General features: G+C 42.8%; 1 protein-coding gene and 1 pseudogene across 1 annotated transcript; both read left to right on the top strand.

The window, feature by feature from the left end:
- Nucleotides 1–13,572: 13,572 nt before the first annotated feature.
- On the top strand, nt 13,573–19,268 carry LOC120050884 (gastrula zinc finger protein XlCGF26.1-like). Its single transcript, XM_038997408.1, is given in 5 exon segments — nt 13,573–13,790; nt 13,893–14,030; nt 17,407–17,773; nt 17,776–17,859; nt 17,862–19,268. Coding segments are annotated over 5 exon segments (1,869 nt in total). The 3' UTR covers nt 18,924–19,268.
- Nucleotides 19,269–33,995: 14,727 nt separating this feature from the next.
- Nucleotides 33,996–35,297, top strand: LOC120050886 (annotated as a pseudogene).
- Nucleotides 35,298–72,089: the final 36,792 nt, after the last annotated feature.

Genomic DNA, 72,089 nt, shown 5'->3' on the forward strand with positions numbered 1-72,089 from the left:
TGTGGAGGCAGTGAAGAGGGGCAAGGAGCCACAGTTCTGAAGAAGATATGGTGGTGGATGCAACGCAACTAGTTGCAAATGTTGTACGTCAATCAAGTGATCTGGATACACTTATTGTGAAGAAAATGCTACGTGATCAAGACAAAGGAGATGATTGTGGACTACAGGAAAAAGAGGACCGAGCACGCCCCCATTCTCATCGACGGGGCTGCAGTGGAGCAGGTTGAGAGCTTCAAGTTCCTTGGTGTCCATATCACCAACAAACTAACATGGTCCAAGCACACCAAGACAGCCGTGAAGCAGGCATGACAAAACCTATTGCATCATTGCCTGTTATGGCAATGCTCGGCCTCCGACCGCAAGGCACTACAGAGGGTAGTGCGAACGGCCCAGTACATCACTGGGGCCAAGCTTCCTGGACATAATTATATCTACAGCTGAGAAGTTTTTGGGCCTCCAAGACTTCACAGACTACTGTCGCCAGAAAATGTTCCAGCCTTAGAGGATCCTTCTGAGCCTGTGTAGGAACCTGATTAGAACAGAAAAGCAGGCTGATTTTAGTTTGTATTATTTATTTTTTATACCGTATGTACTGAACAAAAATATAAACGCGACATGTAAAGTGTCCCATGTTTCATCCCATAAATGTTCCATACACACACAAAGCTTATTTCTCTCAAATGTTGTGCACAAATTTGTTTACATCCCTATTAGTGAGCATTTCTCCTTTGCCAAGATAATCCGCCCACCTGACAGGTGTGGCATATCAAGAAGCTGATTAAATTGCATGATCATCATTACACAGGTGCACCTTGTGCTGGGGACAAGAGTAGCTGAGAAGGTGCTGCCTTGGCAGCAGCTAATGGGGATCCCTAACAAATATAAAACGAAAATGCCACTAAAATGTGCAGTTATGTCACACAACCCAATGCAACAGATGTCTCAAGTTTTGAGAGAGCATGCAATTGGCATGCTGACTGCAGGAATGTGCACCATAGCTGCTACCAGATAATTTAATGTTCATTTCTCTACCATAAGCCGCCTCCAAGTTGTTTTTGAGAATTTAGCGGTATGCCCAACAAGCCTCTCAATTGCAGACCACGTGTAGGGTGTTGTGTCGGGAGCGGTTTGCTGTTGTCTACAAAGTACTCCATGGTAGCATTGGGTTATGGTATGGGAGACAACGAACGCAATTGTATTTTATCAATGGTAATTTGAATGCACAGAGATACCATGACAAGATCCCGAGGCCCATCGTCCTGCCATTCATCCACCGAAGGATCTGTACACAATCCCTGGAAGCTGAAAATGTCCCAATTCTTCCATGGTCTGCATACTCACTAGACATGTCACCCATTGAGCCTGTTTGGGGTGGTCTGGATCGACGTGTATCACAGCTTGTTCCAGTTCCTGCCAATATATAGCAACTTCGCAATGAGGAATAGGCCCAGAAGCGGCCCTCTTCCGGTGGGCCGGAACTGATTGACTCGGCCCGGAATCAGAATTAATGACTGCCAAGAATCGGCCCAAGTACATCAGGCTGTTTCCATCTACCGGAATTGAGCCAGCTTTGCTGGCATCTTACCAGAACCCCCCCAGAAGCGACCAGATGCAAATTTAAATAAATGTATACAAAATTACCAGACAGTAATTTTAAATATTACTATTATACATTGTATGCATACAAATTATACCCCTCCACCCCCCAAAAATAACGTCAGAGGAAATGCTGTATGGGACAAGGACATCCTGGCCGGCCAAACCCTCCCCTAACTCAGACGACTCTGGGCCAATCGTGCGTCGCCTCATGGGTCTCCTGGTCACGGCCGGCACCGGCTTCGAACTAGCATCTGTAGCAATGCAGTTCGCACTGCGACTGCTGCGTTAATGCTTATCAGCTGCCATGTACAAAGTATCAAAATAGTAAAATACAACTTAAACCGGACTCTAAAATAATTTAATTTAAATGTTAATTGTATTTTTTTAAATCACAGAAACAATGAAAAAATATGGACAAATAAATAATGAAATGTTAATTATATACAGACGCCCGTTTAATCATCTGCCAGAGAGTAGCCCCAATCGTCCCGAGACCCAAGTAATACATTTGGGAGGAGGAGAGGGCAGCAGCAGCTACCCCCTTCTCATGTAACAGGGTAGGGCCAGCCCAAGGATCCCACAATGCACGGACGGTGTTAGTGGGGGAACAGGAAGTTCCCGACAGGCGCGCACCATTCTTCAGAATAAAAAAGCGCCAGAACTGTGCAGTCAAGAAGGTATCTTTTGTGCCCGTTTCCCTTTATTACTACAGGTACGTAATAGCACGTTTACATTTTCTAATTTCGAAAAAACATGTCATTCCATGCTAGGTAACAAATCCATTAAATTATTATCACGTTTGGTAAAGGTTTGATGTGATATTTGTGTCAAACCGAGTGAAGAACGTGGTGACGTTATACTATTTTACAAGTCACGTAACTAGAAACGTTGGGTTTGTCTTAGTGGATGTACATATTCTGCTCATGTTAATTTTCATAAAGAATCCATTTATTTGAGATTTCTGAGCTGCATGTTATCGGTTTTGTGTAAAATTCACACGCTGGTAAAATGGCGGCGCCGCCTCGGACTGGGTCAACGGACTAAAGTGCAGGCAGTGTGGGTGCAGACCATTTTACGGTTGCGCTACTGTTTTGAAGCTGAATGTAATGCTTGTTGGTTTTCTACATGTGTACTAATATTCAGACACATGTAGTTGTTTCTATCTTTATCTATACATTTGAGTATGGTGTGAACGGAAATAGTACTGGTTTTTGATTGAAACGACGAAGACGCGGTTCTTCAGGAAAATAATACATAGTGCTGCCTGAAACAAACTAACCTTGTACTTCATGGTTTTTGAGTCATTTTATGTGAGTTTAGGAAATCTATATATTAAGTGATCTTAACGTTGTGTGTCCGTTGTGTTTTAATGTTAATGCAATAATGTTTTGTTGCCAATGCTCACCTACCTGATCTATTGAAATGAGATCCGTTCTTGACTTGGACAAGAGTTCACCTCAAATTTCTACTGTTTGAGCTCATGTTCCTCTTTATAGAATATTAGCTCAACAGTATTGTGGAGCTCCTGCACCTAAATATAAACAGTACCAGCACCTATTTCAGTCCAAGTCAAGCACTGAATTAGATAATTGAACAAAAAGAAATATAATATATTTTTAGAGAATAAAGAAGGTGCCAGAACTGGCAAGAAAATAACTTTTGTGTCCGTTTCTCCTCTACTACTTGCCGACTCAGGTATGAGGCCGGTAACATCAACAGAGAGGACAAACCCAGCCCTCCTCTCTCCTTCTGCACCGAGTCCAAACCTACAGTCACTGGGTCCTGATTGTGACAGTGGAGCCCAGTTTGCACTGCAGGATCCAGAGATGGCATCAGTGAAGCTGGAAGACTGCAGTCAAACACTGGAGCTGAATGTCAACATTAAAGATGAAGAAGAAGAGGAGGAGAAGATTGGAATATCTGTTTCTCATGGTAAGAGCAGGTTCTAAGTTTGTGTTTTTCGTTCCAACTTCCCACTGTGTATGAAAAGTTGCAGAAGAACTGTTTCATGATTAACTGTTTCAATGAGAAGGTAGAAGTGCCCACTATTTATAGACTATAGAATTAGAATAATCAATTTCCATGATTTCAAAAGATCACCTTGGTGTTTTGATCTAAATTACAATTGCAACATTTGGTTAAAAATAAGCCCTAGTATTTTTGCCCAGTGTGTAAATTATCTCAAATGAGTGCAGGAAATTATTTTAGGTTGAATTGAACACTATAAAACAATCAGAATGGAGAAAGACCCATCAAATTTTTTGGGAATATAAATGTTGCCACCCTACGGTCACGCACCACTCATAAAGCAAATGTAGACCTTTTATTAATCAAAAACATAAAATACCGCCAAAAATGTGAAAAATACCATGGTATGATATTTTTGCCACGTCGCCCAGCCCTATGTTAGAGCAAAAACCAAGCCACGAGGTCGAAGGAATTGTCCGTAGAGGTCCATGGAAGGAAAAATTCACAAGCTGGTAAAATGGCGGCGCCCATCCGGTCTGCGTCAACGGACTTCGGTGCAGGCAGTGTGGGTGCAGCAGAGACAATTTTAAGGTCGCACTACTGTTTTGAAGCTAAATGTAATGATTATCAGTTTCTACATGTGTAAAATATTGACACATTCAGTTTCTGTCTATAAATGATACTATGGTGTGAACGGAAATACAATTGTTTTTTGATTGGAATAATACCGTGAAGAGGGTTAAGGAAAATGGTACATAGTGCTGCCAAAAACTAACTGTAAACTTGTACTAAATGTTTTTTGAGTCATTTATGCATTTGTCTACTACAGGTTAAGTATTAGCTCAAAAGTATTGTGGAGCTCCTGCACCTAAATATAAACAGTACCGGCACCCACAATGAGTATCGGAAACTATTTCAGTCCAAGTCAAGCACTGAATTAGATAATTGAACAAGAAAAAATATAATATATTTAATAGAGAATAAAGAAAGTGCCAGAACTGTGAAGAAAATAACTTTTGTGTCCGTTTCTCCTCTACTACTTGCCGACTCAGGTATGAGGCCGGTAACATCAACAGTGAGGACAAACCCAGCCTGCCTCTCTCCTTCCACACTGAGTCCAAACCTACAGTCACTGGGTCCTGATTGTGACAGTGGAGCCCAGTTTGCTCTGCATGATCCAGAGATGGCATCAGTGAAGCTGGAGGACTGCAGTCAAACACTGGAGCTAAATGCCAACATTAAAGATGAAGATTGGGAAATCTGTTAATCATGGTAAGAGCAGGGTTCTATCTAACTAAGTTTGTTTTTCATTCTAACTTCTCACTGTGTATGAAAAGTTGCAGTAGAACTGTTTCAATGAGAAGGAAGATGTTATTTCATGGTACTGAGACTTGTATGGTTTGACACCAGTATTGCCAGCATTTGTTTTATTAACTGGGCTATCTGGAGTGTTCAGAGTAGAGTGATGAAGTGAAGTAGACAAACTGACAGTGTTTTAAAGTTATATGAAATGAGTCTGTGTAGTTTCTAACCCTTGTGGTAGTGAGTGGAGGATGATATGGGTCATAATTTTCTTGACTTATGAGATACTGTTAGAATAGTTTTATTCTCCTTTTGTATTGCACAGCCTACTTGTGTGAATACGTACAGGTAGCCTAGTGGTTAGAGCATTGGGACAGTAACCGAAAGGTTGCTGGATCGAATCCCCGAAGACAAGGTAATAATCTGTTCTGCCCCTGAGCAAGGCAGTTAACCCACTGTTCCCCGGGCGCCGAAGACGTGGATGTCGATTATGGCAGCCCTCCGCACCTCTCTGATTCGGAAGACACATTTCAGTTGAATGCATTCAGTTGTACAACTGACGCGGTATCCCCTCTCCCATTTGGAAAGTATTTAGACCCCTTGACCTTTTCCACGTTTTGTTACGTTACAGCCTTATTCTAAAATTGATCAACCTGTTGAGGACAGAGGGCGCTGTTTTCACTTTGGGGGAAAATCGTGCCCAATTTAAACGGCCTCGTACTCAATTCTTGCTCGTACAATATGCATATTATTATTACTATTGGATAGAAAACACTCTCTAGTTTCTAAAACCGTTTGAATTATATCTGTGAGTAGAACTCATTTTGCAGCAAACTTCCTGTGAGGAAGTGGAAAATCTGAAATCGATGCTCTGTTCTAGGGCCTGCCTATAAATGTCCTTGATATTTATTAGTATAGATGCACTTCATACGTCTTCCACTAGATGTCGACAGGCAGTGAGAGAAGAAATGGAGTGTATAACTTGATCTGGGGTTGAATAAAAGCTCTTTGTATGACGTGTCACCAGTTTTCTGGAGAGCGCGTGAGGGGACCTGGTTTTGCCTTCTGGAAAGCTGCCGTTATAGACGACTAATATCTCCGGCTTTGATTTTATTTGATACATGTGACAATATCATCGTAAAGTATGTTTTTTCAATATAGTTTTATTAGATTATTGAAATTTATTCGGGACGTTAGGCGTGTTGCTTTGTGTGCCTTTGTTCAGGAAGGAGAGCTTCGCACCACTTTGCTAGCTTTCCGTGCTAATTGACTGGAGAAGAGGACATTCTAAATCCAAACAACGATTGTTCTGGACAAAGGACCCCTTGTACAACATTTTGATGAAAGATCATCAAAAGTAGGACCCATTTTATGATGCTATTTCATATATCTGTCGAACATGTGAAATAGTTGTTTGCGCCCAGATTTTGGGTACTCTCTCGCTGAGAGAGAGTACGTCGTACTGAAGTTATTTTTAGAATTCTAACACGGCGATTGCATTAAGAACTAGTGTATCTATCATTTCCTATACAACATGTATTTTCTAGTAACGTTTATGAATAGTTATTTGGTCAGAATAGTTGAGTGTCATAAAAATATCTGCACATTCTGGGAAAAAGATGCTACGTTAGCACAATGTATAACCACTGATTGCAGCTCTAAATATGCACATTTTCGAACAAAACATAAGTGTATGTATAACCTGATGTTATAGGACTGTCATCTGATGAAGGTTTATGAAGGTTAGTGAAAATTAATATCTTTTGCTGGTTTATTCCCTATCGCTAACGTGAATATTGCTATCGCTAACGTGCCTTGATGAATGAATGCGGTAGTGTGGTAGGCTATTGTAGTAAGCTAATATAATGCTATATTGTGTTTTCGCTGTAAAACACTTAAAAAATTGGAAATATTGGCTGGATTCACAATATGTTTGTCTTTAATTTGCTGTACACCATCGAGTTTTCAGAAATGTTTTATGATGAGTATTTAGGTATTTGACGTTGGTGTCTGTAATTACTCTGGCTGCTTCGGTCCTATTTGTGACGGTAGCTGTGATGGTAGCTGCAATGTAAAACTGATTTATACCTCAAATATGCACATTTTTCGAACAAAACATAGATTTATTGTATAACATGTTATAAGACTGTCATCTGATGAAGTTGTTTCTTGGTTAGTTTGGTTGGTTCTTGGTTAGTTAGGTTGGCTTTGTGCATGCTACCTGTGCTGTGAAAAATGTCTGTCCTTTTTTGTATTTGGTGGTGAGCTAACACAAATATATGTGGTGTTTTCGCTGTAAAACATTTTAAAAATCGGACATGTTGACTGGATTCACAAGATGTGTATCTTTCATTTGCTGTATTGGACTTGTTAATGTGTGAAAGTTAAATATTTCTAAAAAATATCTTTTGAATTTCGCGCTCTGCCTTTTCAGTGGAATGTGGGAAGAGTTCCGCTAGCGGAACGCCGGTGCCAGACAGGTTAAATAAACAATGTTCCTTATCAATCTACACACAATGCCCCATAATGACAAAGCAAATACAGGTTTTTAGAAATGTTTTCACGTTTATATAAAAAAACAACAGAAATACCTTATTTACATAGGTATTCAGACCCTTTGCTATGATACTCGACATTGAGCTCAGGTGAATCCTGTTTCCGTTTATCAACTTTGAGATGTTTCTACAACTTGATTGTCAACCTGTGGTAAATTCAATTGATTGGAAATGATTTGGAAAGGCACACACCTGTCTATATAAGGTCCCACATTTGACAGTGCGTGTCAGAGCAAAAACCAAGCCATGATGTCGAAGTAATTGTCTGTAGAGCATGGTGGTGGTAGCATCATGCAGTGGGGATGTTTTTCAGCGGCAGGGACTGGGAGGCTAGTCAGGATCAAGGGAAAGATTAACAGAGCAAAGAGAGATCGTTGATGAAAACCTGCTACAGAGCGCTCAGGTCCTCAGACTGGGGTGAAGGTTCACCTTCCAACAGGACAACGACCCTGGGCACACAGCCAAGACAACGCAGGAGTGGCTTTGGTACAAGATACGCCTTTTATTCTGTTCGTGAGGATTAATGACCGAGAGAAGGCAGGAGACACTTTGTCATGTTTAGAGTCGCTTGGGTTAAACTGCTCCCTTTAAAACCTCTCTGGTCTAGGGGGCAGTATCCTGAATTTCGGTTGTCTGACGTGCTCAAAGTAAACTGCCTGTCACTCAGGCCCAGAAGCTAGGATATGCATATAAATGGTAGAATTGGATAGAAAATACTGAAGTTCTAAAACTGTTAAAATAATGTCTGTGGGTCTAAAAGAACTGTTATGGCAGGCGAAAACCAAGCTTTTTCTTTTTAAGCTTCCAGCCACTTCAAATGTAAAGCTATTGAAAACTGACTTCTGGCTCCCAAATTGAAGTTCCTATGGCTTCCACTAGATGTCAACAGTCTTTATACATGGTTTCAGGCTTGGTTTTTGAAAAACCATTGAGTAATTGTTATTTGTCCATGGGGAGCACTAAGGGAAAAGTAGTCTCTTTGCCCGCGTGAACGAGGGTGCGCTCTTTGTAATTTTCCTTTCCTATTGAAAATACTAGACGCCGTATGAAGTACTATCATTTATTTAGATATTAGACTACCTGACAATTAATTAGAAGTGTTGTTTGACTGGTTTGGATGAACTTTACCGGTAACTTTTGGGACTTTGTCTGCATGTTGAACTGGTGGATTACTGAACTCAATGACTCCTACTAAACTGACTTTTTAGGATATAAAGAAGGACTTTATCGAACAAAACGAACCATTCATCTTGTAGCTGGGACCCTTGGGATTGCAAACAGAGGAAGATCTTCAAATGTAAGTGATTTATTTTATCGCTATTTGGGATCTTGTGACGCCTGTGCTGGTTTGAAAAATATGTTGTTGTGGGGTGCTGATCTCAGATAATCGAATGCTCTGCTTTCGCCGTGAAGCCTATTGTAAATCGGACAACGCGGTTCGATTACCAAGATTCTAAGCTAAAGAATGGTGTATAACACTTGTATTTTCATGAATGTTTAATATTAATATTTTGAATTTGGCGCTCTGCAATTTCACCGGATGTTGTCGCAGGTGGACTGCTAGCGGTACACTGATCCCTAACAGGTTTTAATGGATCAGTCGTCTACAAGGCTACACTCTACGATTGCGGGAGGTGGGGGAGGAAGCGTTGGATGTCTCGGTTAGGTAGACAGTAGAATGGGGTGCAGTGTTTTACAGTTAGCATAGATTTATTTTTGTTTGTTCCAACAGATCTTTACATATTTTTCTCACTACAAAATATTCCTGCGTTCCTTCTGGTTACTAAACATATTTTAGACATGTCTTTATGCTATAGCTTATTCCATGTTTACGTCTTTGTTTAAACTGAAATGTACTTTGTGGAATGTCTGTGGAGTTTGTAAACTATCCAAGCTTAAACAGGTTATTACTAGGCTTAAACAGCTTCATTAATCTATTGTGTTCCTACAATACACTCACTTGTTGAAGGATGAGCTACTTAAAGTATGCAGGAGATGGCAAGTAATAGCATCCTGTTTCTCCTCTCATTCTCATGGTGTTATGGTTTTAATTCATAAATCTGTTCCGTTTCAAGTGAATAATATTATAACTGATACATCTGGTATCAGGGAGGGAACTCTTTGAATGAGCATATTAATCTGGTTAATGTTTATGGTCCTAATGATGAAATCCCACATTTTTTGAGAATTTATTTCTGTTGATAACCTCCCTTCCTGGTAAAGTCCTAATGGCAGGGGATTTTAATTGATCCTCATCTAGATCACTCCTCTGGTTTAGACACTTCCCACTAGCAGAGTAGAAAGAAATTACAGCTTTTCATTAAGGACTTAAATCTATGTGAACCTTGGAGGACTCAGAACCAGAGTAAAAGGGAGTATTCCTGTTACTCGTCAACATTTTAAATAATTTTCTCATACAGACTACTTTTTAGTTTCTTGCTCATTGCTTCCCAATGTAGCAGGGCGTGGCTATGATAGTATTGTTCTGAGTGACCGTTCCCATGAGTCATTATTTTATAGGCATACAAAACTAGTATGGTGTTTGCGTCCCAGATGGTTACAGGACCCAGACTTCTTACATTACGTTGGAGTGCATAAAGATGTTTATTTTACATTGAACACTGACCAAACGACAGCGAGTACCAGATGGAAGGCTTTCAAAGCACATATTAGTTATGTGAAATATCACAACAAGATACATATCTAGCACGACTGTTCTGGACAAAGGACACCTTGTCCAACATTCTGATGAAAGATCAGCAAAAGTAAGACCCATTTTATGATGCTATTTCATATATCTGTCGTAGTCGCCGGCGCCCAAGTGTTTCTGGCTATTGTGCTAAGCTAATATAACGCTACATTTTTTTTTTCGCTGTAAAACACTTAATAAATCGGAAATATTGGCTGGAATCACAAGATGCCTGTCTTTCATTTGCTGTACACTGTATTTTTCAGAAATGTTTTATGATGAGTAATTAGGTATTTGACGTTGGTGCCTGTAATTATTATGGCTGCTTTCGGTGCAATTTCTGACTGTAGCTGCAATGTAAACTATGATTTATACCTGAAATATGCACATTTTTCTAACAAAACATATGCTATACAATAAATATGTTATCAGACTGTCATCTGATGAAGTTGTTTCTTGGTTAGTGGCTATTTATATCTTTATTTGGTCGAATTTGTGGTAGCTACTGATGGAGTAAGAAAAGTGTTGTCTTTTGCTAACATGGTTAGCTAATAGATTTACATATTGTGTCTTCCCTGTAAAACATTTTAAAAATCGGACATGTTGGCTGGATTCACAAGATGTGTACCTTTCATATGCTGTATTGGACTTGTTAATGTGTGAAAGTTAAATATTAAAAAAAAAAAAATCTTTTGAATTTCGCGCCCTGCACTTTGAGCTGGCTGTTGTCATAAGTGTACCGACGTCGGGCTGCAGCCATAAGAAGTTAAGTATTAAAATTCTCCTTTAGTAATACAATTGTAGGCAGCTGTTGGTACAGTTTTTGATAGCTCTCCCCAGGTTCTGCAAAATGTCTAAGACATCCTGTAACTCATATAGCCTCCCCAGTCCTCCGTGTGACTTTCCCTGGCAACAACATTTTAATAAATCTAACCTCCCCATGACAGCAGCAACCATCTTGTCAGCAATTAAAAGCTCAGAAGTGGGTTTGACTGAAACTTGATCTTTCATCACAAGTATAGGATCATAAGGTGAACGAGTCCAAGCATCTTCTGACAGGTGGCTGTTTTCATTAGGCCTGCGGTAGCCTTGTGTTCTCAGGAAACCAGTCGTATTCTCAGAACCTCATAGGCAGGTGTGGCCCAGACATGAGGAGTATGAACGTAGGCGGTTTCCGCCTTCTGATCGTGTCTGAAGGGCACAACACTCAAAACAGGTGTTAACACACACACACACACAGAGGTCTCCTGAAGAGGAGACCTTACAGTTTATCATAACACAATGTATTAACCGTTTAAAAGGTTTAACCCTTTCAATAGCCACATTAGCAGCTAATTATATTTCATTTTTGTGGGGGTAAATACAGATGACTATCTTTGTCATCTTGTCCCAGAAATTTACACGGTTATCAAAACGTCATTCCAGGGTAAGCCTACATGAAACACAGCCCTTATTTAAGTGTTGGGAAAAAATGAATGGTGGAAACAGGATTGGAACCATTTCATGTTTGACTGCTAGGTTTTATGGGTATTATGATTTATACTGTGGTACTCTATTGGTATGCAGCTACTTGGGTGTGGATGAGGTGAGATGGCGGATAAGAAAAAAATGGGATTTCAATGGGGGATTGCACAAGCTTTCTGGAAGATCTGATGGAGAAGATGGTGGACAAGAAGAAAAGTGGAATGTTTTGAGTGAATATGGAATGGAGGATGACACAGAGCCTTTAGAAGAGCTACAGGAGGGAAGTGAATGTGACGAGTGAGGATGAATTAACTGCGATGGCAGGTGTGGTGAGGAAGGAGCTGAGTGTAGAGGGAAGCAGTGTGGAGAGGAAGGAGCTGAGTGTAGAGGGAAGCAGTGTGGTGTAGACGGAAGCAGTGTGGAGAGGAAGGAGCTGAGTGTATAAGGAAGCAGTGTGGTAAAGCCGAGGTATAACAGAGCCCTCAGGTGACCAAAAGCCCTGTCCGCCTCAGCCGACCACTGCAAACGCACCGGTCCCCCCTTCAGCAGTGAGGTAATGGGAGCTGCTACCTGACCAAAGCCCCGGATGAACCTCCGGTAGTAGTTGGCAAACCCGAGAAACCGCTGCACTTTCTTTACCGTGGTGGGAGTCGGCCAATTACGCACAGCTGAAATGCGGTCACTCTCCATCTCCACCCCTGATGTGGAAATGCGATACCCTAGGAAGGAGACGGCCTGCTGGATGAACAGGCATTTCTCAGCCTTGACGTACAGGTCATACTCCAACAGTCGTCCAAGTATCCTGCGCACCAAGGACACATACTCGGCGCGTGTAGCGGAGTATATCAGAATGTCATCGATATACACCACTACACCCTGCCCGTGCAGGTTCCTGAAAATCTCGTCTACAAAGGATTGGAAGACTGATGGAGCATTCATCAACCCGTATGGCATGACAAGGTACTCATAATGGCCTGATGTGGTACTAAACGCCGTCTTCCACTCTTCTCCCTCCCGGATACGCACCAGGTTGTAAGCGCTCCTGAGATCCAATTTTGTGAAGAAGTGTGCCCCGTGCATTGACTCGATCGCACTGGCTATGAGAGGTAGCGGGTAACTGTACCTCACAGTGATTTGGTTAATGCCTCGATAGTCAATACACGGGCGCAGACCTCTATCCTTCTTCTTCACAAAAAAGAAACTCGAGGAGGCAGGTGAAGTGGAGGGCCGAATGTACCCCTGCCCCAGAGATTCGGAAACATATGTTTCCATAGCCGTCGTCTCCTCTTGCGACAGGGGATACACGTGACTCCTGGGAAGTGCTACGTTTACCAGGAGATTTATCGCACAATCCCTCCGTCGATGGGGTGGTAATTGAGTCGCCTTCTTCTTACAGAAGGCGAGAGCCAAATCGGTATATTCAGAGGGGATGCGCACGGTGGAGACCTGGTCTAGGCTTTCCACTGTAGTAGCACCGATGGAAACCCCTAAACACCTCCCCGAGCACTTTCGTGACCACCCCGTGAGAGCGCTCTGTTGCCACGAAATAGTGGGGTCATGACAGGCCAACCAGGGTAGGCCCAGCAACACCGGAAACGCAGGAGAATCAATAAGGAAGAGACTGATTCTCTCCTTGTGACCCTCCTGCGTAACCATGCCCAGTGGAGCGGTGGCCTCCATAGTCGACCATTAGGGTCAGGGCTAACTATCTAGGGCGTGCACAGGGAAGGGCATATCCACAGGAACAATGGGGATCCCTAAAAATGATCTGTCAATAAAATTCCTGAATCTACGAGCGCCTTAAGCTGGGAATGCGGGGAAAACTCAAGAAAATTAATAAACAAAAACATGTGAGCAACCAGGGACTCTGGGTGAGCCTGGTGCCGACTCACCTGGGGTGACACGAGAGTGCCCTGTCTGCTGCCTCGACTCCCAGAGGAACCTCCCCAGCACCGACTGGCAGTGTGCCCTCTGCGGCCACAGATGGTGCATGGAATGGCCCCGCCTCCTGTCGCCCTAAGTGCAGCACCTCCCAGCTCCATGGGCGTCGGCGCGGTGGTGATGGGGGATGGAATCGACAGACCCCGATCTGGATGTCCGCGGGTAGCCAGCACGTTATCCAGCCGGATGGACAGGTCCGCCAGCTGCTTGAATGTGAGAGTGGTGTCCCTGCAGGCCAACTCCCGACGGACGTCCTCGTGCAAACTGCACCGGTAGTGATCGATTAGGGCCTTGTCCTTCCATCATGAACTCCTGTGCGCTCCTCGTCCCCTGCCTCAGGTGCACGAGACGTTCACCCGCCGCTCTACCCTCAGGCGGGTGGTCAAAGACTGCCCGAAAGCGGCGGGTGAAATCCATAAGGCGTTGGCCCACTCCAGGGCCTTCCCTGAGAGGCAGGAGACAAGGACGGCCACGCTCTCACGGCCTGAGGGAGCCAGGTGGACGGTTGCCAGGTAGAGCTCTAGCTGGAGCAAGAACCCCTGACATCCCGCCGCCGTACCATCATACTCCCTCGGGAGGGCGAGCCGGATCCCACTGGGACCAGGTGAAGGAGGGGTCATTATAGGTGAAACTGGTGGTGCTGGTGGAGACGCTGGAGGAACTCCTCCTCTCTTCCATCGCTCCATTGTGTGCAGCACGCGGTCCATGGCGCTGCCGAGATGCTGGGGAATAGTAGAGGCCTGCTGGACTCGCTCCTCGACCCCTACTGCAGGGGCACCTGCTCCTGCTGACTCCATTTGAGGTGCGTGTTTCTGTCAAGGCTTTGGGTAACTGGTGAAAAGGAGTCAAGCGCAGGAGAGTTGAGATGCGTGGACAAGGTATTTAATACACGAAAAAACACCAGTATAGAAACAATAGAACGGTGCGTGAAATATACCGGTACCACGAATAAACGGGCGTAGATACAAAGCCCGGCAACAAAATACCAGCCGTCAGATACAGCCATCAACATAGAACAAACACGCACACATACATGTGGGAAACAGAGGGTTAAATACTGAACATGTAATGGATTGGCGATGGCTAGAAGACCGGTGACTTCGAGCGCCGCCCGAACAAGGAGAGGGACCGACTTCGGCGGAAGTCGTGACAGTTCCTCTTATAGAATATTAGCTCAACAGTATTGTGGAGCTCCTGTGCCTAAATATAAACAGCACCGGCACCTTTTTCAGTCCAAGTCAAGCACTGAATTAGATAATTGAACATATAATATACACTGCTCAAAACAATAAAGGGAACACTAAAATAACACATCCTAGATCTGAATGAAATATTCTTATTAAATACTTTTTTCTTTACATAGTTGAATGTGCTGACAACAAAATCACACACAAATGATCAATGGAAATCAAATTTATCAACCCATGGAGGTCTGGATTTGGAGTCCCACTCAAAATTTAAAGAGAAAAAGCACACTACAGGCTGATCCAACTTTGATGTAATGTCCTTAAAACAAGTCAAAATGAGGCTCAGTAGTGTGTGTGGCCGCCACGTACCTGTATGACCTCCCTACAACACCTGGGCATGCTCCTGATGAGGTGGCGGATGGTCTCCTGAGGGATCTCCTCCCAGACCTGGACTAAAGCATCCGCCAACTCCTGGACAGTCTGTGGTGCAACGTGGTGTTGGTGGATGGAGCGAGACATGATGTCCCAGATGTGCTCAATTGGATTCAGTTCTGGGGAACGGGCGGGCCAGTCCATAGCATCAATGCCTTCCTCTTGCAGGAACTGCTGACACACTCCAGCCACATGAGGTCTAGCATTGTCTTGCATTAGGAGGAACCCAGGGCCAACCGCACCAGCAAATGGTCTCACAAGGGGTCTGAGGATCTCATCTCGGTACCTAATGGCAGTCAGGCTACCTCTGGCGAGCACATGGAGGGCTGTGCGGACCCCCAAAGAAATGCCACCCCACACCATGACTGACCCACCGCCAAACCGGTCATGCTGGAGGATGTTGCAGGCAGCAGAACGTTCTCCACGGCGTCTCCAGACTGTCACATGTGCTCAGTATGAACCTGCTTTCATCTGTGAAGAGCACAGATGGCGAATTTGCCAATCTTGGTGTTCTCTGGCAAATGCCAAACGTCCTGCACGGTGTTGGGCTGTAAGCACAACCCCCACCTGTGGACGTCGGGTCCTCATTACCACCCTCATGGAGTCTGTTTCTGACCGTTTGAGCAGACACGTGCACATTTGTGGCCTGCTGGAGGTCATTTTGCAGGGCTCTGGCAGTGCTCCTCCTTGCACAAAGGCGGAGGTAGCGGTCCTGCTGCTGGGTTGTTGCCCTCCTACGGCCTCCACATCTCCTGATGTACTGGCCTGTCTCCTGGTAGCGCCTCCATGCTCTGGACACTACGCTGACAGACACAGCAAACCTTCTTGCCACAGCTCGCATTGATGTGCAATCCTGGATGAGCTGCACTACCTGAGCCACTTGTGTGGGTTGTAGACTCCGTCTCATGCTACCACTAGAGTGAAAACACTGGCAGCATTCAAAAGTGACCAAAACATCAGCCAGGAAGCATAGGAACTGAGAAGTGGTCTGTGGTCACCACCTGCAGAACCACTCCTTTATTGGGGGTGTCTTGCTAATTGCCTATAATTTCCACCTGTTGTCTATTCCATTTGCACAACAGCATGTGAAATGTATTGTCAATCAGTGTTGCTTCCTAAGTGGACAGTTTGATTTCACAGAAGTGTGATTGACTTGGAGTTACATTGTGTTTAAGTGTTCCCTTTATTTTTTTGAGCAGTGTATTTTTAGAGAATAAAGTGCCAGAACTGTCAAGACAATAACTTTTTGTGTCTTTCTCATTGTTACTACAGGACTAGAATTAAGTCTGAGGCCGGTAACATCAACAGTGAGGACAAACCCAGCCTGCCTCTCTCCTTCCACACTGAGTCCAAACCCACAGTCACTGGGTCCTGATTGTGACAGTGGGGCCCAGTTTGCACTGCAGAATCCAGAGATGGCATCATCTGTGAAGCTGGAACACTGCAGTCAAACACTGGAGCTGAATGTCAACATTAAAGATGAAGAAGAGGAGGAGAAGATTGGGACATCTGTTAATCATGGTAAGAGCAGGTTCTATCTAACTAAGTTTGTTGTTCATTCCAACTTCCCACTGTGTATGAAAAGTTGCAGTAGAACTGTTTCATGATGAACTGTTTCAATGAGAAGGTAGATGTTATTTCATGCTACTGACACTTGCATGGTTTGACACCAGTATTGCCAGCATTTGTTTTATTAACTGAGCTATCTGGAGTGCTCAGAGAGTAGACTAAAGTAGTGAAGTAGACAAACTGCCAGTGTTTTAAAGTTCTATGAAGTGAGTCTGTAGTTACTAACCCTTGTGATAGTGAGTGGAGGATGACACGCCCCTTTTTAGCTTTCATCTCTTACCCACTTTTAGAATAGTTTTATTCCCCTGTATTGTACAGCCTACTGATATGAATACATATGTCACCCGGTACAGACAGAAGAGGACCGGCCACCCCTTTGAGCCTGGTTCCTCTCTGTTTCTTCCAAGGTTCCTGCTTTCTAGGGAGTTTTTCGTGGCCACTGTGCTTCTACACCTGCATTGGTTGCTCTTTGGGGATTTCGGGTTGGTTTCTGTAAAGGACTTTGTTACAACTTATGTAAAAAGAGCTTCATAAAATACATTTGATTGACATGTATATCACACCAATTGTCTGGTTGTTCTGATATTGTTCACACAGGAGACAATGTTGAGACATTCTCTACATCCAGAGAGCATCAGCAGGAAGATCACAGAGCAAAGAGGTCTCACCACTGCCCACATTGTAAGGAGATTTTCCCATTTCTATCAAAGCTAAAAATACACCTAAAAATACACACAGGAGAAAAGCTTTACTCCTGCTCTGAATGTGGAAAATGCTTCAAAACGTCAACTGCGCTAAAAGTTCATCATGGAACACACAGAGGAGAGAAGCATTTCTCCCGCTCTGACTGTGGAAAGAGTTTCTCTCATCGGGACACCTTAAAAAGACATGAACATATACACACAGGAGAGAAGCCTTACTCCTGCTCTGACTGTGGAGAGAGTTTCTCTCATCGGGACACCTTAAAACGACATGAACATATACACACAGGAGAGAAGCCTTACTCCTGCTCTGACTGTGGAAAGAGTTTCTCTCATCGGGACACCTTAAAACGACATGAACATATACACACACAGGAGAGAAGCCTTACTCCTGCTCTGACTGTGGAAAGAGTTTCTCTCATCGGGACACCTTAAAACGACATGAACATATACACACACAGGAGAGAAGCCTTACTCCTGCTCTGACTGTGGAAAGAGTTTCTCTGAACTGGGCAACTTAAAACGACATGAACATATACACACAGGAGAGAAGCCTTACTCCTGCTCTGACTGTGGAAGGAGTTTCTCTCAACTGGGCACCTTAAAACGACATGAACATATGCACACCGGAGAGAAGCCTTACTCCTGCTCTGAATGTGGGGTGAGTTTCTCTCAACCGGTCACCTTAAAAAAACATGAACGTACACACAAAGGAGAGAAGCCTTACTTCTGCTCTGACTGTGGAAAGAGTTTCTCTCAACCAAGCCACCTAAAACAACATGAACGTATACACACAGGAGAGAAGCCTTACTCCTGCTCTGACTGTGGAAAGAGGTTCTCTCATCGGAACACCTTAAAACATCACGAACATATACACACAGGAGAGAAGCCTTACTCCTGCTCTGACTGTGGAAAGAGTTTCTCTGGACCAAGCAACCTAAAACAACATGAACATATACACACAGGAGATAAGCCTTACTCCTGCTCTGAATGTGGGGTGAGTTTCTCTCAACTGGTCACCTTAAAAAAACATGAACGTATACACACAGGAGAGAAGCCTTACTTCTGCTCTGACTGTGGAAAGAGTTTCTCTCAACCAAGCCACCTAAAACAACATGAACGTATACACACAGGAGAGAAGCCTTACTCCTGCTCTGAATGTGGAAAATGCTTCAAAACATCAACTGCACTAAAAGTTCATCAGAGAACACACACAGGAGAGAAGCCTTACTTCTGCTCTGACTGTGGAAACAGTTTCTCTCGGCCATGCCACCTAAAACAACATGAACGTATACACACAGGAGAGAAGCCTTACTTCTGCCCTGACTGTGGAAAGAGTTTCTCTCAACTGGGCACCTTAAAACAACATGAACGTATACACAAAAGAGAGAAGCCTTACTCCTTTTCGGACTGTGGGGCAAGTTTCTCTCGTCCGGACACCTTAAAACGATCTGAACATATACACACACTGGAGAGAAGCCTTACTCCTTCTCTGACTGGAAAGTGTTTCTCTTGAATGTGCCATTTAAAAAGACACCAAGGGAAACAAGAGAGGAGCCTTACCACTGATCTGACTGTAGAAAATGTTAAAACACCAGCTGAGCTTAAAGGTCATTAGAGAAAAGACAAAGGAGAGAAGCCTTACTTCTGCTCTCAATGTGGCAAGAGTTTTTCCCAATTGGGCAATGTAGAAACACACCAACGGATACACACTTGAGAGAAGCCTTATCACTGCACTGACTGTGGGAAGAGATTCTACAGATTGGGCCATTTAAAAAGACACCAATGTAAACATAAAGGAGAGAAGCCTCATCAGTTCTCTCAGACCAGCTAAGATTAGACACTCCACTTAATTCTCATGTCATTAAATAACTGGCAACGTTGAATTGGATCAAATGAAGAAAGTGTAGAACACTATTGTAATCCTATAGTTTCTCACTGTGAGAGAACAATGCAGAGGAAAGGGAGCGTTATAGAATGTTAGCCTCTCTTTACTGATCAGTGTGCACCTTGTCAGTTTTGGTGTGAGAGAGAATAAAGTAGACGGCACACGTCAAACGTTTGATTCATGACCCTATGTCCGGATGACGTGTGCATGCCCATATTTGGGCATTCCGGTCAGGACATCCTGGCGGGAAGTGATCACGTGGTTATGCCCATATATGGGCATCCTGTTCCTGTTCTCACGCCTTAGTGAGTGCGGCAATATTTATATGATGCCTTTAAAGTTGTCATGATGATTGATGTCTAGGGACCTCTTTGAACTGGGGAGATGAACATTTCAAAGAGTTTGAACCCCCAGAACACTAAACAAGATTTTAAAAATCAGCATGGATTTTGTGATCAGTGGCAAAGCAGTGATGACTGTAACAACGGAAGCAGGACCTCGGTTAAAACATAAAGGGCCAAGTATCAAGCCACAATATACGATGCGCCAAAAAAGCGGTTTCTAAGTGTGTATAGAACCCAAATACCGCCCACAACTGCTCTGAAAGATCAAGTGCTGATGTCTAATGGACTTCAATGGGGGTATCGGTTTGATTACCTGGCCTGTAGAGTGAACCTCTATACGGTAGCCGAAGGAGAAGAATATACAGACCAGACTTTAGGAGTGGACTACGGGCTTGAAGACTGGATGGTTTTTCGCAAGGTTGTGTGTCCCGAACTGAGCCTTATCACCAAGGGTTATAGCTTGTTCACGGGCTACGAGACCCGTTGGGAAGGTGCCCCTGACTCCTCAGGAAGAATATTTCACAGGGTGAAAATACAAAGAAAGAATGGACTTCCATGTGGCTACGTGGAGTTCTATATCAGCAACGAGGAAACCCGCAACCAAAACATTCGTGATGGTGGCCTGACTGGGGATTTTAGGTTGCGCATGCTTATTCCTTTTAAAATTTGGGATCTAATGGAATTGAAAATGTTACAGCTGTTGGACGCTCTCTTTGTACAGAGCCAACAGCGGCAGAGCATTGTTCATGTAAAGAAGTGCATAATATATACGAATCCTGAGGATTATGATTCAAAGGAGCCCCAAGAAGGTACATCCTCAGAAGGGACAGCCTCCGAAGAAAACTAAGTACGCGGCTGCGTTAACCACGCCCTGATACCCAAAGGACTGGTTCAACAATAAAAGGAGTGCCCTTAAAGCCTCCAGTTCTTCATTTCATCATACACCATGGATATTCATACAACATACCAGGACTCCGATACGACATGGGGGCCAGACCCTAAGGACTCTATGCCTCGCAGCCCGACATTCTACTCCCCCCTGGCGAGACCCACGACACCCCCTACATTTACACAGCCTGAGGATGTGTTTGATGGGGTAGTCAGTACTATTTTTGTGGACACCATCGAGGCCTCTGTAGCCACACTTTTAGACGTGGTGATTGGAGAATATATAAGAGAAAAATGCATCGGTTGTGAGATCAATCAAACCAGCCAGCGCGTCATCCGTGCCTATACGACCCGCCAAGATACTACTTCTTCAACCATTTTGAGGAGCTGGTGAAAAGACTGTGGTCCTGCAGGTTTATACCATCGCTGGTCAGAGCCCTGGAGTCTATGGGTCTTGTGCCGTCTATCCCCAGAGTTTACGGGGTAACCGAGGCATTCCTACATGAACTGAAGGAGGCAATCTACGTCCACGAGAAACTCAAAGAAATCCGACAATAAATACCGGGAAGCTGTGGTGGCTGATGTGATGACTTTCTGGCTCAATAAACCCCAAGAGACCGAGTGACATTTTGTTATTTAGTTGTAAAGCAATGGGTAACTATGTGTCTACGATGTTAGAGAGAATAAATAAAATTCTTCTTTTGAGAGAACTTACAAATGTTATGCATCAGATTATTGAAAATAAAGTGAACAATGTATCGTTCTACACGACACACAATGCCTGGGTTAATGAAGAGCGTGTGCTGAAAATGGAACAAATCATGAATCATGTACGACATACGGGCGAGAGTCTGCAATGGACACAACTGGTATCACGTCTTGTGGATGATTCTGAAGAATTAGAAACAACTTTGTCTAAGATTTTACTTTATTTGTTTGAAACACCATTTAATTGTAACGTGTATCATATTTGTTGTTTATATGCTTATATATCGGACATGTGTGTATTTAAAAATTCAGCGACACAAGCCTGTAAATCTAAACCAAATATACAGGGTGTTGCATGCTGTGATCGTTGAGAAAACTGGGACATGTATCCTGCAAAGAATCCTGAATTGTCTGTATACGTAATACTAGATGCATAAAATAAAAATTCTAAAATGAAAGTGAAATGTTGTCATTATTTGAAAGTGGCTCATTAACGTTATTGTACCTCAGCGAGGCAAGAAGGATGGCGGAGCAGATGTTGAAAAACATTTATTATAATCCCTCTAACCCCGGGTCTTATGGGGGTAAAGAGCATTTCCAGAGAGCTATAGCCGAAGAAACAGGTAGCCTGTTAAGCGATGCTAAAGTGAATGAGTCAGAGCAGGATGCATTAGGATGCATCAGAGCAGGATGCATTAACTCTCCATAAACCTGTAAGAAAACAATTTCCAAGAAATATAGTTTTTTCTACGCATCCCTTGTCCCAATTTCAGGCGGATCTATGTGACATGCAGGCCCTTGCAGATAAAAATGATGGAAATCGCTACATGCTAACGGTTATAGATATTTTCTCTAAAATAGCATTTGTAAGGGGCTTAAAAAAATAAGAGCGGGGCAGAGGTGACCCGGGCCTTTGACTATCTTGAAGGAAGGAGGAGCCCCCAAGAAAGTGCAGACTGATGGCGGAAAATAATTTTTTTATAATACTTTTCAGAAACTCATGAAGAAGCACAATATCGTACATTTTGCTACAGGCTCGGATTTGAAAGCTTCAGTTGTTGAACGCTTTAACAGAACTCTGAAGGAGCGGATGTGGAGATATTTTACAGCTCACAACACGCATAGATATATCGATATAGTTCAAGATTTAGTGAAGGGATACAACAGCAGTTACCATAAGAGTATACGTATGAAGCCCTCCGAGGTCTCTTCTGAAAACTCTTTTCAAGTCTTTAAAAATCTGTATGGTTTGTTCCCCTTTCGTCGTAAGAAAAAAATAAAAATTCTATTCATAGTGGGGGACTTGGTGCATATATCCAAGCTGAGGGGTGTTTTTGACAAAAAATATGAGCAAGGTAACAGCGATGAGTTGTTAACCGTTACCGAGTGTCTGCCACGCATACCCCCGGTCTACAAGTTAAAAGATTATGACGGGGAACTTATAGCGGGATCTTTTTATGAGAAGGAATTACAGAAGGTACAGTTGGGTAAAGACAAAGTCTTTCACGTGGAGGAGATTCTAGATCAAAAGAGAGAAAAGGGTAAAAAAAATCATGGTACACACCGGCTTCTACCTGACTTTCCCCACTTATGCGTCTGCACATATATATCGTAATAATCAGAGTTCGAATTATACTACCAATTTTCCAAAGCCTATAGAGTTATCAGAGGCCTGGGAAGTAGGTCTCAGCGAGATTACATACCCCCATAGTTGGTATAATATCAAAGATAAGGACCGTGATTTTTATTGCAAAATGTTATCTGAACCTGCAAAACTTATTAAGCTTAAAAAAGGATTCTATAGAACCGTCGACAGGATCGTCTCAGAGTTGAATGAACTCCTAACCCTGAACAATATGGAAACATTCCTGATCTACAACCCTATATACATAAACGGGTACAAATCTCAGGGGATGCTGACGGGGGTATAAAGACCAGCGGTAATTTAGCCTACATGTTGGGGATGGGTCCCAATAAATGGACGTATGTGAAAGATAAATTATTCCCATTCCCTGCGGATATACATGCAGGATTTTACAACATATTTGTGTATACCGACATCATATCCTATCAAAGGGTCGGAGACAGCTGTGTGCCCCTCCTGAGAACAATTCATATAGACGGAAAGGATGGGGACATAGTCACTCACCTACGACAAGCCACACTACGTACCTGTAAGCAAGAAATATATTGAAAACATTCTGGTTGAGCTTAAAACGGATCAGAACGAAAACATTGAATTTTCTTATGGTAAAACGATTGTAAAACTCCACTTTAGACCTTCCAAAACCTCTCTACATATATAATATTTGTATTATATATATTTATAAACATAATACAAATACATTTAAAAAGGGTTATGGACCATCAACAACTCGACCCTAACCGCTATGTCTCATACAATGTTGATCAAGTGGGTAATGGACTACCCGGCTATTATGGATCCCCGACCATGTACGGTTCGGGGATAGGAGGTATATTTCGTAACCTCTTTAGGATGGTTTTACCGTTTATGAAGAGAGGCTTCAGCATAGCCAAACCACATTTAAAATCAGCGGCTAAAAATATAGTAAGTGAGGTTGTAGCCAATGCTAAGACCAGAAGGGCGTCACCAGATGCCGAGCATCAAGAAGGCTCGGGGCTTATGATGTTGTCTCGAAGACCAAAAAAGAGACCTCCGGGTATAAGGCGCAGGGTTGCCCTTAAAAAGCGAAGGTTAACCGTTAAAAGAAACTCAGTAAGTCAAAGACGTGGTAAAGTGAGGAGGTCTGGACCAAAAACGACAAAAAGAATACTCAGAAGTATTTTCTAAAAGAACAAGCAACATGGCTTTTTTACACCGCATGTCCTCTGAAGCTATAAAGACAGAGCTCGATCTTTTCACAGCCCCCTTAACCCAACATTCAATAGAGAGGTCCAGTTATGTGGAGATAGCCCCACTCTCTGTCATTACCGACAACGGTCCTATAGAATTTTTCATACCAGGCCACGGTGACAACTATCTGGACTTCAACAACACCTTGGTGCATTTGCGTCTAAAAGTGACCAAAAGAGATGGCACTAGTATTGCAGGCGATGCCAGTGAGTCTCATTAATTACCCAGTGGCCACCATCTTCTCCCAAGTGGATGTGACTTTGGGTGAACGCCTAATCAGTCAAAGCAGTGCCACATACCCTTATAGGACCATCATGGAGTGTTTACTCAACTACTCCGAAGACACTCTCAAGACACAATTCAGCGCCGGGCTGTTTAGCAAGGATACTGCAGGAGGCTCTATGGAATCGACAGACCCTCCCACTGGTGCAAACAAAGGACTGGAGGCACGCGCTCGCTACTGCACCGAATCTCGAGAGTTTCATTTGCTAGGGCCTATACACTCTGACATTTTCTTTCAAGAACGTTTACTCTTAAATTTGGTTGATTTAAGAGTAAAATTAACCAGGGCCAAGGATGAGTTTTGCCTGATGTCTGCCCAGGACGGGGACTTTAGTTTAAAAGGGGGGCAACGCTTTTTATTAAAAAAGTGTCTGTATCTCCGGCAGTTCGTCTGGGTCACTCGCAGGCTTTGATGAAAGGAAATGCCCTTTACCCTCTCCAAAGAATTACCATGAAAACCTTTAGCATACCTGTGGGCAGTAGAATCTGCAGTCAAGAAAACCTATTTCTAGGCCCTTTACCTCGATACGTGGTTATAGGTCTGGTTGATCACGCCTCTAATACGGGCAGCTTAGATTAAAAAAAAAAAAAAAAAAATCAACACTTCAATGCAGAGTATGTAGCTCTCTGTCAGGAAGGACGTCAGGTCCCTGCTAAGGCTTTCCAACCGCAATTTAATAACCGGATATCTGTGCGAGAATTTTACAATCTATTCCTGGCTACAGGGCGGCATCTAAAAGATCTCTCTTTACCTATTGACAGAAATGATTTTGCAGAGGGTTACACATTGTATGCTTTCAATTTATCCCCTGATGATGACACCTCAGGAAATCTGTCTGTGGTGTCCCAAGGTAACCTCAGGCTGGAAATGCGTTTCCGTACACCTTTAGCCTGTACAGTTAGCATGATTGTTTATGCATGCTCTGATTCAATCTTGGAAGTGAATTCCCGAAGACAGGTCTTAGTGGATTATTATTAAGGACTTAAATCTATGTGAACCTTGGAGGACTCAGAACCAGAGTAAAAGGGAGTATTCCTGTTACTCGTCAACATTTTAAATAATTTTCTCATACAGACTACTTTTTAGTTTCTTGCTCATTGCTTCCCAATGTAGCAGGGCGTGGCTATGATAGTATTGTTCTGAGTGACCGTTCCCATGAGTCATTATTTTATAGGCATACAAAACTAGTATGGTGTTTGCGTCCCAGATGGTTACAGGACCCAGACTTCTTACATTACGTTGGAGTGCATAAAGATGTTTATTTTACATTGAACACTGACCAAACGACAGCGAGTACCAGATGGAAGGCTTTCAAAGCACATATTAGTTATGTGAAATATCACAACAAGATACATATCTAGCAAGATATGTGAAATATTACAGTATTTGTTTGAAAAGTAGCAAAGAATAGCTCCACCTATAACAGTAACGCTAGTTAGTGAAGCCTGAGACTAACGTTACAGTATGGACAGTCCAAAATAGTTGTAGATGATCCACAACACAGGGTCTTTTGCTAGTAGCTACCAAGTAACAGTGGCCCTCCCATATAGCATTCATGTAGTATACCATGATACGTTTACAAAACAAAAAAAGTATCAAAGATCAGAAATGAACAGCCTACGTGAGAAAAAGATGCCATTGAATATGTGCTACATTACCCAAAGTTCCTTTGCATGTGAGTGTCAATCATTTTAGTCCAAGGATATGATCGAAAGGCCTCCATCATTCTTAAATGGAAGAGGTTTGGAACCACCAATACTTTTTTAGGAAGCTGGACACCCGGCCAAACTGAGACATCAGTTGAGAAGGACCTTGGTCAGGGAGGTGACCAAGAAGCCGATGGTCACTCTGACAGAGCTCCTCTGTGGCGAAGGGAGAACCTTCCAGAAGGACAACTATCTCTGCAGCACTCCACTAATCATGCCTTTATGGTAGAGTGCCCAGATGGAAGCCACTCTTCAGTAAAAGGCTCATGACAACCTGCTTGGAGTTTGCCAAAAGACACCGAAAGGACTCAGATCATGAGAAACAAGATTCTCTGGTCTGATAAAACCAAGATTGAACTCTTTGGCCTTAATGTCAAGCATCACGCCTGGAGGAAACCTGGCACCATCCCTACAGTGAAGCATGGTGGTGGCAGGAGCAATTTGTGGGGATGTTTTTCAGCGGCAGGGACTGGGAGACTAGTCAGGATCGATTGAAAGATGAACGGCGCAAAGTTCAACGAAGTACAGATAGATCCTTTATGAAAACCTGCTCCACAGCACTCAGGACCTCACACTGGGGGTGACGGTTCACCTTCCAACAGGACGACTACCCTAAACACAAAGCTAAGACAACACAGACTTGTCCCGACGACACTCCTCTGAATGTCCTTGAGTGGCCCAGCCAAAGCCCAGACTTGAACCCAATCGAATATCTCTGGAGAGATATGAAAATAGCTTTGCGGCGACACGTCTACAGAGAAGAATGCGAGAAACTCCCCAAAACAGCTATGCCAAAGCTTGTAGCGTCATACCGAAGAAGACTCAAGGCTGTAATCGCTGACAACTGTGCTTCATCAAAGTATGGAGTAAGGGTTCTGAATATTGATGTAAATGTGATATTTCTGTTTCGGGAAAAAAATGTAAATGTTCCAATCATTTTTCGTTGACTTTAGAAACAATTAAAATAAGGGCTGTGTTTCGTGTTGGCTTACCCTGGCGTGACATTTTGATAACCATGTAAATCTCTCTCGGACAAGGTGATTTATCAATATATTAGTCTTTATTTCCTCTCGGATTATAAAATGCTAATTAGCATCAAAGTAGACATCATGCAAAACAACCAATCACCGCAAGCTCCTGCATGTCATCTCTAGCTGACACCTTTGCTAACAGGTATTGTGTCAATTTAAAACTTGCACAAGACAGTTCACAGAATTGTAAATTTTAAATAAATGTAGCCTATTTTATTCATTACTAAATTTAGCTAACATTAGTTAACCCAGAGATCCTTACCGTTGCCTAGATTTGTCAGTCTTGTTCTGATCATCATGGCATTTGTAGTTTTATGATAGTGTTGGTCAATTTCTTCAACAGATGATCAGGTCTATATAATTATCAAACATACATTAGTAATGGAACGGAAATACTTTTTGTTTAAGTATTAAAATTCTCCTTTAGTAATACAATTGTAGGCAGCTGTTGGTACAGTATATGATAGCTCTCCCCAGGTTCTGCAAAATGTCTAAGACATCCTGTAACTCATATAGCCTCCCCAGTCCTCCGTGTGACTTTCCCTGGCAACAACATTTTAATAAATCTACCCTCCCCATGACAGCAGCAACCATCTTGTCAGCAATTAAAAGCTCAGAAGTGGGTTTGACTGAAACTTGATCTTTCATCACAAGTATAGGATCATAAGGTGAACGAGTCCAAGCATCTTCTGACAGGTGGCTGTTTTCATTAGGCCTGCGGTAGCCTTGTGTTCTCAGGAAACCAGTCGTATTCTCAGAACCTCATAGGCAGGTGTGGCCCAGACAGGAGTATGAACGTAGGCGGTTTCCGCCTTCTGATCGTGTCTGAAGGGCACAACACTCAAAACAGGTGTTAACCCACACACACAGAGGTCTCCTGAAGAGGAGACCTTACAGTTTATCATAACACAATGTATTAACCGTTTAAAAGGTTTAACCCTTTCAATAGCCACATTAGCAGCTAATTATATTTCATTTTTGTGGGGGTAAATACAGATGACTATCTTTGTCATCTTGTCCCAGAAATTTACACGGTTATCAAAACGTAATTCCAGGGTAAGCCTACATGAAACACAGCCCTTATTTAAGTGTTTATAAAATTCCCAACGGGAAAAAATGAATGGTGGAAACAGGATTGGAACCATTTCATGTTTGACTGCTAGGTTTTATGGGTATTATGATTTATACTGTGGTACTCTTGGTATGCAGCTACTTGGGTGTGGATGAGGTGAGACGGCGGATAAGAAAACAAATGGGATTTCAATGGGGGATTGCACAAGCTTTCTGGAAGATCTGATGAAGGAGAAGATGGTGGACAAGAAGAAAAGTGGAATGTTTTGAGTGAATATGGAATGGAGGATGACACAGAGCCTTTAGAAGAGCTACAGGAGGGAAGTGAATGTGACGAGTGAGGATGAATTAACTGCAATGGCAGGTGTAGTGTAGTCAGGGAGGAGCTGAGTGTAGAGGGAAGCAGTGTGGAGAGGAAGGAGCTGAGTGTAGAGGGAAGCAGTGTGGTAAAGCCGAGGTATAACAGAGCCCTCAGGTGACCAAAAGCCCTGTCCGCCTCAGCCGACCACTGCAAACGCACCGGTCCCCCCTTCAGCAGTGAGGTAATGGGAGCTGCTACCTGACCAAAGCCCCGGATGAACCTCCGGTAGTGGTTGGCAAACCCTAGAAACCGCTGCACTTTCTTTACCGTGGTGGGAGTCGGCCAATTACGCACAGCTGAAATGCGGTCACTCTCCATCTCCACCCCTGATGTGGAAATGCGATACCCTAGGAAGGAGACGGCCTGCTGGAAGAACAGGCATTTCTCAGCCTTGACGTACAGGTCATACTCCAACAGTCGTCCAAGTACCCTGCGCACCAAGGACACATACTCGGCGCGTGTAGCGGAGTATATCAGAATGTCATCGATATACACCACCACACCCTGCCCGTGCAGGTTCCTGAAAATCTCGTCTACAAAGGATTGGAAGACTGATGGAGATTCATCAACCCGTATGGCATGACAAGGTACTCATAATGGCCTGATGTGGTACTAAACGCCGTCTTCCACTCTTCTCCCTCCCGGATACGCACCAGGTTGTAAGCGCTCCTGAGATCCAATTTTGTGAAGAAGTGTGCCCCGTGCATTGACTCGATCGCACTGGCTATGAGAGGTAGCGGGTAACTGTACCTCACAGTGATTTGGTTAATGCCTCGATAGTCAATACACGGGCGCAGACCTCTATCCTTCTTCTTCACAAAAAATAAACTCGAGCAGGCAGGTTACGTGGAGGGCAGAATGTACCCCTGCCCCAGAGATTCGGAAACATATGTTTCCATAGCCGCCGTCTCCTCTTGCGACAGGGGATACACGTGACTCCTGGGAAGTGCTACGTTTACCAGGAGATTTATCGCACAATCCCTCCGTCCGGTATATTCAGAGGGGATGCGCACGGTGGAGACCTGGTCTAGGCTTTCCACTGTAGTAGCACCGATGGAAACCCCTAAACACCTCCCCGAGCACTTTCGTGACCACCCCGTGAGAGCGGTCTGTTGCCACGAAATAGTGTGGTCATGACAGGCCAACCAGGGTAGGCCCAGCACCACGGGAAACGCAGGAGAATCAATAAGGAAGAGACTGATTCTCTCCTTGTGACCCTCCTGCGTAACCATGCCAAGTGGAGCGGTGGCCTCCATAGTCGACCATTAGGGTCAGGGCTAACTATCTAGGGCGTGCACAGGGAAGGGCATATCCACAGGAACAATGGGGATGCCTAAAAATGATCTGTCAATAAAATTCCCTGCTGCGCCTGAATCTACGAGCGCCTTAAGCTGGGAATGCGGGGACAACTCAAGAAAATTAATAAACAAAAACATGTGAGCAACCAGGGGCTCTGGGTGAGCCTGGTGCCGACTCACCTGGGGTGACACGAGAGTGCCCTGTCTGCTGCCTCGACTCCCAGAGGAACCTCCCCAGCACCGACCGGCAGTGTGCCCTCTGCGCCCACAGATGGTGCATGGAATGGCCCCGCCTCCTGTCGCCCTAAGTGCAGCACCTCCCAGCTCCATGGGCGTCGGCGCGGTGGTGATGGGGGATGGAATTGACCGACCCCGATCTGGATGTCCGCGGGTAGCCAGCAAGTTATCCAGCCGGGTGGACAGGTCCACCAGCTGGTTGAATGTGAGAGTGGTGTCCCTGCAGGCCAACTCCCGACGGACGTCCTCGTGCAAACTGCACCGGTAGTGATCGATCAGGGCCTTGTCGTTCCATCATGAACTCCTGTGCGCTCCTCGTCCCCTGCCTCAGGTGCACGAGACGTTCACCCGCCGCTCTACCCTCAGGCGGGTGGTCAAAGACTGCCCGAAAGCAGCGGGTGAAATCCCGAAGTGGTCCAACACCGCTTCTTCTTCCCCCCATAAGGCGTTGGCCCACTCCAGGGCCTTTCCTGAGAGGCAGGAGACGAGGGTGGCCACGCTCTCACGGCCTGAGGGAGCCAGGTGGACGGTTGCCAGGTAGAGCTCTAGCTGGAGCAAGAACCCCTGACATCCCGCCGCCGTACCATCATACTCCCTCCGGAGGGCGAGCCGAATCCCGCTGGGACCAGGTGGAGGGGTCATTATAGGTGAAACTGGTGGTGCTGGTGGAGACGCTGGAGGAACTCCTCCTCTCTTCCATTGTGTGCAGCACGCGGTCCATGGCGCTGCCGAGATGCTGGGGAATAGTAGAGGCCTGCTGGACTCGCTCCTCGACCCCTACTGCAGGGGCACCTGCTCCTGCTGACTCCATTTGAGGTGCGTGTTTCTGTCAAGGCTTTGGGTAACTGGTGAAAAGGAGTCAAGCGCAGGAGAGTTGAGATGCGTGGACAAGGTATTTAATACACGAAAAAACACCAGTATAGAAACAATAGAATGGTGCGTGAAATATACCGGTACCACGAATAAACGGGCGTAGATACAAAGCCCGGCAACAAAATACCAGCCGTCAGATACAGCCATCAACATAGAACAAACACGCACACATACATGTGGGAAACAGAGGGTTAAATACTGAACATGTAATGGATTGGCGATGGCTAGAAGACCGGTGACTTCGACCGGCGAGCGCCGCCCGAACAAGGAGAGGGGCCGACTTCGGCGGAAGTCGTGACAGTTCCTCTTATAGAATATTAGCTCAACAGTATTGTGGAGCTCCTGTGCCTAAATATAAACAGCACCGGCACCTTTTTCAGTCCAAGTCAAGCACTGAATTAGATAATTGAACATATAATATACACTGCTCAAAACAATAAAGGGAACACTAAAATAACACATCCTAGATCTGAATGAAATATTCTTATTAAATACTTTTTTCTTTACATAGTTGAATGTGCTGACAACAAAATCACACACAAATGATCAATGGAAATCAAATTTATCAACCCATGGAGGTCTGGATTTGGAGTCCCACTCAAAATTTAAAGAGAAAAACCACACTACAGGCTGATCCAACTTTGATGTAATGTCCTTAAAACAAGTCAAAATGAGGCTCAGTAGTGTGTGTGGCCGCCACGTACCTGTATGACCTCCCTACAACACCTGGGCATGCTCCTGATGAGGTGGCGGATGGTCTCCTGAGGGATATCCTCCCAGACCTGGACTAAAGCATCCGCCAACTCCTGGACAGTCTGTGGTGCAACGTGGTGTTGGTGGATGGAGCGAGACATGATGTCCCAGATGTGCTCAATTGGATTCAGTTCTGGGGAACGGGCGGGCCAGTCCATAGCATCAATGCCTTCCTCTTGCAGGAACTGCTGACACACTCCAGCCACATGAGGTCTAGCATTGTCTTGCATTAGGAGGAACCCAGGGCCAACCGCACCAGCAAATGGTCTCACAAGGGGTCTGAGGATCTCATCTCGGTACCTAATGGCAGTCAGGCTACCTCTGGCGAGCACATGGAGGGCTGTGCGGACCCCCAAAGAAATGCCACCCCACACCATGACTGATCCACCGCCAAACCGGTCATGCTGGAGGATGTTGCAGGCAGCAGAACGTTCTCCACGGCGTCTCCAGACTGTCACGTCTGTCACATGTGCTCAGTATGAACCTGCTTTCATCTGTGAAGAGCACAGATGGCGAATTTGCCAATCTTGGTGTTCTCTGGCAAATGCCAAACGTCCTGCACGGTGTTGGGCTGTAAGCACAACCCCCACCTGTGGACGTCGGGCCCTCATTACCACCCTCATGGAGTCTGTTTCTGACCGTTTGAGCAGACACATGCACATTTGTGGCCTGCTGGAGGTCATTTTGCAGGGCTCTGGCAGTGCTCCTCCTTGCACAAAGGTGGAGGTAGCGGTCCTGCTGCTGGGTTGTTGCCCTCCTACGGCCTCCACATCTCCTGATGTACTGGCCTGTCTCCTGGTAGCGCCTCCATGCTCTGGACACTACGCTGACAGACACAGCAAACCTTCTTGCCACAGCTCGCATTGATGTGCCATCCTGGATGAGCTGCACTACCTGAGCCACTTGTGTGGGTTGTAGACTCCGTCTCATGCTACCACTAGAGTGAAAGCACTGGCAGCATTCAAAAGTGACCAAAACATCAGCCAGGAAGCATAGGAACTGAGAAGTGGTCTGTGGTCACCACCTGCAGAACCACTCCTTTATTGGGGGTGTCTTGCTAATCCACCTGTTGTCTATTCCATTTGCACAACAGCATGTGAAATGTATTGTCAATCAGTGTTGCTTCCTAAGTGGACAGTTTGATTTCACAGAAGTGTGATTGACTTGGAGTTACATTGTGTTTAAGTGTTCCCTTTATTTTTTTGAGCAGTGTATTTTTAGAGAATAAAGTGCCAGAACTGTCAAGACAATAACTTTTTGTGTCTGTTTCTCATTTTTACTACAGGACTAGAATTAAGTCTGAGGCCGGTAACATCAACAGTGAGGACAAACCCAGCCTGCCTCTCTCCTTCCACACTGAGTCCAAACCCACAGTCACTGGGTCCTGATTGTGACAGTGGAGCCCAGTTTGCAATGCAGGATCCAGAAAGGGCATCAGTGAAGCTGGAAGACTGCAGGCAAACACTTGAGCTGAATGTCAACATTAAAGATGAAGAAGAGGAGGAGAAGATTGGGACATCTGTTAATCATGGTAAGAGCAGGTTCTATCTAACTAAGTTTGTTGTTCATTCCAACTTCCCACTGTGTATGAAAAGTTGCAGTAGAACTGTTTCATGATGAACTGTTTCAATGAGAAGGTATATGTTATTTCATGCTACTGACACTTGCATGGTTTGACACCAGTATTGCCAGCATTTGTTTTATTAACTGAGCTATCTGGAGTGCTCAGAGAGTAGACTAAAGAAGTGAAGTAGACAAACTGCCAGTGTTTTAAAGTTCTATGAAGTGAGTCTGTGTAGTTACTAACCCTTGTGATAGTGAGTGGAGGATGACACGCCCCTTTTTAGCTTTCATCTCTTACCCACTTTTAGAATAGTTTTATTCCCCTGTACTGTACAGCCTACTGATATGAATACACATGTCACCCGGTACAGACAGAAGAGGACCGGCCACCCCTTTGAGCCTGGTTCCTCTCTGTTTCTTCCAAGGTTCCTGCTTTCTAGGGAGTTTTTCGTGGCCCTGTGCTTCTACATCTGCATTGCTTGCTCTTTGGGGATTTCGGGTTGGTTTCTGTAAAGGACTTTGTTACAACTTATGTAAAAAGAGCTTCATAAAATACATTTGATTGACATGTATATCACACCAATTGTCTGGTTGTTCTGATATTGTTCACACAGGAGACAATGTTGAGACATTCTCTACATCCAGAGAGCATCAGCAGGAAGATCACAGAGCAAAGAGGTCTCACCACTGCCCACATTGTGAGGAGATTTTCCCATTTCTATCAAAGCTAAAAATACACCTAAAAATACACACAGGAGAAAAGCTTTACTCCTGCTCTGAATGTGGAAAATGCTTCAAAACGTCAACTGCGCTAAAAGTTCATCATGGAACACACAGAGGAGAGAAGCATTTCTCCCGCTCTGACTGTGGAAAGAGTTTCTCTCATCGGGACACCTTAAAACGACATGAACATATACACACAGGAGAGAAGCCTTACTCCTGCTCTGACTGTGGAAAGAGTTTCTCTCATCGGGACACCTTAAAACGACATGAACGTATACACACTGGAGAGAAGCCGTACTCCTGCTCTGACTGTGGAAAGAGTTTCTCTCAACTGGGCACCTTAAAACAACATGAACGTACACACAAAGGAGAGAAGCCTTACTCCTGCTCTGACTGTGGAAAGAGTTTCTCTCGACCAAGCAACCTAAAACAACATGAACATATACACACAGGAGAGAAGCCTTACTCCTGCTCTGAATGTGGGGTGAGTTTCTCTCAACTGTGCAACTTAAAAGCACATGAACGTATACACACAGGAGAGAAGCCTTACTCCTGCTCTGAATGTGGGGTGAGTTTCTCTCAACCGGTCACCTTAAAACAACATGAACGTACACACAAAGGAGAGAAGCCTTACTTCTGCTCTGACTGTGGAAAGAGTTTCTCTCAACCAAGCCACCTAAAACAACATGAACGTATACACACAGGAGAGAAGCCTTACTCCTGCTCTGAATGTGGAAAATGCTTCAAAACATCAACTGCACTAAAAGTTCATCAGAGAACACACACAGGAGAGAAGCCTTACTTCTGCTCTGACTGTGGAAAGAGTTTCTCTCGGCCAAGCCACCTAAAACAACATGAACGTATACACACAGGAGAGAAGCCTTACTCCTGATCTGACTGTGGGGCGAGTTTCTCTCTACTGAGCACCTTAAAAAAACATGAACGTATACACACAGGAGAGAAGCCTTACTCCTGATCTGACTGTGGGGCGAGTTTCTCTCGTCCGGACACCTTAAAACGATCTGAACATATACACACACTGGAGAGAAGCCTTACTCCTGCTCTGACTGGAAAGTGTTTCTCTTGAATGTGCCATTTAAAAAGACACCAAGGGAAACAAGAGAGGAGCCTTACCACTGATCTGACTGTAGAAAATGTTAAAACACCAGCTGAGCTTAAAGGTCATTAGAATAAAGACAAAGGAGAGAAGCCTTACTTCTGCTCTCAATGTGGCAAGAGTTTTTCCCAATTGGGCAATGTAGAAACACACCAACGGATACACACTTGAGAGAAACCTTATCACTGCACTGACTGTGGGAAGAGATTCTACAGATTGGGCCATTTAAAAAGACACCAATGTAAACATAAAGGAGAGAAGCCTCATCAGTTCTCTCAGACCAGCTAAGATTAGACACTCCACTTAATTCTCATGTCATTAAATAACTGGCAACGTTGAATTGGATCAAATGAAGAAAGTGTAGAACACTATTGTAATCCTATAGTTTCTCACTGTGAGAGAACAATGCAGAGGAAAGGGAGCGTTATAGAATGTTAGCCTCTCTTTACTGATCAGTGTGCACCTTGTCAGTTTTGGTGTGAGAGAGAATAAAGTAGACGGCACACGTCAAACGTTTGATTCATGACCCTATGTCCGGATGACGTGTGCATGCCCAAATTTGGGCATCCGGTCAGGACATCCTGGCGGGAAGTGATCACGTGGTTATGCCCATATATGGGCATCCTGTTCCTGTTCTCACGCCTTAGTGAGTGCGGCAATATTTATATAATGCCTTTGAAGTTGTCATGATGATTGATGTCTAGGGACCTCTTTGAACTGGGGGGGGTGAACATTTCAAAGAGTTTGAACCCCCAGAACACTAAACAAGATTTTAAAAATCAGCATGGATTTTGTGATCGGTGGCAAAGCAGTGATGACTGTAACAACGGAAGCAGGACCTCGGTTGAAACATAGAGAAAGGGCCAAGTATCAAGCCACAATATACGATGCGCCAAAAAGGCGGTTTCTAAGTGTGTATAGAACCCAAATACCGCCCGCAACTGCTCTGAAAGATCAAGTGCTGATGTCTAATGGACATCAATGGGGGTATCGGTTTGATTACCTGGCCTGTAGAGTGAACCTCTATACGGTAGGAGAAGAATATACAGATCAGACTTTAGGAGTGGACTACAGGCTTGAAGACTGGATGGTTTTTCGCAAGGTTGTGTGTCCCGAACTGAGCCTTATCACCAAGGGTTATAGCTTGTTCACGGGCTACGAGACCCGTTGGGAAGGTGCCCCTGACTCCTCAGGAAGAATATTTCACAGGGTGAAAATACAAAGAAAGAATGGACTTCCATGTGGCTACGTGGAGTTCTATATCAGCAACGAGGAAACCCGCAACCAAAACATTCGTGATGGTGGCCTGACTGGGGATTTTAGGTTGCGCATGCTTATTCCTTTTAAAATTTGGGATCTAATGGAATTGAAAATGTTACAGCTGTTGGACGCTCTCTTTGTACAGAGCCAACAGCGGCAGAGCATTGTTCATGTAAAGAAGTGCATAATATATACGAATCCTGAGGATTATGATTCAAAGGAGCCCCAAGAAGGTACATCCTCAGAAGGGACAGCCTCCGAAGAAAACTAAGTACGCGGCTGCGTTAACCACGCCCTGATACCCAAAGGACTGGTTCAACAATAAAAGGAGTGCCCTTAAAGCCTCCAGTTCTTCATTTCATCATACACCATGGATATTCATACAACATACCAGGACTCCGATACGACATGGGGGCCAGACCCTAAGGCCTCTATGCCTCGCAGCCCGACATTCTACTCCCCCCTGGCGAGACCCACGACACCCCCTACATTTACACAGCCTGAGGATGTGTTTGATGGGGTAGTCAGTACTATTTTTGTGGACACCATCGAGGCCTCTGTAGCCACACTTTTAGACGTGGTGATTGGAGAATATATAAGAGAAATGCATCGGTTGTGAGATCAATCAACCCAGCCAGCACGTCATCCGTGCCTATACGACCCGCCAAGATACTACTTCTTCAACCATTTTGAGGAGCTGGTGAAAAGACTGGTCCTGCAGGTTTATACCCTGGAGTCTATGGGTCTTGTGCCGTCTATCCCCAGAGTTTACGGGGTAACCGAGGCATTCCTACATGAACTGAAGGAGGCAATCTACATCCACGAGAAACTCAAAGAAATCCGACACACCCTGGTGGACGACAATAAATACCGGGAAGCTGTGGTGGCTGATGTGATGACTTTCTGGCTCAATAAACCCCAAGAGACCGAGTGACATTTTGTTATTTAGTTGTAAAGCAATGGGTAACTATGTGTCTACGATGTTAGAGAGAATAAATAAAATTCTTCTTTTGAGAGAACTTACAAATGTTATGCATCAGATTATTGAAAATAAAGTGAACAATGTATCGTTCTACACGACACACAATGCCTGGGTTAATGAAGAGCGTGTGCTGAAAATGGAACAAATCATGAATCATGTACGACATACGGGCGAGAGTCTGCAATGGACACAACTGGTATCTCGTCTTGTGGATGATTCTGAAGAACTAGAAACAACTTTGTCTAAGATTTTACTTTATTTGTTTGAAACACCATTTAATTGTAACGTGTATCATATTTGTTGTTTATATGCTTATATATCGGACATGTGTGTTTTAAAAAATTCAGCGACACAAGCCTGTAAATCTAAACCAAATATACAGGGTGTTGCATGCTGTGATCGTTGAGAAAACTGGGACATGTATCCTGCAAAGAATCCTGAATTGTCTGTATACGTAATACTTGATGCATAAAATAAAAATTCTAAAATGAAAGTGAAATGTTGTCGTTATTTGAAAGTGGCTCATTAACGTTATTGTACCTCAGCGAGGCAAGAAGGATGGCGGAGCAGATGTTGAAAAACATTTATTATAATCCCTCTAACCCCGGGTCTTAAGGGGGTAAAGAGCATTTCCAGAGAGCTATAGCCGAAGAAACCGGTAGCCTGTTAAGCGAATGAGTGGTTATCAGAGCAGGATGCATTAACTCTCCATAAACCTGTAAGAAAACAATTTCCAAGAAATAGAGTTTTTTCTGCGCATCCCTTGTCCCAATTTCAGGCGGATCTATGTGACATGCAGGCCCTTGCAGATAAAAATGATGGAAATCGCTACATGCTAACGGTTATAGATATTTTCTCTAAAATAGCATTTGTAAGGGGCTTAAAAAATAAGAGCGGGGCAGAGGTGACCCGGGCCTTTGACTCTATCTTGAAGGAAGGAGGAGCCCCCAAGAAAGTGCAGACTGATGGCGGAAAATCATTTTTTAATAATACTTTTCAGAAACTCATGAAGAAGCACAATATCGTACATTTTGCTACAGGCTCGGATTTGAAAGCTTCAGTTGTTGAACGCTTTAACAGAACTCTGAAGGAGCGGATGTGGAGATATTTTACAGCTCACAACACGCATAGATATATCGATATAGTTCAAGATTTAGTGAAGGGATACAACAGCAGCTACCATAAGAGTATATAATAAAAATTCTATTCATAGTGGGGGACTTGGTGCGTATATCCAAGCTGAGGGGTGTTTTCGACTAAAAATATGAGCAAGGTTACAGCGATGAGTTGTTCACCGTTACCGAGTGTCTGCCACGCATACCCCCGGTCTACAAGTTAAAAGATTATGACGGGGAACTTATAGAGGGATCTTTTTATGAGAAGGAATTACAGAAGGTACAGTTGGGTAAAGACAAAGTCTTTCACGTGGAGGAGATTCTAGATCAAAAGAGAGAAAAGGGTAAAAAAAATCATGGTACACACCGGCTTCTACCTGACTTTCCCCACTTATGCGTCTGCACATATATATCGTAATAATCAGAGTTCGAATTATACAACCAATTTTCCAAAGCCTATAGAGTTATCAGAGGCCTGGGAAGTAGGTCTCAGCGAGATTACATACCCCCATAGTTGGTATAATATCAAAGATAAGGACCGTGATTTTTATTGCAAAAAGCTATCTGAACCTGCAAAACTTATTAAGCTTAAAAAAGGATTCTAAAGAACCGTCGACAGGATCGTCTCAGAGTTGAATGAACTCCTAATCCTGAACAATATGGAAACATTCCTGATCTACAACCCTATATACATAAACGGGTACAAATCTCAGGGGATGCTGACGGGGGTATAAAGACCAGCGGTAATTTAGCCTACATGTTGGGGATGGGTCCCAATAAATGGACGTATGTGAAAGATAAATTATTCCCATTCCTTGCGGATATACATGCAGGATTTTACAACATATTTGTGTATACCGACATCATATCCTATCAAAGGGTCGGAGACAGCTGTGTGCCCCTCCTGAGAACAGTTCATATAGACGGAAAGGATGGGGACATAGTCACTGTCACCTACGACAAGCCACACTACGTACCTGTAAGCAAGAAATATATTGAAAACATTCTGGTTGAGCTTAAAACGGATCAGAACGAAAACATCGAATTTACTTATGGTAAAACGATTGTAATACTCCACCCTAACCCTAACCCTCGATACGTGGTTATAGGTCTGGTTGATCACGCCTCTAATACGGGCAGCTTAGATAAAAAATAAATAAAAATTCAACACTTCAATGCAGAGTATGTAGCTCTCTGTCAGGAAGGACGTCAGGTCCCTGCTAAGGCTTTCCAACCGCAATTTAATAACCGGATATCTGTGCGAGAATTTTACAATCTATTCCTGGCTACAGGGCGGCATCTAAAAGATCTCTCTTTGCCTATTGACAGAAATGATTTTGCAGAGGGTTACACATTGTATGCTTTCAATTTATCACCTGATGATGACACCTCAGGAAATCTGTCTGTGGCGTCCCAAGGTAACCTTGGGCTGGAAATGCGTTTCCATACACCTTTAGCCTGTACAGTTAGCATGATTGTTTATGCATGCTCTGATTCAATCTTGGAAGTGAATGCCCGAAGACAGGTCTTAGTGGATTATTATTAAGGATTGTTGAGCAAAGACATGAATACCCAAGAGTTGGAAGGGCTCTTGAGCCGATTGATTGGAAAACAATTTTATGGAGTGTTGGCTTGTGATGAATTACCTATTGAGAAATGGCCGGAGCGGCCTGCCATGTTTATTGTCAATACCCATCCTAAACACATGCCGGGTGAACATTGGCTCGCTATGACATTAGAAGAGGAAGGAGGAAGAAAAATCTAAACTTTTTTTGATTCCTACGGCTTTCCCCCCCCTGTTTTTCGCATTTCCCCAAATCTATTAAAGAATTTTTGACCAAAAACGGATCAAAGATATACTACAGCATCAAACAAGTGCAAGATAACCTTTCCACTACATGCGGTCAACACTGCGTATTCTACCTATGCCAAAGAGCCCGGGGAGTTTCTTTTGAAGATGTTATGTCTCTTTATAAGGATGATTTAAGAAGTAATGATAACGTTGTAGCTTGTTTTGTTAGAAAATATCAAAAGTGTTCAAATGTGTGTCCTTTAAGACCGTGTAATCAAGGCGTATGCTCACGTCAAATGTTTCAAGAATGCCACAAATGTTAAATTGCTTATTTTTTCAAATAAAATGTATTGAATTTAATCATAGTCATTCAAAAGTCTAACCACCCAGAGAGATCGGGATTAGGAAAAGGTCCTGAGACGTTCTCAGGGGGGTAAATGAGTTATCATCATCCCTTTCATATGGGGGCGGGGTTGTTGGGGCATCTTTAGGGGTGCTGTATCTCGTTGAAGGTTTTTGTTTTAAAGCTTGAATCTGTTGACGTAGCTTATAGTTGGGTACACCCGAGAGGGGAATGTTGAGGATTGCCAGGGCCTTAAGAAACTGACGCCACCCGGGAGGTCTTCTGTCATCAGCAACCTTGTGGGCAGCCGTGGTACTTTTAAGCAAGTCAAGCATATGTGAACCCCTGACAACAGCGCCCTGAAGGATAAACTCTCCTCTGTCATTCCAAGTAGCGGTCCCCTTTGAGTCTTTTATCTTGTTCATAATGTATCTAACATTTTTCCTGTTACGTACCAGAACATGTGTCAACATGTCCTGCATAACTTTATCTTCAACAGGCATTTGATCTTCAACCGGTAAGATCGCAGGTACAGGCGTTACAGGGGCTTGGCTCTCGCTAGGCCCGTCATCTTTTAAAGGGTCCGGTAGGGAAAGCGTTAAATGGTTGGTCTCTCTCTCCCCTTGTTTTACCAAGGCCAAATACCTTTGCAATAGGTTTGTGTATTTTTGGATCTTATCGTAGGGTTCAATCCTTTTCGGTTCAAAATATCCTTCATGGCCGTATCCAAATAATTTCCCGCTGTTTGTCTGATATTTTCAGGACCCTGCATTTGTTTTTTAAGTCTATCCAACTCTTGTTGTGGCACCAAATACATTTTATTGGCCATCACACTCGGTGTTCACCCCCCACGTCTGGCAGCAATAAGGCTGGTGATGAAGGGCACAGCTATACTTAGTAAAGGTAGAAGAAAACCCCCAGACTATTGTATGCTATGTCTTTTCTTTTGAAGACTGGCCCTTTTATTGGCAAAGCGTTTGATCGCGGTCTTTTGTCTCTTTAATTTTTTCAATTGGGTCAGGGTGAGTGGAATGCGTCCTTTGAGAAGATTCAAAGCAATCTCACATAGGGATAATATGAGATCTGAAGAACAGCGACCCAAGATGGCCTTCCGTTCTTTAGTTGTAGACCCAACTAGGCTTCTCAAGAGGGGCAGGTTTCTTTTTAAATGCAGAGACATAGCTGTTACTTTTTAGGAATGTACGCAGCAGGCCACTCCCATGGGAACAGACCGGTTCGTAGCCTCAGGTGTTCTGGAGTATTTGCTTTTAAATCCACGATTAAATAAGAAAATGGCGCTTTGGTAGCGTCCTCATAGCTCTCCATACAGTAGGATTTCCTTCCCGGGTACATCTGTTGAGCTAGAGTGCTAATTTGCAGTTTGTCTCTAGGATTTTTGAACAAAACCATGTAATTGGCGTTCAAGTTAATGGTACGGCTATTTTTACCTTGGTGAAACACATTCTGCACCAAGTAAAGCACGGACAGGTTTCTATGATGAGTATATTGGGTAAAAGCTCGTGCAATTTTGGGATGTTCGCTACCTGCAAATAGCAAATCGTCCAAAACCAGCAGATTGTTTTTATGAGGAGGGAGAAGTTCATCATCAGACAGATGATTTTTATTGTCTTGATTTTTATTGTCTTCAATAATTCATCATACAGAGGTTGATAACATGAATAACACCACACAATATTATCCGGCTTTTGAGATAACACATGTTCAGAATTCTCTAAAATACTTTTTACAAAGCAAGTTTTACCACTATTTGATGGGCCTGCGATTAAGGCCGAAAATGGCAGTTGCAACCGGGGGTCAAAACTAGCTACAGCAGTACTTATATCTTAAGCTTTAAGACACACTGGGGGGGCTTGTAGCATAAGTCAGTAGCCAAAGGGCAATGTGGTCCCGTCAGGCAATAGCAGTTTCTTGTCATAGACTACCCTGAATCTTTTAGTAAGTGGGGTGTTCCTTAGATGGAAGCCCTTTTTATCCCTAACAATTGTTTTGTAGGAGCTCAAAATCTCCAAGTCGCTATTCCTGTCGTTTATGAACCCCTCGACCAAGCGTGTGATTGATTCCAAGTTTACACGCGGGGCATTTTCATAGTTTTGAGTCACGCCTTTGGCTTTCAACACCACGTGATTGTCTTTAGTCCTAAAAGCATAGCTTTTGGGTCCACATGAGGACCATTCTGTGATATGGTCACCCTCTTCGAGTTCACTTGTTAACTTCTTGTCAATATGGGGGCGCTGTTTTCACTTTGTAAAAATTCGTTCCCAAATTAAACTGCCTCATACTCAATTCTTGCTCGTACAATATGCATATTATTATTACTATTGGATAGAAAACACTCTCTAGTTTCTAAAACCGTTTGAATTATATCTGTGAGTAAAACAGAACTCAAGTTGGAGTAATCTGAAATCGGGCACTCTGTTCTAGGGTCAGTTTATTAATTTGCATGTATTCTATTGGTCGACATGCACTGCATACGCCTTCCCCTAGATGTCAGCAAGCAGTGAGAATTGGAATAGAGTTGCTAGGCAGATCTGAGGCCATATAAAGGGTCTTGGTACGTGGGGTGCACTCTTTTCAACGTTCGCCATGACGCGAGACAGACCTCAGGATGGCATTCTGGAAAGCTCTCGTTATAGGCCTTAGATATATCCGGCTCTGATTTTATTCGATATAGGTGTTAAAAACGTCATAATGTAGTTATTTTAAACCGAGTTATATCATTTTATATCAGTATATTGCGATTTTCGGAATTTTCTTAGTGCTGCGTTATAGTGAGTTGGACACGTCTTTGCCACATGGCTAATGTTTACTGCTAATTCCAAAGTTGAAGGCGACAATCTACAACCGAGCAACGATTCTTCTGGACAAAGGACAACTTGCCCAAGATTCTGATGGAAGCTCATCAAAAAGTAAGAACTATTTATGATGTTAATTCGTTGTTCTGTTGAAAAATGTAAAACTACTATTCCGCCATTAATTTCGGTGCGGTCTCGCTTTAACGCACGCTGTATGTCGTAGTAACGTTAATTTTAAAAATCTAACACAGCGGTTGCATTAAGAACTAATGTATCTTTCATTTGCTGTCCAACCTGTATTTTTTTAGTCAAGTTTATGATTAGTTACTGATTAGATTAGGTGCCTCTCCCAAGATTTCTCCCGACATTTTCTTTGCAGCTTGGCTACTATTCTCATTGTATAACCACGATTTGTGCCGCTAAATATGCACATTTTCGAACAAACAATATATGTATTGTGTAATATGATGTTATAGGACTGTCATCTGATGAAGTTTTGAGAAGGTTAGTGAAAAATGTAATATCTTTTGCTGGTTTATTCGCTATCGCTAACGTGCATGAATCAATGCTGCTGTGTGGTTGGCTATTGTAGTAAGCTAATATAATGCTAAATTGTGTTTTCGCTGTAAAACACAAAGAATCTGAAATATTGGCTGGATTCACAAGATCTTTGTCTTTCATTTGCTGTACGGTGTGTATTTTTCATAAATGTTTTATGATGAGTATTTAGGTAATTCACGTTGGTCTCTGTAGTTATTCTAGTTGCTTTGGTGAGAGTTGTGATGGTGGCTGCAATGTAAAACTATGATTTATACCTGAAATATGCACATTTTTCGAACAAAACATATGCTATACAATACATATGTTATCAGACTGTCATCTGATGAAGTTGTTTCTTGGTTAGTTACTATTTATATCTTTATTTGGTCGAATTTGTGATAGCTACCTATGCAGGAAAAAAATGGTGGAGAAAAAAAGTTGGTTCTTTTGCTATGGTGGTTAGCTAATAGAAATACATATTGTGTCTTCCCTGTAAAACATTTAAAAAATCAGAAATGATGGCTGGATTCACAAGATGTGTATCTTTCATTTGGTGTCTTGGACTTGTGATTTCATGAACATTTTATTATATGATATCCCTGTGGCTTTAGGCTAGGCTATGCTAGTCAGCTTTTTTGATGGGGGTTAAACCACCCAGATAGTTGCTAAGTGGGGGGTTCCAATCACCCTGTTTGCTTACATAGACCACAGAGTCTGAGTCGTGGTAAAGAACCCGCCTCTGAAGCTGTTCCATGAGGGGGTACAGTTCAAGTCGGCCATAGGCCGTGGTAAATGCTGCAAGAAACACATTTACATTACCCGGGGGTAGAACCCACTTCTGGTTGCGCCTCCATTGCACCAGGGCAATGTCTTGACTCAAGAATGAAAAATGTGAAATTTCGTATTGGTCCGGAAAAACAAATTTCAAAAATTCTTTGGGGTCTTTAATGATCGACGTTGTTAGCATATTGCATCTCTGCGATAATTTCCCCCAAAGTGAGTTCAAGTACAATTTCGACACATTTCTTTTGGTTTTGTTGACCTCTATTCTGTCAGGGTCAAGAAGTATGCCTTCTCTGTCGTGATAGTCTTGAATGTACTTGTCTTTGCTCTCTTGATCTGTGACCGATGCAGGATAGCCTGAAGCCATTTGCTTGCATCTCAAGAAGGTCTTGATGTACTCTTTAAAAAGAGTGTCTGATTTCCTGGAAAAGTTCCACACTTCAAAGATGTTGGCCACACGATACCCCATCTCTAGAGCCTTAGAGAATTCAACTGTGACCCATACACCTGTCAGGGCTCTTTCTTGATCTGAGTGATCACAAGGGCTTTCCTGGTTTTTGTTTTCACTGCAGGTGCGACAAAGGGGAAAGAAAAGTTTTCCTTGAGGTCCCTTGTAAGGCAACACTGGTATAAACAAACCCCTAGGAGGGTAGACAGTTGCTTTGATCAGACCAAAATAGTTTTGGGGTCAGTCAAAGTCGCGGTGAATAATTTCCGGATGCCCCATAGGATAGCATGAGGAACTCATTACATAATGATAAAGGGATGTAAAATCTACATATCCTATTGTCTCGTCGGGTTGCGCTACATACCGCAATGTCAAAGCATTGGTACGGCCTCCATACAAGGCCTGTCATGGTTCCAGGGGTTCTGGTGAGTCATAGCTGGAAAGGAAGGCTTGAACATGAGAATCAGACTTTTTGAGGGCTGTCCATTTGTGCTCCCACAAAACCACAACTTTTAACCCGTAAGTAGCCTGTAAAGAATCCAATTTGTCTTGAAACTCTTGGTACATTTCCCCAAAAGTCTTTTGGGTTAGGACACACATGGCCTGGGGCACAAAGCAAGATTTACAACCGTGGAAGAAACAACCGTTGTACTCATACGATAGGTTTTCATGCACGCCGATGCAATAGTTGTACAACTCCAGGGGTCCAGGGGTCAATGCCTGCATATTTGATTACCTTCACGAAGTATAACCACATCATTGTCACAGTATGATTCCAGCTCTTTATGGAAATCAAAGGGGCCATGTCTTACTGTCTCGTACCACGTCATGAATCTCTCACGCTCTTTGGGAGACATTTGATCACACCCGTACATTTCGGGGCAGGGATAAGATCCAATATAATGTAGATTCTCCTCAGATGTGAAGAAGTGGGGGAACCAGCCTTTCACAGAGTTTTCAAAACCCAAGGCCTCTGGCATTTGAGCCAATCTCATGGGTAAGAAGCTTAAACTGTCAATGTATCTCTGGTTGAAGGCGGGGTCTACAAAACACAAGATTTTACTATCTTGAGCTATGACTCTGGGTGCAACGCCTTGCTGTATCAAGGGGTTCAGAAGAAGGTAGGAGTCATAGGCTCGAGCATTGTGCTCTATAAACGTGAAGTTTCTGTACTGGGGTTTTCTAAAGTGTTTTAGAAATAGCAGTGCACAATTGGGTCCCTCGGCCGACCACTTTTCACCCTTGAAAGTCATGGTAGATACAAAAATAGGCAAATGAACCCCTGATTGCTGATTTGTCTCAAAATCATAGAACACGTATTTCTCTGAATGTTCAGACACTCGTGTGGCACTTCTTGAACCACTTCAGTGTCTCTGCTTTTCAAAGGCCCTTTACAGATTGGGCAATGTATGATTCCACACACATGCGGTTTAGGGCTATCTATTTTAAGGTTGTAATTGCAATGGCATTTTGGACATTTCTTGTTAATGTCAGAACTGCTTACAGATTTACAGGCCTTGGGGTGCCATGTTTCAATTTTGTGTTTTTCGTAACAGTAGGCCGAACGACATGTGCGGTGGCAATCCTCACAGGGTGTCAAGTTTAAGGGTTGCATAGGACAATTTTTATCCAGACATACTGAACAGTTATAACGGCACGAGTGCCCCCCCATTCGGGTGTAGCCGGTATGGCATGATGGACACACATATGGTGCGCCTAAAAACGCTGTGATGTTAGTAACGGCATAGTAATGTTAGTTTTGCACATAAAAGTACAGAGTCTGAGGTTGGGGGTTGTTTTGGAATTTCAAGAGAGCTGCATTAGCTCTACTGTGGTACAAAACCACAATCTTGATATTCAGAAAGTTTTCAAATTTGAGTATGTTAGAGAAAGCCACAGCATCATGTATACCTAGACCCACAGCAGTTTGGAGCTCTTTAGCCTTTTGTAACGCCGCTAGATCAGTACATCCAGGGTTGAGTAAATGGGACAGATCTATTGCAAAGCATAGCTTATTACCAGGATTGTGAACGTTTATGAGGTAGGCCCTTTTATTGCTTATGATTTCTGATTGCATTAGGCTATCTAGCTTCCGTCTCTGACTCCCACCACCCTGGGGTTGACGTATTATTTGCACTACAAGCTCGAGGGTCCTATCGGCTATGACGGATACATTTGACTGAACAAGTCGTTCTAGCAGGGCGATAAATTGTTCAAGATCTGCTTCGCCATTGGGTAAAGTACATACAGTTTAAAGCATGTCATAATTAATTACACCTTTTTACTATGCCTTTCTTACAGATAAAGGGCCTGGTTAGCCCTGACCATTATCCGTATCCAATTCACCATCGCCATGCCTGGCTCTCTTGCACGCACCATCAAAGCTCCGTAAGTTTTCACTCCATGGGTAGATAATCCGTCGGGTATGTAGATCCTGGGTATGTCTCAAGGATAGACGCGGCCAGCGCCGTAATTGTTCACGATTTTGGGAAAGACTGTCCAGCTTATTCATAAGGGTTATGAATATGGGATAATCAATCCATTTAAAGCTAAACACTGGCATAAAAAAGTTGACATCCATGCATGCTTTGGAAGATACATGAGAACTGACAGACTTTGTCGCATTTGCACTATCAAATTGTTCACATGCTAAAATTGTCACTTTGGAGTCAGGGCTATAGGCCATTGAAGCGATTCTTAGGGCCTTCAGATCACTGCGTCCGCAGACCTGTTCTTCCAGTGCATATCCGGGCACAGTTGTACCACTCAGGGCCTGTTCAATTTTACAGAGCGCTAGCCTAATCTTAAGCCATTCTCTCATCCGCAGAGCAGGAGAAAAACTCCCAGGTTTTGCCTGATAAAGGGGTTTGGGGCCACTGTCTGTGAATATCTTAACCGTAGAATCCTCCGGTTGGAATATGTAAGACATATGTCCCTCACTCGTACCCAAAACTCCTTTAAAACATTCTGGGGCTTCACACAGAACTTCCTCGAGGCTTTTGTCACTGGCTTCCTGACGCGAGATGCATAGCATCCCGAGAATTGGCCTAGGAGACATAATTTTCTGTTTAATGTTCAGGGTTTATTTAAAAAAATCTTGTTTAGTGTTCTGGGGCATGTCTTGTTCTGGGATTTATTTATAAGGTGTCTGCCAACCGAAATACCCCAGGACATTCGTGTTTCATAGACAACAACCCTAAGGTCAATAAAACAGGGGGCCATACTCTTCGAAATGTTCATCTCCCCAGTTCAAAGAGGTCCCTAGACATCAATCATCATGACAACTTCAAAGGCATTATATACATATTGTCGCACTCACTCTAAGGCGTGAGAACAGGAACAAGATGCCCATATATGGGCATAACCACGTGATCACTTCCCGCCAGGATGCCCTGACCGGATGCCCAAATATGGGCATGCACACGTCATCCGGACATAGGGTCATAAATCAAACGTTTGACGTGTGCCGTCTACTTTATTCTCTCTGGTGTGTTTTTTTAGCTTCTACTGTAAAGATATTGAGATTACCTTACGGTTGAATATCCTCTGTGAGGCGCCTCACAATAGATTCTGATGGGTGACTGGGTGGTACTGCTTCCCTCTGCAGTTTTCTGTGGGAATGAGCTGGTAGACACAACATACACTGATTTTGCAAAACATTAAGGACACCAGCTCTTTTCATGACATAGACTGACCAGCTGAACCCAGGTGAAAACTATAACCCTTAATTTTTTTAAACATTTTTTTTATTTCACCTTTATTTAACCAGGTAGGCAAATTGAGAACACGTTCTCATTTACAATTGCGACCTGGCCAAGATAAAGCAAAGCAGTTCGACACATACAACAACACATAGTTACACATGGAGTAAAACAAACATACAGTCAATAATACAGTGAAAAATAAGTCTATATACAATGTGAGCAAGTGAGGTGAGATAAGGGAGGTGAAGGCAAACAAAATATATATATAAATAAATAAAAATATAAAAAAGGCCATGGTGGCGAAGTAAATACAATATAGCAAGTAAAAAACACTGGAATGGTTGGTTTGCAGTGGAAGAAAGTGCAAAGTAGAGATAGAAATAATGGGGTGCAAAGGAGCAAAATAAATAAAGAGGTAGTTGTTTGGGCTGAATTATAGATGGGCTATGTACAGGTGCAGTAATCTATGAGCTGCTCTGACAGCTGGTGCTTAAAGCTAGTGAGGGAGATAAGTGTTTCCAGTTTCAGAGATTTTTGTAGTTCGTTCCAGTCATTGGCAGCAGAGAACTGGAAGGAGAGGCGGCCAAAGGAAGAATTGGTTTTGGGGGTGACCAGAGAGATATACCTGCTGGAACGCGTTCTACAGGTAGGTGCTGCTATGGTGACCAGCGAGCTGAGATAAGGGGGGACTTTACCTAGCAGGGTTTTGTAGATGACCTGGAGCCAGTGGGTTTGGCGACAAATATGAAGCGAGGGCCAGCCAACGAGAGTGTACAGGTCGCAGTGGTGGGTAGTATATGGGGCTTTGGTGACAAAACGGATGGCACTGTGATAGACTGCATCCAATTTATTGAGTAGGGTTTTGGAGATGACATCACCGAAGTCGAGGGTTTTGTAAATGACATCACCGAAGTCGAGGATTGGTAGGATGGTCAGTTTTACAAGGGTATGTTTGGCAGCATGAGTGAAGGATGCTTTGTTGCGGAATAGGAAGCCAATTCTAGATTTAACTTTGGATTGGAGATGTTTGATGTGAGTCTGGAAGGAGAGTTTACAGTCTAACCAGACACCTAGGTATTTGTAGTTGTCCACATATTCTAAGTCAGAGCCGTCCAGAGTACTGATGTTGGACAGGCGGGCAGGTGCAGGCAGCGATCGGTTGAAGAGCATGCATTTAGTTTTACTTGTATTTAAGAGCAATTGGAGGCCACGGAAGGAGAGTTGTATGGCATTGAAGCTCGCCTGGAGGGTTGTTAACACAGTGTCAAAAGAAGGGCCAGAAGTATACAGAATAGTGTCGTCTGCGTAGAGGTGGATCAGAGACTCACCAGCAGCAAGAGCGACATCATTGATGTATACAGAGAAGAGAGTCGGTCCAAGAATTGAACCCTGTGGCACCCCCATAGAGACTGCCAGAGGTCCGGACAACAGACCCTCCGATTTGACACACTGAACTCGATCAGAGAAGTAGTTGGTGAACCAGGCGAGGCAATCATTAAAGAAACCAAGGCTGTCGAGTCTGCCGATGAGGATGTGGTGATTGACAGAGTCAAAAGCCTTGGCCAGGTCAATGAATACGGCTGCACAGTATTGTTTCCTATCGATGGCGGTTAAGATATCGTTTATGACCTTGAGCGTGGCTGAGGTGCACCCATGACCAGCTCTGAAACCAGATTGCATAGCAGAAAAGGTATGGTGGGTTTCGAAATGGTTGGTAATCTGTTTGTTGACTTGGCTTTCGAAGACCTTAGAAAGGCAGGGTAGGATAGATATAGGTCTGTAGCTGTTTGGGTCAAGAGTGTCCCCCCCTTTGAAGAGGGGGATAACCGCAGCTGCTTTCCAATCTTTGGGAATCTCAGACGACACGAAAGAGAGGTTGAAAAGGCTAGTAATAGGGGTGGCAACAATTTCAGCAGATAGTTTTAGAAAGAAAGGGTCCAGATTATCTAGCCCGGCTGATTTGTAAGGGTCCAGATTTTGCAGCTCTTTCAGAACATCAGCTGACTGTATTTGGGAGAAAGAGAAATGGGGAAGGCGTGTGCGAGTAGCAGAGGGGAGGGCAGTGCTGTTGACCGGGGTAGGGGTAGCCTGGTGGAAAGCATGGCCAGCCGTAGAAAAATGCTTATTGAAATTCTCAATTATAGTGGATTTGTCGGTGGTGACAGTGTTTCCTATCTTCAGTGCAGTTGGAAGCTGGGAGGAGGTGTTCTTATTCTCCATGGACTTTACAGTGTCCCAGAACTTTTTTGAGTTTGTGTTGCAGGAAGCAAATTTCTGCTTGAAAAAGCTAGCCTTGGCTTTTCTAACTGCCTGTGTATATTGGTTTCTAGCTTCCCTGAAAAGTTGCATATCACGGGGGCTGTTCGATGCTAATGCAGAACGCCATAGGATGTTTTTCTGTTGGTTAAGGGCAGTCAGGTCAGGAGAGAACCAAGTCAGGGGCAGTCAGGTCAGGAGAGAATATCTGTTCCTGGTTCTAAATTTCTTGAATGGGGCATGCTTATTCAAGATGGTGAGGAAGGCATTTAAAAAAAATATCCAGGCATCCTCTACTGACGGGATGAGATCAATATCCTTCCAGGATACCTCGGCCAGGTCGATTAGAAAGGCCTGCTCGCTGAAGTGTTTCATGGAGCGTTTGACAGTGATGAGTGGAGGTCGTTTGACCGCTGACCCATTACGGATGCAGGCAATGAGGCAGTGATCGCTGAGATCTTGGTTGAAAACAGCAGAGGTGTATTTGGAGGGCAAGTTGGTTAGGATGATATCTATGAGGGTACCCGTGTTTACGGATTTGGGGTGGTACCTGGTAGGTTCATTGATAATTTATTATTATTATTATTATTATATAATTAGAGAGGTGGATTTTTAAAAGTAGAAGTTCAAATTGTTTGGGAACAGACCTGGATAGTAAAACAGAACTCTGCAGGCAATCTTTGCAGTAGATTGCAACACCGCCCCCTTTGGCCGTTCTATCTTGTCTGAAAATCTTGTAGTTAGGGATGAAAATGTCAGAATTTTTGGTGGTCTTCCTAAGCCAGGATTCAGACACGGCTAAAACATCTGGGTTGGCAGAGTGTGCTAAAGCAGTGAACAAAACAAACTTAGGGAGGAGGCTTCTAATGTTAACATGCATGAAACCAAGGCTATTACGGTTACAGAAGTCATCAAAAGAGAGCGCCTGGGGAATAGGAGTGGAGCTAGGTACTGCAGGGCCTGGATTCACCTCTACATCACCAGAGGAACAGAGGAGAAGTAGGATAAGGGTATGGCTAAAAGCTATGAGAATTGGTCGTCTAGAACGTCTAGAACAGAGAGTAAAAGGAAGTTTCTGGGGGCGATAAAATAGCTTCAAGGAATAATGTACAGACAAAGGTATGGTAGGATGTGAATACAGTGGAGGTAAACCTAGGCATTGAGTGATGATGAGAGAGATATTGTCTCTAGAAACATCATTGAAACCAGGAGATGTCATCGCATATGTGGGTGGTGGAACTGAAAGGTTGGATATGGTATAGTGAGCAGGGCTAGAGGCTCTACAGTGAAATAAGCCGATAAACACTAACCAGAACAACAATGGACAAGGCATATTTACATTAAGGAGAGGCATGCTTAATCGATTGATCATAAGGGTCCAGTGAGTAGAGGTTGGTTGGGGTCACGACGATCCAGACAGCTGGCCGGGTAGCTGGCTATCGGTAGCAAGATAGCATAGGTAGATTAGTGGGGTTCCGTGTGGTAGAGGGGATCAATCCAATTGGCAAAATAGATATAGTGACCCAAGAAAAATTGTCCGATATACTTATTCAGATAGCAGCCGATAAGACAGCTAAAGATTAGCGGGCCCCAGATGAGCGTTCAGGTAACGTCGCGACAGAGGTGCCAGTTGGATAACTCCCTCGGGCAGATAACGTCGGTAGTCAGTCGTGAAGGCCCGGTGGGGCTCCGCATTTGTAGTAAAAAAAACGGGTCCGGATAGGTGATTGTAGCCCAGGAATGGCTGATGGAACTCTTCAGCTGGCTAGCTCCGGAATAATTTAAGTTTGCTCCGGGATCGACGTAAGCCAATAGTCACACGGTTTGCAGCTAGCTAGCTGCGAAATCAAGGTGTAAATGTCCAGAGCTTGCGGTTGAAATCCGGGGATATTGAGAAAAATAGGTCCGGTATGTTCTGGTCTGATTCGCGTTGTACAAAAGTGCCGATAGATTATCGAGCTAAAGGAATAGCTGATGACCACAAAACGTGGGTAGCTGAAATACTAACGTTAGCCAGTAAACCGGCTAACTTCTGGGTAGTTTCAGGTTAGCTTCTGGCTAGCTTCTGGTTAGCTTCTGGCTAGCTTCTGGCTAGCTTCTGGCTAGCTTCTGATTAGCTTCTGGCTAGCTTCTGGCTAGCTTCAATTGTGAATTTTCAGATTTGAGGTAAATAATACTTTTTTTTCTGTAATTGGTGAGGCGGGTTGCAGGAAAGCTTTTTGTAGTTGAGTTCTTGGATAATAAAATATATAAAAGATATGCGAAGAAAGGTGTAAATATATATATATACAGGACACGACAATACGAGGACAAAATGACGTCTGAACTGCTATGCCATCTTGGAAGCCAACAATAATGATGTAGTTGTTGTATTTATTTTGGATCCCCATTAGCTTTCAGTAGAAAACAAGATACTGCAGTTGCAGTGGGCTAAGGAATGAAAACACTGGAGAATTTTAAAAACATTGCCTGGTCTGATGAATCCCTGTTCCTGCTGTTTCACGCTGATGGGAGGAAACCACGAGTACAACATTGCAGGCTGGTGGTGGTGGTATGATGGTGTGTTTTCATGCCACATATTGGGCCCCTTGATAAAAGTGGAGCAACGTTTGTGTAAAGATCATTGCCAATCAGGTGTATCCCTTCATGGTGGCAGTGTATCCATCTGCAAATAGATTTTTTTCAGCAGGATTATGCCACAAGGCTTGTCCAGAACTGATTCCAAGAACATGACAGGGAATTCAGCTTAATGCAGTGGCCTGCCGAGTCACCAGATCTCAATCCAATTGTGCATCTGTGGGAGGAGATGGATCAAGCTATTCGGAGTAGAGATCCACTCCCAGCCAACTTGACACAATTGTGGGAAGCATTGGAGTCAACATGGGCCAGCATCCATGTGGAACGTTCTCAACACCTTGGAGTGTCCATACCCCGACTAATTGAGGCTGTTCTGAGGACAAAAGGAGGTATAACTCAATATTAGGAAGGCGTTCCTAATGTTTTGTGCACTCAGTGTATATCAGATAAAGATGTTGTGGTGATCACTTTTCAGCATTAGTTTGGGTGGATTATTTTATATTACTAAACAATTTTGTTTAATGATAAACAGGCTATGAATCGACTACTTGTGTTTATTAATTTGTCTTTTAATACTAGATTCATTATTTTAGTCATTGATGATGAATGTATTTGAATAACTGTATTGAAGTTAATTGATCTGGCGGCAGGTAGCCTAGCGGTTAAGAGTGTTGGGCCAGTAACTGAAAGGTCGCTAGTTTGAATCCCGAGCCGACTAGGTGAAAAATCTGTCATTGTGCCCTTGAGCAAGCCAATTAACTCTTATTTGTCCTGTAAGTCTCTCTGGATAAAAACATCTGCTAAATGACAAGAATGTAATGAAAAATAATGTTTGTACATGAATTCATGCTGGGCAGCCACTTTTTTCTCATGTGTATAATTAAATTAAATAAACTGTTTTTTAGTTAAATACTGTATGTTGTCGTGGTAATTTCCTGTATTACTAAATGATGAGTTTACAAACCACACACAAGTCAGTTATATTTTAAACTCCATCTTTAATTATATGAGTTTCACCATAGCCCTTTGACTCTCAGATCAATTCAGTGTCTATAAATGAATTCTCTGAGAGTGCTTACAAAAGAATACTTAGTATCTTTTATAGCCAAGATACACCCCTCTCAACTCACATGACGAACCACAGATCTCAGGAACTTCACAAAGGGCCTTTTACTTGAAAGAGGATTATCCCATAGCCAGATAGCATTAGCTATAAATTATCGTTCAGTTTGGTCTCTTAGACGAGGTTCTACTTCTCGTTCTTGGTACTTCATATTACCAAAATATTACCTCATCCAATGGCATATATCAATTGTCTACTTTAGCTACTCCCATATCAAATACACCCCACCCCTGGACAAGCTCCCTGGGGGGAGTGAGCCTCTAGGTCATATACTATCTCAAGATTCATGCAACATCAGAGGGGTAATACAATGCTTCCAGACACTGCCATACTCCCCCCCCCCCCCCCCCCCCCCCCCCCCCCCAATGGGAAAAGGAGGGAGTGACTGGAGTACAGACATTGTGGAGCCCTTCACATGGTTTCACAGATATATTCATAATGAAGACAATGTTCAAACTTGAATTCTCCCTTTCTGATATTCTGCCTATTACCAGACATGTAAAAGACAAGCCTGACCTCTCCCCTCTCTGGGCCCCAAGTGACTTTTCCCTAGAGGAGATAGGAAAATGCAACTGCCAACAGTATAGTCCAAAAGAAGACATTCTAATGACAAGTATAAAGTAAATAAAACATCTTATTCCTCTATGTTACCTAACTAATTCTGATTCAGCTACGAAAATATACAATACTGGCCAGAGGGACATGACCATAGTAGGCTAGAGCAACTAAGTTAGTGTTAATGTTAGCTAGCATGCAAGTATACAGGCAGAGTTTCTTATGTTAGCCTAGAGAAATAATAGTTTGCGACATTAACGGAAACTGATCATTAATATAGCAACCTTATCAAATTACAAATGTTTTCAAAAATGTTGACGCTTACAATTATCCGCGTGTCGTTGTGTTACGTCTTGAGGAACAAATGGCGGGTGAATGACTTGCTTCTTTCTCCCAGTTTTGAAGCATGACGGTTATACATTGTAATGCATTCCGTTGTGATATTGTAAACGAACATCGATTTCTTTTGGAGCGCGATTCATCAACAATTATGTATTTTTGGGAGATCATTTGAGGCCAGGAAGATGATAAAGGAGGCATTAGGAAAGGTAGTCAGTGTGAAAGGTTGCGTCAATCAAATCTGATATCAGGATCAAATGTGATTCAAAGTCACCGAATATACTTTAAGTATTTTTATTTAACATAAGCTCAGAATGGTAAATGCAATTTTCGTATATACGGGTTCACTGTATCACCACGCAGGGTAAAGCAGGGAACTGACTGAAATAGTACAGAAATCTTATTTTATACTGTGACAGAGGTAGTTCCAACTTTAGAGTTGGCTTGTCACAGTAGAGGCTTAGCGTGGTTTAAACTTGCTAGCCTATCGGTGGTGCCCAGACACAGCACTCAGGATTCAAATGTCCGGAATGGTGTTTGTGAAGATTGAGCTGATTTGTTGGTTTCTACACATTCCTCAGTTCCTGTCTTCTTGTTATTCAGCATTTTTCCATCTTGTCTCAACCTTGTGGTTTGCACAGTCGACACCCTAGATTAACAACAGCTTTTCTGCAGTCACGCTGTTTTGTGATTAACATGTCCTTTTTCTATAAGGCATATATTTATGTTAAAAGAGAACAAAACCATCCTTTACATCAGTCAGAGTGACCAGTAGTGGTTTTGTATTGATTTCATGCGTCTCAGAAGAGCAGAAGGAGAAAGCATTGTGTTTTTCGGAGCAGGGCAGCAATAAAAGGGTGTTATATCTGGGGTTTTGTTATATATTGAGGTTCATCGTCTTGAGCAGAAGATTCCACGAGTGGTTGGAGCACTAAACCGTGTAGTAGATGGAAAGAAGGAAGAAAGTCAATCAGTTTTACCGTTGTTTGAAGAAGATAATCTGCCTACTACCGAGGTAAAGTTGCTTTTATATTCACACATTCGGACATTCAACAGACATTCAGCAGACATTCAGCAGACATTTGCAAAAAGCCATTAATAATTGTAAAAATCTGTAACTAATTCATTGATTGTCACAGAAATATAAAAATATATATGGTTTATTCTTTAAATGTCTAGCATACTTTTACAACCTTCGTTTTGAATAAAAAAATCCAGTTTTGATTTGATGGAAATATATAAAATCTTAAATGCAATGTAAAGCTGTTTAAATCAATAACTAATTCACCCTTTGTCACAGAATCATCAAACTAGATATGATTTATTCTATAAATGTCTAGCATATTTTTACAACCTTTGTTTTGAATACAAATTCCAGTTTTGATTTGATAGAAATATATCAAATCTATAAGATGCCATTCTAGTAATGTTTGATATTACAACATTGATATGTGATACCTTTTTTATCAACAAATACGTTTTTTTGCAAATGTATGTCTTTATTACTATACGATTTATATTGCCTGAATACTCAACGATGATTAACAACTCAGTTATGTGGTGCTTCTGTCAGGGTTGTGGTCAAATGTCCTTTAAAGTCAATTTAGCAATTGAACAAACATCTATTTCAATTTGAAATTGTTCCTAATTGCAAAAACATGTAACAGAATTTGGGTATTCCAGAACTGTTATTTACATGTAAATCAACATAACCCTGTTTTATGTTTTTAATACTGCAGATAGAACGCTCTGTGTGTCAGAGATGGTTCCATTTAGCTTGTCTGGGGATGACAATGAAGGACTTCAACAAAGCCAAAACAGAAAATGATTGGAAGGGGCCTTTTTGCTGTTAAATTAGAGACGTATGAATAAATGACTGTTGTTCCTTGTAACTACTTTAAAATGTGGAACTGTTGCCCTAAAAATGCAAACATTGATTTGACATACAATTTAATATTGTAAACATTGTACAACTTTATGTAAACATTGTCTAACTTCATATAGAACAAATTGCACTTGAAATTAACATTTATTTTAAGTTATTTTAAATAAATGCATATTCTCACTTTTTTCTGAGACAATCACTGAATTAGTTATTGATTTCTTCATCTTTAAATGCAATATTTGAGATTTTATGTATTTCCATCAAATCAAAACGTGAATTCCTACTCAAAGCAAAGGTTGTAAAAGTATACCAGACATTAATAGAATAAATCATACATAGTTTGATGTTTCTGTGACCAACGGTGAATTAGTAATTGATTTATAAAGTTTTAAATGATATTTGGCGAATAAATGTCTGAATATAAAACCAACTTCACCTCGGTCTGGCTACTCATGTGATTTTCTTTTTAACCTTTACCTCAATGACGGCCTACTAAGGAACAGTGGGTTAACTGCATTGTTCAGTGGCAGAACGACAGATTTTTGCCTTGTCAGCTCGGGGATTCGAGCCTGCAACTTTTCAGCTACTGGCCGAACGCTCTAACCACTAGGCTACCTGTGATATTAGGATATATATGATATGCAGTGTGAGCTATTGTGAATAAGCCACTACAGTTATGAAATGTATAAAATAATGGCCATGTAGCCAAGTGTGTGCCGACGGAATCTTGTTGGTATTTATTAGGATCCCCATTAAAACTTCTTATGGCTGAGATCCCGTTAACGGGATCGATATGACAACAGCCAGTGAAAGTGCAGGGCGCCAAATTCAAACAACAGAAATCTCATAATTAAAATTCCTCAAACATACAAGTATTTTACACCATTTTAAAGATAAACTTGTTGTTAATCCCACCACAGTGTCCGATTTCAAAAAGGCTTTACGACGAAAGCACACCATCTGATTATGTTAGGTCAGTACCTAGTCACAGAAAAACACAGCCATTTTTCCAGCTAAAGAGAGGAGTCACAAAAAGCAGAAATAGAGATAAAATGAATCACTAACCTTTGATGATCTTCATCAGATGACACTCATAGGACTTCATGTTACACAATACATGCATGTTTTGTTCGATAAAGTTCATATTTATATCCAAAAATCTCAGTTTACATTGGCGCGTTATGTTCAGTAGTTCCAGAACATCTGGTGATTTTGCAGAGAGCCACATCAATTTACAGAAATACTCATAATAAACATTGCTAAAAGATACAAGTGTTATGCATGGAATTTTAGATCCACTTCTCCTTAATGCAACCGCTGTGTCAGATTCCAAAAAAGCTTTACCGAAAAAGCACATCATGCATTAATCTGAGTACAGCGCTCAGACAACAAAACAATCCATACAGATATCCGCCATGTTGTGGAGTCAACAGAAGTCAGAAATAGCATTATAAATATTCACTTACCTTTGATGATCATCGGAATGCACTCCCAGGAATCCAAGTTCCACAATAAATGTTTGATTTGTTCGATAAAGTCCATCATTTATGTCCAAATACCTCCTTTTTGTTTGCGCGTTTAGTACACAATCCAAACTCACGAGGCGCGGGCAAGTCCAGGCAAAAGTTCAGATGAAAAGTCATATTACAGTTCGTAGAAACATGTCAAACGAAGTATAGAATCAATCTTTAGGATGTTTTTATCATAAATCTTCAATAATGTTCCAACCGGAGAATTCCTTTGTCTGTAGAAATGCTATGGAACGCAGGTCGCTCTCACATGAGCGCGCGTGATCAGCTCATGCCAATCTGGCAGACCCCTGACTCAATCAGCTCCCATTCCCTCCTCCTTCACAGTAGAAGCATCAAACAAGGTTCTAAAGACTGTTGACATCTAGTGTAAGCCTTATGAAGTGCAATATGACCACATTTCCACTGTATCTTGGATAGGCAAAGAGTTGAAAAACTACAAACCTCAGATTTCCCACTTCCTGGTTGGATTTTTTTCTCAGGTTTTTGCCTAACATATGAGTTCTGTTATACTCACAGACATCATTCAAACAGTTTTAGAAACTTCAGAGTGTTTTCTATCCAAATCTACTAATAATATGCGTATATTAGCAACTGGGCCTGAGTAGCAGGCAGTTTACTCTGGGCACCTTATTCATCCAAGCTACTCAATACTACCCCCAGCCATAAGAAGTTAATTAAACGCTGCAAAAGTATCAGAATTGTTCACTTCTCTCATTGACTTCTCAAACCCCGGCTTGGTCCGCTTCGCAGGCGTTCTTTGAAGTCTCGCGTTGTTGCGTCTCTGGGTTTAGAAACTGGTAGTGGGGGAACAGGAAGTTCCGCGCAGGCGGGCATCATTCTTCAGAAAAAAGGATACGCCAGAATTGTGCAGTCGAGACGACAACTTCTGTGTCCGTTTCAAATGTATTACTACTGGTATGTAATAGCACGTTATAATATCGAAAGAACATGTCATAACATGCTAGGTAACAATTACGTCAAGTTATTATCACGTTTTATGTGCTATGTTTTGTGTCAAACCGTGTGAGTGAACGTGATAACTTGTCAATAGAGACTTTGGGTTAGTCTGAGTGGATGTATATAATTTCGTCAATGTAATTTCATAAAGGATCAATTTATTTGACATTTCTGGGTTCGTTTTACATTTGGCTTTTGGTTTTGTGTAAAATTCACGAGCTGGTAAAATGGCGGTTCCCACTCGGTCTGCATCAACGGACTTCAGTGCAGCAGAGAGACACTTTTACGGTTGCACTACTGTTTTGGAGCTAAATGCAATGATTATCAGTTTTCTACATGTGAACTAATATTCAGAGACATTCAGTTGTTTCTGTCTATCTATACATGTTACTATGGTGTGAACGGAACTACTATTGGTTTTTGATTGGAATAATACAGTGAAGACAAGGTTATTCAGGAAAATAGTACATAGTGCTGCCTAAAACATACTGCAACCTTGTACTAAATGTTTTTTTTTGTAATTTATGTATTTATGTGAATTCAGGAAATCTACTATAGATTAAGTGCGTTTAGAGTTGTGTAGCCTAATTTAAAGTGTCTACTTTGTCTAATGTGAATTAATTAATGTTTTGTTGTCAATGCTTAGCGACCAGATCTATTGCAATTACATCAGTGCTTGACTTGCCTGCACTCAGCCCGCACACTCAGCCCGCACACCCGGGCTGAGTACCGACACCTCAAATTTCTACTGTTTTAGCTCATGTTCCTCTTATAGAATATTAGCTCAAAAGTATTGTGGAGCTCCTGCACCTAAATATAAACAATATTATTTTAGAATTAATAACGTGCCAGAACTGTCAAGATTAACTTTTGTGTCTGTTTGTCTTTATTACTACAGGCTGACTCAGATTAAGTCTGAGGTTTGTAACATCAGCAATGAGGACAAACCCAGCCTGCCTCTCTCCTTCCACACTGAGTCCAAACCTACAGTCACTGGGTCCTGATTGTGACAGTGGAGCCCAGTTTGCACAGCAGGATCCAGAGATGGCATCAGTGAAGCTGGAAGACTGCAGTCAAACACTGGAGCTGAATTTCAACATTAAAGATGAAGAAGAGGAGGAGAAGATTGGGGAATCTGTTTCTCATGGTAAGAGCAGGGTTCTATCTATCCAAGTTTGTTGTTCGTTCCAACTTCCCACTGTGCATGAAAAGTTGCTGTAGAACTGTTTCATGATGAACTGTTTCAATGAGAAGGTAGATGTTATTTCATGCTACTGACACTTGCATGGTTTGACACCTGTATTGCCAGCATTTGTTTTATTCACTGGGCTATCTGGAGTGCTCAGAGAGTAGACTAAAGAAGTGAAGTAGAGAAACTGCCAGTGTTTTAAAGTTCTATGAAGTGAGTCTGTGTAGTTTCTAACCCTTGTGATAGTGAGTGGAGGATGATATGGCTCATCATTTTAATGACATGAGATACTTTCAGATTATTTTTATTCCCCTTTGTATTACACAGCCTACTTATATGAATACATACAGTACCAGGCTACTGATATGAATACATACGGTACCAGGCTACTGATATGAATACATACAGTACCAGGCTACTGATATGAATACATACAGTACCAGCCTACTGATATGAATACATACAGTACCAGGCTACTGATATGAATACATACAGTACCAGGCTACTGATATGAATACATACAGTACCAGACTACTGATATGAATACATACAGTACCAGACTACTGATATGAATACATACAGTACCAGCCTACTGATATGAATACATACAGTGCATTCGTAAAGTATTCAGACACCTTGACTTTTTCCACATTTTGTTACGTTACAGCCTTATTCTAAAATGGATTAAATAAAAAAAGTTCCTCATCAATCTACACACAATACCCCATAATGACATCACAATACCCCATAATGACATCACAATACCCCATAATGACAAAGCACAACACAAGTTTTTAGAAATGTTATCACAATTTAATTTTTTTTTTTTTTTTTTTAAACAGATACCTTATTTACATAAGTATTCAGACCTTTTGCTATAAGACTCGATATTGAGATCGAGTGCATCTTGTTTCCATTGACCATCCTTGAGATGTTTCTACAACTTGATTGGAGTCCACCTGTGGTAAATTCAATTGATTGGACACGATTTGCAAAGGTACACACCTGTCTATATAAGGTCCCACATTTGACAGTGCATGTCAGAGCAAAAACCAAGCCATGAGGTCGAAGGAATTGTCCGTAAAGCTCCATGAAAGGAAATGTTTACAAACTGGTAAAATGGCAGCGCCACTCGGTCTGCATCAACAAACTTAATCCGCAGAGGGAGACAATTTTACAGTTGCACTACTGTGTTGTGTTTTTGAAGTAATACAGTGAATACAAGGTTATTAAGGAAAATAGCACATTTTTTTATTTTATTTATTTTACCGTTATTTTACCAGGTAAGTTGACTGAGAACACGTTCTCATTTGCAGCAACGACCTGGGGAATAGTTACAGGGGAGAGGAGGGGGATGAATGAGCCAATTGTAAACTGGGGATTATTAGGTGACTGTGATGGTTGAGGGCCAGATTGGGAATTTAGCCAGGACACCGGGGTTAACACCCCTACTCTTACGATAAGTGCCATGGGATCTTTAATGACCTCAGAGAGTCAGGACACCCGTTTAACGTCCCATCCGAAAGACGGCACCCTACACAGAGCAGTGTCCCCAATCACTGCCCTGGGGCATTGGGATCTTTGTTTAGACCAGAGGAAAGAGTGCCTCCTACTGGCCCTCCAACACCTCTTCCAGCAGCACCTGGTCTCCCATCCAGGGACTGACCAGGACCAACCCTGCTTAGCTTCAGAAGCAAGCCAGCAGTGGTATGCAGGGTGGTATGCTGCTGGCTGTGGTGCTGCCTAAAACTAACTAACCTTGTACTAAATGGTTTTTGAGTCTTGTATGCATTTATCTACTACAGGTTAAGTATTAGCTCAAAAGTATTGTGGAGCTCCTGCACCTAAATATAAACGGTACCGGCACCCAAAATGTTTATCGGCAAATATTTCAGTCCAAGTCAAGCACTGAATTAGATAATTGAACAAGAAAAAATGTAATATTTTTTTAGAGAATAAAGACCTTGCCAGAACTTTAAAGAAAATAACTTTTGTCCGTTTCTCGTCTACTACTTGCCGACTCAGGTATGAGGCCGGTAACATCAACAGTGAGGACAATCCCAGCCTGCCTCTCTCCTTCCACACTGAGTTCAAACCTACAGTCACTGGGTCCTGATTGTTACAGTGGAGCCCAGTTTGCACTGCAGGATCCAGAGAAGCTGGAAGACTGCAGTCAAACAATGGAGCTGAATGTCAACATTAAAGATGGAGAAGATTGGTAAGAGCAGGTTCTATCTATCTGTAAATTAGACCTCCTTAAGTTATAACCCAGTCTATTGATAGGTTGACTTCTGTAATTCTGACAACACATCCCTGAACAACTGGGTTATCTGGAGTGACTAAAGAAGTGAAGTAGACAAACTGCCAGTGTTTTAAAGTTCTATGAAATGAGTCTGTATAGTTGAGATGAGTCTGTATAGTTGAAATGAGTGAGAGGAGGATGAAAATACTAATAATTTTCATTCTTTTTGCCTTTGACTGTTGAAACGCTTTTAGGACTGAGACCCCATTTAGTCAACTGGTAGATAGGCTGTTGGTCAACCAAGCTTTTTTTAGTCAAGCAGTGGCAAATATATATATACAGTATATATATAAAAATGTATGGCACATGAGCCATCTGTCTGATTCACGGCTGTCTGAGTGGACTAATCCATTGTCTGTCTGAGTGGACTAGTCCATTGCGGAGGGAATGGCACACCACTATCACCATCATTTCTAATCTACAATGTTTGTTTGGTTACGGTAATGCATTCAATATATTATTATTACAGTCTTACCATTGTCATTGTAGGAGTGGACACATTGTTTGCAGAGCGTATAACTTAGGCTACACTTGAAGTTTTGGTGTATTTCATTCCATTTAGGAGTTGTCAATTTATTCATTGTGTTTTGTTTAGTGTGCTCCTGTCAATGTTGAGTAAGGACACACACCTGATTACTCATTGAAGTAGTCCTATAGGCTAGCTGGCCTCTGTGTAAATGTAGGCCTATAAATGTGCCCATTTGGGGATCTGATACTATTTCTGATTGTCTTAACTCACCGTCACTGTGGTGTTTCTCAAATATAAAAATGTTCAGCTCAAACAGCAAGTATGTGAAGTCTGTTTCTACATCCATTGAGAATGATAATAGTTCCTCAACGTAGCCTATTTGAAAATGTCCAGCTCTCTCCCTTTTGATAACCACCAAAACTGCCATGCTCTGATCCGGTGGAAACGTCATAAAACAGGCCAACCTAATTACTTCTTATCCTTTGCGCAAAATATCCCTACGTCTGTCTGTCTGGAGCTCGCTGTCATGGGAAACGGAGGGCCCAAAATATTTTATACAATGTTGCAAGTTTGCTAGCACAGGCCAGACCAAATGGATAGTTGATACAATGTTTCAAGTTTCTTGCAGACAGGCCATGTGTAACCAATTTGATTCATATGATATTTATTTCATCAGGATATTTTCTACCTGCAGGCTGCGATTGTTTTTATCTGTTGGCTTTATGTAAGCTAGTTTTGGCAATGGCAATAGAAGTTACTTTTAGATTTGTGTAATTTTATTTTAGATATAATTTTGATTAACCACGTGACATTGATTTGAGATAAATAGACTTTATATATATATATCTGTGCACGCGGACTACTGCTGTCCTGTTCAGTTTGAGAACCTGAAGATGAGGAAAACTAGAGCTACGGCTATAATTGGTTTGAATGAAAACAAGGTTTCATTGCACATAGTTATTGACCTCACAATAAGCCATATTCAAGTAATTGACATAACTTACATTACTATGAAGCGGTAGACGCGGAGATGAACAACGCTACATTAGCAGCTAATTAGCATTTCATTTTAGAGGGGCATTGAAGAGTTTGAATGTAAAATGTTGCAACTGTGGTGGGGCTCATATTCCCGAATTCCCAGAGTGCCCTGTTAGGGTGAAAGAGGTTGAGGTGTCAAGGATCAGGACTGTTCAGCAAATCTGCCATGTGGAGGCAGTGAAAAGGGGCAAGGAGCCACAGTTCTGAAGAAGATATGGTGGTGGATGCAACGCAACCAGTTGCAAATGTTGTACGTCAATCAAGTGATCTGGATACACTTATTGTGAAGAAAATGCTACGTGATCAAGACAAAGGAGATGATTGTGGACTACAGGAAAAAGAGGACCGAGCACGCCCCCATTCTCATCGACGGGGCTGCAGTGGTGCAGGTTGAGAGCTTCAAGTTCCTTGGTGTCCATATCACCAACAAACTAACATGGTCCAAGCACACCAAAACAGCCGTGAAGCAGGCATGACAAAACCTATTGCATCATTGCCTGTTATGGCAATGCTCGGCCTCCGACCGCAAGGCACTACAGAGGGTAGTGCGAATGGCCCAGTACATCACTGGGGCCAAGCTTCCTGGACATAATTATATCTACAGCTGAGAAGTTTTTGGGCCTCCAAGACTTCACAGACTACTGTCGCCAGAAAATGTTCCAGCCTTAGAGGATCCTTCTGAGCCTGTGTAGGAACCTGATTAGAACAGAAAAGCAGGCTGATTTTAGTTTGTATTATTTATTTTTTATACCGTATGTACTGAACAAAAATATAAACGCGACATGTAAAGTGTCCCATGTTTCATCCCATAAATGTTCCATACACACACAAAGCTTATTTCTCTCAAATGTTGTGCACAAATTTGTTTACATCCCTATTAGTGAGCATTTCTCCTTTGCCAAGATAATCCGCCCACCTGACAGGTGTGGCATATCAAGAAGCTGATTAAATTGCATGATCATCATTACACAGGTGCACCTTGTGCTGGGGACAAGAGTAGCTGAGAAGGTGCTGCCTTGGCAGCAGCTAATGGGGATCCCTAACAAATATAAAACGAAAATGCCACTAAAATGTGCAGTTATGTCACACAACCCAATGCAACAGATGTCTCAAGTTTTGAGAGAGCATGCAATTGGCATGCTGACTGCAGGAATGTGCACCATAGCTGCTACCAGATAATTTAATGTTGATTTCTCTACCATAAGCTGCCTCCAAGTTCTTTTTGAGAATTTAGCGGTATGCCCAACAAGCCTCTCAATTGCAGACCACGTGTAGGGTGTTGTGTCGGGAGCGGTTTGCTGTTGTCTACAAAGTACTCCATGGTAGCATCGGGTTATGGTATGGGAGACAACGAACGCAATTGCATTTTATCAATGGTAATTTGAATGCACAGAGATACCATGACAAGATCCCGAGGCCCATCGTCCTGCCATTCATCCACAGAAGGATCTGTACACAATCCCTGGAAGCTGAAAATGTCCCAATTCTTCCATGGTCTGCATACTCACTAGACATGTCACCCATTGAGCCTGTTTGGGGTGGTCTGGATCGACGTGTACCACAGCTTGTTCCAGTTCCTGCCAATATATAGCAACTTCGCAATGAGGAATAGGCCCAGAAGCGGCCCTCTTCCGGTGGGCCGGAACTGATTGACTCGGCCCGGAATCAGAATTAATGACTGCCAAGAATCGGCCCAAGTACATCAGGCTGTTTCCATCTACCGGAATTGAGCCAGCTTTGCTGGCATCTTACCAGAATCCCCCCAGATGCGGCCAGATGCAAATTGAAATAAATGTATAAAAAATTACCAGACAGTAATTTTAAATATTACTATTATACACTGTATGCATACAAATTATACCCCTCCACCCCCCCAAAATAACTTCAGAGGAAATGCTGTATGGGACAAGGACAACCTGGCCGGCCAAACCCTCCCCTAACTCAGATGACGCTGGGCCAATCGTGCGTCGCCACATGGGTCTCCTGGTCACCGCCGGCACTGGCATCGAACTAGCATCTGTAGCAATGCAGTTCGCACTGCGACTGCTGCGTTAATGTTTATCAGCTGCCATGTACAAAGTATCAAAATAGTAAAATACAACTTAAACCGGACTCTAAAATAATTTAATATAAATGTTAATTGTATTTTTTTTTTATCACAGAAACAATGAAAAAATATGGACAAATAAATAATGAAATGTTAATTATATACAGACGCCCGTTTAATCATCTGCCAGAGAGTAGCCCCAATCGTCCCGAGACCCAAGTAATACATTTGGGAGGAGGAGAGGGCGGGAGCAGAAGCAGAAGCAGAAGCTACCCCCTTCTCATGTAACAGGGTAGGGCCAGCCCAAGGATCCCGCAATGCACGGACGGTGTTAGTGGGGGAACAGGAAGTTCCCGACAGGCGTGCACCATTCTTCAGAATAAAAAAAGCGCCAGAACTGTGCAGTCAAGAAGGTATCTTTTGTGCCCGTTTCCCATTATTACTACAGGTACGTAATAGCACGTGTAAATTTTCTAATTTCGAAAAAAACATGTCATTCCATGCTAGGTAACAAATCCATTAAATTATTATCACGTTTGGTAAAGGTTTGATGTGATATTTGTGTCAAACCGAGTGAAGAACGTGGTGACGTTATAGTATTTTACAAGTCACGTACCTAGAGACGTTGGGTTTGTCTTAGTGGATGTACATATTCTGCTCATGTTAATTTTCATAAAGAATCCATTCATTTGAGATTTCTGAGTTGCATGTTATCGGTTTTGTGTAAAATTCACACGCTGGTAAAATGGCGGCGCCGCCTCGGACTGGGTCAACGGACTAAAGTGCAGGCAGTGTGGGTGCAGACCATTTTACGGTTGCGCTACTGTTTTGAAGCTGAATGTAATGCTTGTTGGTTTTCTACATGTGTACTAATATTCAGACACATGCATTTGTTTCTATCTTTATCTATACATTTGAGTATGGTGTGAACGGAATTACTACTGTTTTTTTGATTGAAACAACGAAGACGCGGTTCTTCAGGAAAATAATACATAGTGCTGCCTGAAACAAACTAACCTTGTACTTCATGGTTTTTGAGTCATTTTATGTGAATTTAGTAAATCTATTTATTAAGTGATCTTAACGTTGTGTGTCCTTTGTGTTTTAATGTTAATGCAATAATGTTTTGTTGTCAATACTCACCTACCTGATCTATTGAAATGAGATCCGTTCTTGACTTGGACAAGAGTTCACCTCAAATTTCTACTGTTTGAGCTCATGGTCCTCTTTATAGAATATTAGCTCAACAGTATTGTGGAGCTCCTGCACCTAAATATAAACAGTACCGGCAACTATTTCAGTCCAAGTCAAGCACTGAATTAGATAATTGAACAAAAAGAAATATAATATATTTTTAGAGAATAAAGAAGGTGCCAGAACTGGCAAGACAATGTTTGTCTGTTTCTCTTCTACTACTTGCCGACCTCAGGTATGAGGCCGGGTAACATCAACAGTAAGAATAAACCCAGCCCTCCTCTCTCCTTCCACACTGTGGCAAAACCTACAGTCACTGGGTCCTGATTGTGACAGTGGAGCCCAGTTTGCTCTGCAGGATCCAGAGATGGCATCAGTGAAGCTGGAAGACTGCAGTCAAACACTGGAGCTGAATGCCAACATTAAAGATGAAGAAGAGGAGGAGAAGATTGGGAAATCTGTTAATCGTGGTTAAGAGCACGTTCTATCTAACTAAGTTTGTTTTTCATTCCAACTTCCCACTGTGTATGAAAGTTTCAGTAGAACTGTTTCATGATGAACTGTTTCAATGAGAAGGAAGCTGTTATTTCATGGTACTGAGACTTGCATACCAGTATTGCCAGCATTTGTTTTATTAACTGGGCTATCTGGATTGTTCAGAGTAGACTGATGAAGTGAAGTAGACAAACTGACAGTGGTTTAAAGTTCTATGAAATGAGTCTGTGTAGTTTCTAACCCTTGTGATAGTGAGTGGAGGATGATATGGGTCATAATTTTCTTGACTTATGAGATACTTTTAGAATAGTTTTTTTCTCCTTTTGTATTGCACAGCCTACTTGTGTGAATACGTACAGGTAGCCTAGTGGTTAGAGCATTGGGACAGTAACCGAAAGGTTTCATGATCGAATTCCCGAAGACAAGGTAATAATCTGTTGTTCTGCCCCTGAGCAAGGCAGTTAACCCACTGTTCCCCGGGCGCCAAAGATGTGGATGTCGATTATGGCAGCCCTCCGCACCTCTCTGAATCAGAAGACACATTTCAGTTGAATGCATTCAGTTGTACAACTGACTAGGTATCCCCTTTCCCATTTGTAAAGTATTTAGACCCCTTGACTTTTTCCACGTTTTGTTACGTTACAGCCTATTCTAAAATGGATTAAATAAACAATGTTCCTTATCAATCTACACACAATTCCCCATAATGACAAAGCAAACACAGGTTTTTAGAAATGTTTTCACATTTATATATATATATAAAAAAATTAAAAAAAAAACTTATTAAGACCCTTTGCTATGATACTTGACATTGAGCTCAGGTGAATCCTGTTTCCATTTATCAACTTTGAGATGTTTCTACAACTTGATTGTCAACCTGTGGTAAATTCAATTGATTGGTAATGATTTGGAAAGGCACACACCTGTCTATATAAGGTCCCACATTTGACAGTGCGTGTCAGAGCAAAAAACAAGCCATGATGTCGAAGTAATTGTCTGTAGAGCATGGTAGTGGTAGCATCATGCAGTGGGGATGTTTTTCAGCGGCAGGGACTGGGAGGCTAGTCAGGATTGCGGGAAAGATGAACAGAGCAAAGAGAGATCGTTGATGAAAACCTGCTACAGAGCGCTCAGGTCCTCAGACTGGGGTGAAGGTTCACCTTCCAAACAGGACAACGACCCTAAGCACACAGCCAAGACAACGCAGGAGTGGCTTTGGTACAAGATATGCCTTTTGTTTTGTTCGTGAGGATTAATGACCAAGAGGGAGACACTTTGTCATGTTTAGAGTCGCTTAGGTTAAACTGCTCCCTTTAAAACCTCTCTGGTCTAGGGGGCAGTATCCTGAATTTCGGTTGTCTGACGTGCTCAAGTAACTGCCTGTTGCTCAGGCCCAGAAGCTAGGATATGCATATAAATGGTAGAATTGGATAGAAAACACTGAAGTTCTAAAACTGTTAAAATAATGTTTGTGGGTATAAAAGAACTGATATGGCAGGCGGAAAACCAAACTTTTTTTTTTTAAAGCTTCCATCCACTTCAAATGTTAAAGCTATTGAAAACTGACTTCCGGCTCCAAATTGAAGTTCCTGTGGCTTCCACTAGATGTCAACAGTCTTTATACATGGTTTGAGGCTTGTTTTTGTTTTTTTACCATTGAGTAATTGTTGTTTGTCCCATGGGGAGCACTAAGGGTAAAGTAGTCTCTTTGCCCGCGTGGACGAGGGCGCGCCCTTCGTAATTTTCATTTCCTATTGAAAATACTAGATGCCGTATGAAGTATTATCATTTATTTAGATATTAGACTACCTGACAATTAATTAGAAACGTTGTTTGACTGTTTTGGACGAACTTTACCGGTAACTTTTGGGACTTCTTTGTCTGCATGTTGAACTGGTGGATTACTGAACTCAATGACACCTACTAAACTGACTTTTGGGATTTAAAGAAGAACTTTATCGAACAAACGACCATTCATCTTGTAGCTGGGACCCATGGGATTGCAAACAGAGGAAGATCTTCAAAGGTAAGGGATTTATTTGATCGCTATTTGGGATGGCATGAGATGAAGGAATGTGTGGTAGAGGTGGAGGGTCTATCATGGTCTGGGGCGGTGTGTCACAGCATCATCGGACTGAGCTTGTTGTCATTGCAGGCAATCTCAATGCTGTGCGTTACAGGGAAGACATCCTCCTCCCTCATGTGGTACCCTTCCCGCAGGCTCATCCTGACATTACCTTCCAGCATGACAATGCCACCAGCCACACTGCTCGTTCTGTGTGTGATTTCCTGCAAGACGGCAATGTTAGTGTTCTGCCATTGCCAGCAACGAGCCCGGATCTCAATCCCATTGAGCACGTCATTGAATCTTATGTTCATACAAACATGTTAAGTTTGCTGAAAATAAACGCAGTTGACAGTGAAAAGAGAGAGATACCATTGAATATGTGCTACATTATCCAAAGGCCCTTTGCAAATTGTGTTAGGCTTGCATTTGAGTGTCAATCATTTTGGTCCAAGGATATGATCAAAATCCTCCAAGAGCCTTGGTCAGGGAGGTGACCAAGAACCCAATGGTCACTCTGACAGAGCTCCAGAGGTTCCTATGTGGCGCTGCGAGAACCTTTCAGAAGGACAACAATCTCTGCAGCACTCTACCAATCAGGCCTATATGGTAGAGTGGCCAGATGGAAGCCTCTCCTCAGTAAAGGGCATATGACAGCCAGCTTGGCGTTTTGCCACTCCATAAGGACTCTCAGAACATGAGAAACAAGATTGGTGAAGGTAACTCGGAGTGGACTCATAATTATTTATGGCGCTCCGGATTTCGCGATTGGGGACAATAATTGTGACTGGAATTGCTCTCCGGAACAGGGCGGCATTGAAAGGAGTGATAATGGGATTAGGTTTAAGTGTTAAGGAGTTGAAATGGAAGATTCCAGGTGTCTGTGATGCTCGTCTTTAGGTGAGACGTAGATCCAGTGTAGAGCGTTGGGAAACAGAGAATACTTTGTCTGTCATGTAGAGTTGTGATGCAGAGGTGAAGGTAGGAAGTGTCAGTTATCCCGTGAATGCTTTTGTTCTGTAAATACTACAGTGTTTTAGGTGTCAGGTTTATGGGCCTGTTGAAGCAGTGTGTGGGCATGAGATGAAGGAATGTGTGGTATCGGTGGAGGAAGTTCTGTGTGTTAGTTGTGGGGTAACCAATGGGGCTGGAGATATGAG

Source organism: Salvelinus namaycush, chromosome 7 (genome assembly GCF_016432855.1).
Source record: "Salvelinus namaycush isolate Seneca chromosome 7, SaNama_1.0, whole genome shotgun sequence".
Classification (NCBI taxonomy): domain Eukaryota; kingdom Metazoa; phylum Chordata; class Actinopteri; order Salmoniformes; family Salmonidae; genus Salvelinus; species Salvelinus namaycush.